At 42.2% G+C, this 65,000-nt stretch overlaps 3 protein-coding genes across 4 annotated transcripts; 2 read left to right on the forward strand and 1 right to left on the reverse strand.

Annotated features, from left to right (window-relative positions):
• Positions 1-2,730: 2,730 nt before the first annotated feature.
• tgfbr2l (transforming growth factor beta receptor-like) lies at positions 2,731-16,654 on the forward strand. The gene is made up of 8 exons (XM_079169782.1): positions 2,731-2,862; positions 9,651-9,804; positions 12,347-12,558; positions 12,981-13,738; positions 14,426-14,563; positions 14,665-14,806; positions 14,989-15,116; positions 15,194-16,654. Exons 1-8 carry the CDS (start codon positions 2,808-2,810, stop codon positions 15,515-15,517), a joined length of 1,911 nt encoding a protein of 636 aa, XP_079025908.1. The 5' UTR covers positions 2,731-2,807; the 3' UTR covers positions 15,518-16,654.
• Positions 16,655-19,149: 2,495 nt separating this feature from the next.
• Positions 19,150-30,578, forward strand: lmln (leishmanolysin-like (metallopeptidase M8 family)). The gene is made up of 16 exons (XM_079170441.1): positions 19,150-19,460; positions 20,394-20,497; positions 20,566-20,596; positions 21,141-21,223; positions 22,915-23,032; positions 24,380-24,558; positions 25,373-25,478; positions 25,795-25,889; positions 26,001-26,118; positions 26,370-26,477; positions 26,604-26,791; positions 26,876-27,008; positions 28,005-28,164; positions 28,471-28,601; positions 28,716-28,926; positions 29,424-30,578. Exons 1-16 carry the CDS (start codon positions 19,347-19,349, stop codon positions 29,522-29,524), a joined length of 1,980 nt encoding a protein of 659 aa, XP_079026567.1. The 5' UTR covers positions 19,150-19,346; the 3' UTR covers positions 29,525-30,578.
• Positions 30,579-30,701: 123 nt separating this feature from the next.
• lacc1 (laccase (multicopper oxidoreductase) domain containing 1) lies at positions 30,702-36,784 on the reverse strand. Of its 2 annotated transcripts, none has more exons than XM_079170445.1 (5): positions 36,190-36,784; positions 35,536-35,714; positions 34,566-34,731; positions 34,051-34,276; positions 30,702-32,164 (listed from the first exon to the last, which is right to left on the reverse strand). In XM_079170445.1, exons 1-5 carry the CDS (start codon positions 36,677-36,679, stop codon positions 31,987-31,989), a joined length of 1,239 nt encoding a protein of 412 aa, XP_079026571.1. In that variant the 5' UTR covers positions 36,680-36,784; the 3' UTR covers positions 30,702-31,986. The 2 variants fall into 2 exon arrangements, with proteins under 2 accessions (XP_079026571.1, XP_079026572.1); XM_079170446.1 differs by having other exon boundaries at positions 31,952-32,151.
• Positions 36,785-65,000: the final 28,216 nt, after the last annotated feature.

Below are 65,000 nucleotides of genomic sequence, written 5' to 3' on the forward strand. Positions count from 1 at the left end.
CAAACATTTGTTACTTTGTTTCAGTTCTTCCACCAAGGAGAAACAACCACAGTACTTCCGGCGCAATTCTTTCAGAATAAAAGCACCACCACGACCTCAAAAAGAAGTAATACTTTAATGCATCAAAATATTTATGTTCAATGCCTTTTAAGTATTATGGTTTGTTTTTCTCCATTTCATTTAAAGATGGATAAATAAAGGAGGCGGAGTGATACATCTGTGAGCTCTGTTCTCTGTATTAAAGTATTTAAAACTTCATTTCAACACAATTAAAGCTCATTCAGTGCTATTATTTTGAAGAGTATCCCCCCCGGAACTAAAACATATTATTAAACATATTTAAATTGTAGGAACAAAAGTTTGAGGAACTGAATCATTGTTTTGCTGACTTTACATTTAGAAGAAGAGTTTTTATAAAAAGTCAAAAATAAATATTAAACTTAAATGTTTTGTTTATTTTCTCACCAGTGAAACTGAAACAGAGTTTTTTGACTGAAGTTACACGTTGCGGCCACGAGGGTGCAGCAGAGCATCAAACTGACCTCCAGACTTCATATATATATATACAGTATATATCTATATATACAGTATACATACAGTATATATATACAGTATATATACAGTATATCTATATATATATTTATATGTATATATACACATGGGCTGTGTTGCTGAACAGTCGTTGGACGCTGTCTTGGTCTTTGGTGTCTTTTCTTTAGCTTTGAGTTGTTCGTGATGCCTCTTGGCACACGGTCTGTGAACTCCTGCCGCTAAACCAGCGGTCACATAGTTATATTCGCACCAATAAAATATTGATATTTTCATAACACTGCTTCTTGCGTGTATATGCCTTTACGGTGTTCTGAACCGGGACTCTGTGGCAGCGGGGTGCTAGTTCTATGTATTTATGCAGCAGTGGAGGCCGTGCAGTTCATACCTGCGCCTTCAGAGCCGTGCTGCAGCTGAAACACCTCCTAATAACCTCATGATGGCGCCACAGCTACGGTTAGGATTTGTTTCTAGGAGTTTAATAACACACGTATTCATATTAAACCGTTCAGTACGAGGCTTACGAACCAAACTATACGTTTGAATAATACTAGAGCATTTGGAAAATGCAGAAGCTGAAATTGTGGGAAATATAATGTTTTCGGTGGACGGCGCTCACGTAGGAGACACCGGACTGTGACCTCTGAACCCGGAACAGAAAGAACCAAAACAAAAGACAGCTGAGGCCCCGCACTTCTGAGAGGCTACGCTAAACTAGCTTAACAAACAATAACTCTGCGCTTCCTAGTGTGAATAGACAGCACTCCGCTGCATGAAAAATCCCCTTCAAAATAAAAGCAACAGATTTTTTTTTTTCTTCTTTCAGGCAAAGGCCTGCGACCCACCAGATGAGAATCACTGATCTACACCAAGCAAAATGCAAAAAAAGTCATAATTTCTTCCATATCTTTCAATTTGAACTCTTTCTACTCCGACTGAGCCTCTGCTTAAGTTTTGTTTCACAATAGTCACGTGCTCGCCCACTGACCAATCACAGCTCACGCTGCACCTCACTGCAGAGCTGCTGCTGGACACTGAGCTGTGTGTTAATGCTGACGTAGCTGTAGGCCAGCAGGCTGCTCTGACACGTCAAAGAATACGCCCAACATGTCAAACTAAAGATCTGATTGGTTGAACACTATGACGATCAACAACATCGTCCCCATTCACTTAACCTGCACATGGATTCACTGGTGAGTCTGCAGGCCTGGGGCCTCTCTTCTACCTAGAGACACAGAGGTGAACTCTGATTGGATAAAAGCTCTACTTAAAACAAGCTGCATTTATACATTATGATACATGTAGTGTATTTAAGAAAAATTATAAAATAGCTTTAACTTTGTTATTCTGTTTAAGCCAGCAGAGAACGCCTTGCTGGCCCTGACGACCCACCACTGATATATATATACATATATATATATATGTATATATATATACACATATATATATATATACATATATATATATATACATATATATATATATATATATACACATATATATATATATATACACATATATATATATATGTGTGTATATATATATATATATGTGTATATATAGGAGAGGAGTGTGTGTGATCTGTAATAATCTCGTTAGTCGTCTCCGTCTCAGTTTAAGTGTCTCACAGTTGAGAAGATTCATATTTAATAAGTCAAACTTGTGATCAGTTTATAAAATACACAATGTTAAAGATGAAAGTATAACAGTTAATACAGATACTTATATTATTTTAGAATGTTGTAAAGATGGTAATGAACCAGGAATGAATAAATGATTAATAATAATGTGAAAAATAATTATAAAAATAATACATATACCTATAAAATAAACGTGACACTTTGAACGGAGCCGTTGTGCACAATGAGTACTTTTACATGTGATACTTTGAGTACAGTTTGCTTCTAGTACTTATCATTTAATGTACTTTAAGATATTACTTAGCAGTATTTATTTTATTGTGGAAACTCTTGTTAACATTTCTTTGCATGCAGGACTTTTACTTGTAGTATATGTTTCCATCGTTGTATTAGTACTTGTACTGAAGTACTTCATACAGCCATCATAGGAACACATGGAGACACGACCAGTGGAAACACAGAGGCAGCAGCGGGGGGCGGGGCTAACCCACATCTGGATGAAAAACATCTGGACTCTGTGTGTCCACATACATGAGAGAGTCTCCGCTGATACCGGGACCGAGGACCGACCGACGGACCGAGAGCCTCCGCTGTTTGTGCGGATCACTTTCCCCGCAGATGATGACTCGGCGCTGGACGTTTTGGACCGGGATCCTCGTCCTCCTGACGGCCGGTAAGAGCTGCCTGTTGTCGTGCTTTTCTCCCTCTGATCCTCGGAGCTGTTTGTGGAGGAGATGGATGATGTGTTCTACTACCAGTACAACAAAGTACAAGTACACAAGTATTATGTGTTCTAATACCAGGACAACAAAGTACAAGTACACAAGTATTATGTGTTCTAGTACCAGGACAACAAAGTACAAGTACACAAGTATGAAGTGTTCTACTAACAAGTATTAAGAAGTAAAGTACCAGGACAACAAAGTACAAGTACACAAGTATGATGTGTTCTACTAACAAGTTTTAACAAGTAACGTATCAGGACACCAAAGTACAAGTACACAAGTATGATGTGTTCTAGTACCAGGACAACAAAGTACAAGTACTTCAGTGTGATGTGTTCTACTAACAAGTATTAAGAAGTGAAGTCCCACAAAAACAAAGTACAAGTATAAAGTATGATTATACAAGTATAAAGTAAAAAGTATAAAGTATACAAGTAACATCCACTATGTGAAGTCTAAGTTTCAGCAGAAAAAGTACACAAGTATTATAAGCTGCACATAGTTAAAGTATCAGTAGTTAAAGTACATAAGTATTATCATCTATATGTAATTATCAGTAGTAGAAGTACGCAAGTATTATCTTCTTCACATAGTTAAAGTATCTGAAGTAAAAGTACACAAATATTATCAGCTTCATGTAAAGGTAGCAGTAGTAGCAGCAGTTTTTTAGTCGTCACGTCTTGGTTTTTAGAACCAGAAGAGACACGAGAGGGAGGAGCTAAGTACAACCAAACGCTGAAGAAGACTTTTTTAGGCGACCAAAATGTTACAATTAACTTTGATGAAGACAAAAACACGAACAACTCTCAGACCTGACAAACGCTCTGTAGAGACCTGTCAATCACTGTGTAGCCCCGCCCCTAAAGCATCCCCTGCTTTATGGTCTGTGTGACTCTAAATGGACCATCATTTACTAAATGAACATCATGCTGTATTGAAGAAGACTTGAAACTAGAGATTGAGACCATAAACTCATGTTTACAATGTTTACTGAGGTAATAAATCAAGAGAGAAGTAGAGTCATTTTCTCATAGACTTCTATACAACCAGAGGAGTCGCCCCCTGGTGGACACTAGAGAGAATGCAGCCTTAAGACACTCCAGAAACATTGATTTTCCTCTGAGGATAAACCAAATAACTTTATTGACCCTCTCACTTCTCATCGATCGCCATCATCATCATCATCATCAATGTGTCCTTTGGTTTATGACCAAACACCTGCAGAATTAAAGACATTCAATCAGCTAGACTCTGTTTTTACTGATAGTAAGCTAATATTAGCATGCTAACGTTATCTATTAGATATGTTAGCATTTACCTCCCAGTATATGTATATATATGTATATATATATATATATACATATATATATACTGTATATTATTCAAAATGTCTGTTATTTAGCTGTGATTTAAAATGAAGAGACATGAATGAACAGAGAGAAACACAGCGTGACATTAAAAAGAAACTTATTATCTCACATCTAACAAAGAGCGAGTGTATGTTAGAAACCTCATGAATAGACACACACATATATACACACACACACACACACACACACACACACACACACTGACTTCTTGGCGCTGTCTTAAGACACTGGAGAAGAGACGGACTGGCACTGAAATAAAGTGTGTTGTATTTGTGCTAATGAGGAAAGTGAGGTGACGTGGTGATGGCCTGATGACTCCTCACACACACACACACACACACACACACACACACACACACACACACACGCACACACATGAACTCATCTGAGGATGTCGTGCTGATTGATATATTAATATCTGTTCTGTCTCCTTTAACAGTCCCGTTATTTTCATGTTTAAAGTTTTAACCTGTTCAAAATTGACCTATTTTTTAGGCCTCTGCTCAAAAATGTCATACCCATACTAAAAAGAGTCTATCTCTGCAACCACAAGGTCTATTTGAATAATGTTGGTGTTATAATAAAGGGAACACTTGTGAGATGTGTTCAGATGTGTAAATATCAGTATATATGTTACTGGTTAAGAGTAAATGAAGATGGGACACAGCTCAAATTGAAAAGTTTCAGGTTCACCTAAAACAAAAGTACTTTCAGGATGATTATCTCTTTGGAATGATGCAGCTGCAGGTCTAAACCTCTCCCAAATCATAGCACAATATGTGAACAGCCTCTCTGCAAAGTTTGACTTTGATAAAGTGAAGCAGAACAAAATTAGAGAGGTTTTAGTACAGAGGGGTCAGACGAGGGCTCCAAAATGATCATTTAGGCACCATGTGTGTCATTTGAATTTTCTCAAACTATATATTTCACTTCTATATCACTAATGGTGTTCAATACATCCAAATACAGCAGTTTGTGCTTTATTTTGAAGGCCAGAATCCTCTCTGAGTCCTCTCTGTGTCTCTGCGTACTGGAGTTCTTCTCGATGTCAGCCCCCTGTGAGTACACGGGGCTCTATCTCAGCAACCCATTGGTCAATTTCAGTGATTGACACCTCATTTGAAGCGTTAGAGCCAATAGAATTTAGCTATACCGACCAACATGAGATTGACAGCACTGCTAGCCAATCAGAATCAGCAGGGCGCCGTCCTGTGAGACATGCTTTTTTTGACGCAAGGCGATTATAACACTTCCTGCTTTGACTCACAGCAACAAAGAAACACCAGTAATGATTTTAGTGTAACACAGGACGTAGGTCTAACGTATTTCTGTCTGGAATTACCGGGAAAATAAACATATCGATGAAAAAGAGCAAAGGAAAGAGACATTTTACAACTCTCGTTTGATGAAGCGATTTCTGTTGTTGGTGTTCTTTGGCTCATATGTCATTGATACTTTGATGTAGCTGGATTTGATGTATATCTCCAGAATCTCTGGAGTGTCTGCTTTCTTTTGAGATATCGTGTGTGCGTATTGCATAAAGTACCACAGCGGTAGAGCCAGAAATGTGGTAAGTGGGTTGACTAGGTGGCGCTATATGGATTTTGATATTTGGTAATTCATTCAGTTGTTGTTTGAGTTGTAATTGGATCATGTAAAATCGGCTTACATATTCTTGTAGCCCAGGTTCTGCTGTTGAATCTGATGTGCAACATCATTATATTCGTTCATGATAAGTACATCTTTCCGACGGTATATGCTAAACTTTCTCCACACCCCCCAAAAAAGGGGGTGCTCGGGTTTAAGTGGAGAAGTGATGTTATTATTGACTGTTTTTGTTAGTATAGATGTAGTATTTCATGTTTTTGTTAGTATAGATGTAGTATTTCATGTTTTTATTAGTATATATGTAGTATTTCATGTTTTTGTTAGTATAGATGTAGTATTTCATGTTTTTATTAGTATAGATGTAGTATATCATGTTTTTATTAGTATAGATGTAGTATTTCATGTTTTTGTTAGTATAGATGTAGTATATCATGTTTTTATTAGTATAGATGTAGTATATCGTGTTTTGGTTAGTATAGATGTAGTATTTCATGTTTTTGTTAGTATAGATGTAGTATTTCATGTTTTTATTAGTATAGATGTAGTATTTCATTTTTTGTTAGTATAGATGTAGTATTTCATGTTTTTGTTAGTATAGATGTAGTATTTCATGTTTTTGTTAGTATAGATGTAGTATTTCATGTTTTTGTTAGTATAGATGTAATATATCGTGTTTTTGTTAGTATAGATGTAGTATATCGTGTTTTGTTAGTATAGATGTAGTATATCATGTTTTTGTTAGTATAGATGTAGTATATCGTGTTTTTGTTAGTTTAGATGTAGTATTTCATGTTTTTATTAGTATAGATGTAGTATTTCATGTTTTTGTTGGTTTAGATGTAGTATTTCATGTTTTTATTAGTATAGATGTAGTATATCATGTTTTTGTTAGTATAGATGTAGTATTTCATGTTTTTGTTAGTATAGATGTAGTATATCGTGTTTTTGTTAGTATAGATGTAGTATTTCATGTTTTTGTTAGTATAGATGTAGTATATCGTGTTTTTGTTAGTATAGATGTAGTATATCATGTTTTTGTTAGTATAGATGTAGTATTTCATGTTTTTGTTAGTATAGATGTAGTATATCGTGTTTTTGTTAGTATAGATGTAGTATTTCATGTTTTTGTTAATATAGATGTAGTATTTCATGTTTTTGTTAGTATAGATGTAGTATTTCATGTTTTTGTTAGTATAGATGTAGTATATCATGTTTTTGTTAGTATAGATGTAGTATATCGTGTTTTTGTTAGTTTAGATGTAGTATTTCATGTTTTTGTTAGTATAGATGTAGTATATCATGTTTTTGTTAGTATAGATGTAGTATTTCATGTTTTTGTTAGTATAGATGTAGTATATCATGTTTTTGTTAGTATAGATGTAGTATTTCATGTTTTTGTTAGTATAGATGTAGTATTTCATGTTTTTGTTAGTATAGATGTAGTATTTCATGTTTTTGTTAGTATAGATGTAGTATTTCATGTTTTTGTTAGTATAGATGTAGTATTTCATGTTTTTGTTAGTATAGATGTAGTATATCGTGTTTTTGTTAGTATAGATGTAGTATATCGTGTTTTTGTTAGTATAGATGTAGTATATCATGTTTTTGTTAAGATGTCGTCTCAGTGAAATTATCATTTTGCTAAATAAAATCTTTTCTACACATTAAACCCAACCGATATAACATGTTAATCTTTAGAGGTGCAGACAGATTGATTTTAGTACCTTTGGACAGAGTCAGGCTATCAGTTTCCCTTTGTTTCCAGTCTTTATGCTAAGCTAACAGGCTAACACGCTGATGACTGTAGCTTCAGGAGAGTCTGAGAGGAAGATTTACCTAAATGTGTATATGTGTGTATGTGTGTGTGTGTGTATATGTGTGTGTATATGTGTGTATGTGTGTGTAGGTGTGTGTGTGTGTGTGTGTGTGTGTGTGTGTGATAGGGAGGGCCTGTCCTCTGGGCAGAGTGGAGTGCTGAGATATTTCCCATGAGCCTTTGAGGGCGGAGCGTTGGATGCTAACTTGGCCCTGAACGCAGCTCACTTCTGGCTTCAATTTATTCCTGGAGGCACACACACACACACACACACACACACACATCTAAACACACACTCGCTGTCAGCTTCACACACAAACATACACTGTTACACACATGCAGAGACTCTTGTCTTTTACTCTCTCTCTCTCACACACAAACACACACACACACAACAACACACACACACTCACTCACTCACACACGCACTCTGATGATTCTAATTAAAGTGAGCTTTTTGCTTGTCGAGCTGTCTCACTTTTCTTTTATTTCTTTGTCTTCAACTCTGTTTGGAAGAAACATCTGGAATAACTTCAGCTGTGTGTGTGTGTGTGTGTGTGTGTGTGTGTGTGTGAGAGAGAGAGCGAGAGAGAGTTACGGTAATGAAGTGTGCGTGTACAGTACAATCCTGTATGTGTGTACACAGTATATGTAATTATAAAGCAGTGTGGTGGAGTTTGTGTGAGTCCATGTTTGTGTAGATATCCACTGTGTGTGTGTGTGTGTGTTGTTTTGTTTTAACTGGCATCTCTGTGTCATCTGGGTCTGATCACTGCTGTTGTTATGATGTGGCAGAGCATCACACACACACAGTAGTGTAATTGTGTAGATACACAACTACACACAGTGAAAAGTGTTTTCTTTGTGTTCAGTAGAAAGTATTCTGTGAGCTGCAGATTCCTCTGGAAGTTTCTCCAGAAGTTATTGGGGCTAATATAGATACATGTACATGTATACACACATATTTATGTATATGTGTATGTGTCAATATGCACTGGGAGGTTTGGTAAAATTATTATTCATATAAAATAAATGTATTTAAGGTTCTTTATACGCTGTTCAGATCAGTAATATCTCATCTAAAATCTATCATCTATGTAAAGATAAAGAATATCTTACTTATCTTATTTATATGTACATATATACATATATATTATTTATTTATTCAAAAAGTAACTAAAGCTGTCAGTAGAAAGTACAATATTTACCTTTTACATATAGAGTAGATGTATAAAGTAGCATATAACGGAAATACTCATGTAAAGTACCTCATTTGTACTTAAGTACTTCACTTCTATGGTTATATCACAAAGTTATAGCTATTTTATAATTTAATAATTTTTCTAAAATACACTACATGGATCATAATTGATAAAAATATGCTTAAGTTTTGTTTCACAATAGTCACGTGCTCTCCCACCGACCAATCACAGCACACGCTGCACCTCACTGCAGAGCTGCTGCTGCAAACTGAGCTGCACGTAATGCTGACGTAGCTGTAGGCCAGCTAGCAGCTCTGACACGTCAAAGAATACGCCCAACATGTCAAACTAAAGATCTGATTGGTTGAACACTATGACAATCAACAACATCGTCCCAATTCACTTAACCTGCACATGGATTCACTGGTGAGTCTGCAGGCCTGGGGCCTCTCTTCTACCTAGAGACACAGAGGTGAACTCTGATTGGATAAAAGCTCTACTTAAAACAAGCTGCACTGAAGCAGAGCAGCTGAGGAGCACAGTAGCTGTGCAATGAGAACATAAGATAATGGGAACAATATTTTTATAAATTATAATACATGTAGTGTATTTAAGAAAAATGATTCAATTATAAAATAGCTCTAACTTTGAGATTCTGTTTAGGCCAGCAGAGAAGGCTTTGCAGGCCCTGACGGCCCACCACTGATATAGACTGGTTCTGGTCTCTCTTTGACCTGCAGGTCCTCCAGGTGTTCAGGGTTTCAGCCACCTGAGGTACAACCTGTGTAAGTGGTGTGAGGCGACCGGTCCGGTGTGCAGAGACAACGTTTGCTTCAGTAACTGCAGCCTGTCGTCCTTCTGCACCGTCACCGAGGAGATCTGCATCGCCGTCTGGTGAGTGACTCGTATTCTTTAATGATGTGTTTACTGTTACTGTTGTTAACTATCGTTTACTGTTGTTTACTGTTACTGTTGTTAACTATCGTTTACTGTTGTTTACTGTTACTGTTGTTAACTATCGTTTACTGTTTTTTACTGTTACTGTTGTTTACTGTTACTGTTAACTATCGTTTACTGTTGTTTACTGTTACTGTTGTTAACTATCGTTTACTGTTGTTAACTATTGTTTACTGTTACTGTTGTTAACTATCGTTTACTGTTGTTTACTGTTACTGTTGTTTACTGTTACTATTGTTTACTGTTGTTTACTGTTACTCTTGTTTACTGTTGTTAACTATCGTTTACTGTTGTTTACTGTTACTGTTGTTAACTATCATTTACTGTTGTTTACTGTTACTGTTGTTAACTATTGTTTACTGTTGTTTACTGTTACTGTTGTTTACTATTGTTTACTGTTACTGTTGTTTACTGTTACTATTGTTTACTGTTGTTTACTGTTACTCTTGTTTACTGTTGTTTACTCTTGTTTACTGTTGTTTACTGTTACTGTTGTTAACTATCGTTTACTGTTGTTTACTGTTACTGTTGTTAACTATCGTTTACTGTTGTTTACTGTTACTGTTGTTCACTATCGTTTACTGTTGTTTACTGTTACTGTTGTTAACTATCGTTTACTGTTGTTTACTGTTACTGTTGTTTACTATTGTTTACTGTTGTTTACTGTTACTGTTGTTTACTGTTACTCTTGTTTACTGTTGTTTACTCTTGTTTACTGTTGTTTACTGTTACTCTTGTTTACTCTTGTTTACTGTTGTGCACGAATCACAGAGCCGAAGTGTGCAGACGTACTTATAGCGTTCATGAACTCTTTTGTTTCGTTGTAATCCAGTCGTTGTGTTTTGTGTTTTTACTAATTCTACATCCTTCTGTTCGTTGTCTTTAATGCTGATTCAACCTTTTTAGTTTCATTTTTACAACTTCACAGTTTACCTGCATTTAATCTTCCACTACTTCACCTCACTAGGTAGTAAGTATACACTACACTAGGATACGTGTTGTATATTGTTATGTATTGTATATTGTTATGTATTTTATAGTCTTTAGTTATTTTATGGTAGTTTTCCTTTTGGTCACTTTGATCTATTGACACACTAAAATAAGCTAATCAATAAAAAGGTAGAACAATAGTTACACTTTGAAACACCAAACCAAAACGCTACAAAACTGCTTTATTTGCTGGTCGGTGGATTTTATCAAGCTAGCTATTTCCCTCTGTTTCCAGCCTTTATGCTAAGCTAAGCTAACCAGCTGCTGGGTGCTTCATATCTCTATGAGTATCACCTGACTACAGCAATGAGTGTATTTCCTAAAATATCAGAGTGTTCCTTTAATGAACGGAGCTCAGACAAAGTGAACAAAGACAGAGATCAGCTTTAACCTCGTGTGCAGCACAACGTGCATCACTCTGCTTTACTGTAGTATGATCTCATTACTCAGCTGATCAGTTAGTGTTTCAATCTGTTCTGTTTCATAAAGAGTGAAAAATAAAATGTCCTGAAGCCTTTAGTGTGCCATAAATATGCTGGAATATCAATGAGCCAGCAGAGTCCAGCAGAGTCCAGCTGAGCTGCTTCAACATGTTGTTGATCAGCATTATGAAACATGCTGAAGTTGTTTCTCTCGACTCCCTGAGAAAGAAAAGCAGGCCCAACATGCAGGATGTCGTTTTAAATGTGATTTGTGAAGTTGTGTGTGTGAGAGCGAGCATGTCGGCCCGTTCACACTCCGCCTTCACTTTCGACACCGCTGGAAAGAGTTTCTGCTGAGTCGTGCTTTTGTTTGGATAGCTTGGCCGGGATCCCCCTCGCTGCACCCCTCTCATTTCCTGTTCACGTCAGCCGGCCGGCCCTCCCAGATATAGCTGCAGGAAAGCAGAGATAAGAGAAGAAGAAAACGCTGCTGTATTCAGGTCAAAGAGCTGCTCACATATCAGTCGTTGATCAGGACTCGTTGACCTCGCTGGTTTCACGTCTGACTCGTCACTTTTACACAACGCTGTCAGATCAACGTGAACCTGAGAGACTCGTGTGCTTCAAACAAGACGTCCACGTGTTCATAAAGTGCACATGAACACAATGAATACGTGGATGAAGCGGATGTCGTGGTCGTTGCTGGTTAGATGCAGAATTACTTCATCAAACGATGAAGATTGATTTAGTCACTTGAAGAACACAGATGGTATATTATATTTTACTTTATGAAATCTGTGAAACATTTTGTATTATTTCGATCTAAAGTCTCAATATAATGTGTCTTGTGGTGCTCCTCTGTATTTTATTTCTTCTTGAGATCATGTTGTCTTTGTGTGTATTCTCTCTTCTCAGACAGTTCACTCACAAAAATACAACTTACAGTCGTATCAGTTCTTCTTTCCGCTGCACTGCTCTCAACCCAAAACCATTATTTACATCAATGCATATTAGACACAGTTAGGTTTGGAGGAAACACACTGATGCGTGTTCCCGGTCTCCCTCAGGAGGAAGAACAACGACACCATGACGGTGCACACCATGTGTCATAACCCCACCCTGCCTCTAGAGGGCGTGGACCCCGGCCTGCTGCTCAACTTCACCTCCACACAGTGTCACATGGTCCCACAGCCGGCGGACGACGGAGACATGATGGTCTGTGGATGTGACGGAGAGCAAGAGTGTAACGACAAACTCATCTTTGACAAGGGAGCCAACGGTGAACACAGGGAGGGATGGATGGATGACGGACGGAGGGAGGGAGGGAGGGAGGGAAGAGGGAGGGAGGGAGGATGGATGAGGGAGGGAAGAGGGAGGGATGGATGGATGGGGGGATGAAGGATAGAAGGATGGATGGATAACAGGATGAAGGGATGGATGGATGGATGGATGGGGGGATGAAGGATAGAAGGATGGATAGATAACAGGATGGAGGGATGGAGGGATGGATGGATGGGGGGATGAAGGATAGAAGGATGGATGGATAACAGAATGGAGGGATGAAGGGATGGAGGGATGGATGGATGGGGGGATGAAGGATAGAAGGATGGATGGATAACAGGATGGATGGATGGATGGATGGATGGATAGAAGGATGAGTATATTTTTCATGTAGATATGGTTTCCTCTCTGCTCCTGCAGGGTTCTCTAAGCTGCAGAGTAAAGACGTGATCCCGGTGGTCGTGGTTAGTTTGGTGCCTCCTATCCTGGTTGCCATAGTTGCCACGGCAGCCTTCTACTTCTACCGGACTCACCGTCCAGACAAACCGGGTCCTCCTGCTCGCCCGGCCTGGCCCACCAAACACAGCCCAGAGCGCTACCAGGCGTTCGACCTGCACTGTGGGGGTCTGGGAGAGAGGGGAGCGGGCGTGGGAGGAGGTGGTTTGATTGGTCCTGGAGCCGAGAGGGCGGAGTCTAATGGCAAGGTGCTGTCTCTTGACGATGACATCATCAGTGACATGACGGACTGGCATTGCCGGCTGAATGAACCGCTGCCGATCAAGCTGGAGGTGCTGGTGGGGAAGGGGCGCTTTGCTGAAGTGTGGAGGGCGTGCCTGCTGCAGGGCGAGAAGGGCGGAGTTAACAGCTACAAAACGGTGGCGGTGAAGGTGTTTCCAGCGGTGGAGTACGCCTCGTGGAGAAACGAGTGCTCCATCTTCTCCGACCCCAAGCTGGAGCACGACAACGTGGTTCGATTCCTCGCCGCCGAAGGGAGGGGCCTGCCCGGCCACGCCCTCAGGAAGTACTGGCTGGTTTTGGCCTATCACAGCCTCGGGAACCTGCAGGACTTCCTCACAGCGAACACACTGAGCTGGGAGGAGCTTGTCGCCATGGCTGCCAGCATTGCCAGAGGGTTAGCTCATTTGCATAGCGACACGACACCCAGTGGGATACCAAAGGTGAGTTACCTTCCATATGATCTCTCCACGTTAACTAAACTAAACTAACATAAATATAGATCTGCCCACGTCTTTGTGACATATTTGCTAGTTGCAACATCATTTACCAACAAGGTATATCAGCCTTTAAGTTGCTCGAGAGGTGGAATTCAGGCCAAAAAAAGAAAGTGTGCAAACCTGCTGCCACAGACTGTTTATAAGAAGTGGACGTAGTCGTCCTGACGTCTCTCATTGGTTTGTGGAATGATGTTTAAAAGCCTCAAGGGGATCGCCATCTTGCATTTTTTTGCAACCAGTGAACAGGAAGTGACCATATGTGGACTGAGGAGGAGTGACGTAGAGACGCCGTATACGTCTCTGGTAGAGACCTGTCAATCACTGTGTAGCCCCGCCCCTAAAGCATCCCCTGCTTTATGGTCTGTGTGACTCTAAATGGACCATCATTTACTAAATGAACATCATGCTGTATTGAAGAAGACTTGAAACTAGAGATTGAGACCATAAACTCATGTTTACAATGTTTACTGAGGTAATAAATCAAGAGAGAAGTAGAGTCATTTTCTCATAGACTTCTATACAACCAGAGGAGTCGCCCCCTGGTGGACACTAGAGAGAATGCAGCTTTAAAACATGAAGCAGACATGAAGAAGTTGCTGCTGGGCTGCTGTTTTGTTTGTGTTGCTGTAGGTGCCGGTGGCCCATCGGGACCTGAAGAGCAGTAACATTGTGGTAAAGAGCAGGAAGGAATGCGCCCTGTGTGACTTTGGTCTAGCCTTGAGACTGGACCTCTCCCTCACCGTCGATGACTACGCCAACAGTGGACAGGTAAACTACAAGTTTAGTTGTTAAGCAGTGGTTGAATACGTCATGAAGCAGAACTCTGATGCTTTGGTCGTCATTTGAATGGACTTTCCGATATCATCCAGGTGGGAACAGCTCGCTACATGGCTCCTGAGGTACTTGAGTCCAGAGTGAACCTGGAGGACCTTGAGGCCTTTAAACAGATGGATGTTTACTCCATGGCTCTGGTCCACTGGGAGATGGCCTCCCGCTGCCATGCCATCGGAGGTAGGTACTCTGGTCTCTACCTGTTCAGGTACTCTGGTCTCTACCTGTTCAGAGTACTCTGTTCTCTACCTGTTCAGAGTACTCTGTTCTCTACCTGTTCAGAGTACCTGAGCAGGTTATCTTTGAATGTTGAAACACATCCTGTGACCGTAATGTGTGAGTATCTGTGTGTGTCGGTGCAGAAGTGAAGAGCTACGAGCCGGCGTTTGGCTCTCAGGTGTGTGAGCAGCCTTGTGTGGACAGCATGAGAGACCTGGTGCTGAGGGACCGAGGACGGCCGGACATCCCGTCAGCGTGGACGCAGCACCAGGTCAGAGTTCAGTCTCTGAAAGAACAATGTTTGTTTGTGATGTCCTGCTGTCTGACTTGCCGTCCTCTGTCCTCCAGGGGATGGGGGTCTTCTGCTCCACCGTCACTGAGTGCTGGGATCACGACCCTGAGGCCCGACTGACGGCTCACTGCGTGGTGGAGCGCTTCAATGTACTGCAGCAGGAACAGGAGGAGGAGGAGGAAGAAGAGGAACCGAGGCGAGACGAAGACAGAGAGGAAGACGGAGACAGAGAAAAGGACTCAGAGACACCAGATAATAACCAACTGAGCCCCTCTCAGTCTTCCTCCCCTCCCCCCCTCCAGACTCCCCTGCCAGACTCAAAGACAGGTGGCTCGGAGGTTTCCCATGATTCCCTGCTTCACACTAGCTCTGCGGTGTGAGCGCTGGACCTTCCCACGCTATGAGCCCTCCGTCCTCCTGCTGCTGGCTGCGTTTACACTGTGATCTGTTGTTTTAACACCAGCTGTTACTGTAACTGCAGCAGCTGATAGTGAAGAGACTGATAGTGGCTAAAAATGTCCTTAATCAACAATAGGAAGGCTAATGCTAACAGGTGATGGGAACAGGAAGGCTAATGCTAACAGGTAATAGGAACGGGAAGGCTAATGCTAACAGGTAATAGGAACAGGAAGGTTAATGCTAACAGGTAATAGGAACAGGAAGGTTAATGCTAACAGGTAATAGGAACAGGAAGGTTAATGCTAACAGGTAATAGGAACAGGAAGGCTAATGCTAACAGGTAATAGGAACAGGAAGGCTAATGCTAACAGGTAATAGGAACGGGAAGGCTAATGCTAAAAGGTGATGGGAACAGGAAGGCTAATGCTAACAGGTAATAGGAACAGGAAGGCTAATGCTAACAGGTAATAGGAACAGGAAGGATCATGCTAACAGGTAATAGGAACAGGAAGGCTAATGCTAACAGGTGATAGGAACAGGAAGGCTAATGCTAACAGGTATTAGGAATAGGAAGGCTAATGCTAACAAGTGATCAACGGGTGATGGGAACAGGAAGGCTAATGCTAACAGGTAATAGGAACAGGAAGGCTAATGCTAACAGGTAATAGGAACAGGAAGGATCATGCTAACAGGTGATCAACAGGTGATGGGAACAGGAAGGCTAATGCTAACAGGTAATAGGAACAGGATGGATCATGCTAACAGGTGATCAACAGGCGATGTCACCTCTAAGGACTTCAGTCACAGTTCTGCTGGCAGAGATACAAACTGTTTAGTTGTATGAACGTGTTTCATGTTGTAGGAGCTGGTCTCCGTTGTGTTGTTATTATATTCTTTAATACTGTGATTATCTTCTCTATTATCTACTCGTATGAATAAACATGAGAGAGTTCTTTCCAAGAACACACATTATATAAATAAATCTCCCCATGTACGTATTATTATAAATATTATTAATATGAACACTGAAGAGAGTAAATAAATACAGAAAACCACTAAAGGAAAGAACCACAGCATCTCTACACTATGTTGTTTGTTTTGTAATAAAGTGTTTATGTCATTAATTTATGATGATTGATTCTGTCTCTAAGTGCTTTAGTATTATTATTATATATTATTATTATTAATAATTTTACGCAAAAATGCTGGACATTTTATAAATGTTAAAGTATTTTTTCATGTCAGATTCAGTGAATAAAAAGTGAAGAGATGAAAACATCAGATCAGAATAATTAAGAGATTTAAGTAGAATTACAAAACAATTATGTTTTCTCAACTTCTACTTCAGTAAAAGTACTAATACTACAATGTAGAAGTACGTTGTTACAGGTAAAAGTACTGCATTTAGAATCACATTTTAAGTAAAAGTACAAAAGTATTAGAATCTAAATAAACTTAAAGTACGGAAAGTAAAAGTACTAATAATGCAAAATAATATTTATGATTGTATTATTATTGATGCATTAATGTGATAAAGGTGGAGCTCATTTTCATGACTTTATTTACTGCCTGGTAGATAAATGAAATATATTTCATGATTATATGTTGTGAAGTTTGAAGTTCATAAATGAATGAAATGCAGTAAAAAGTACAATATTTACCTCTGATATGTAGTAGAAGTAGAAAGTAGCAGACAATAGAAATACTCAGGTCAACTAAAGTATATAAAGAGAAAGAATTAGAGAACTTTCTTCTGCTTCTCTTGAATCTTTTAGTGACAGATTTAAATAAATCATTTGACAGTGAAGTTTCCCTCTGTTTACAGTCTTTATGCTAAGCTAGGCTAACCATCTCCTCCTGCTTCATATTTTTCTGTACAAACATACGAGTAAATATATATATAAAGTGAAGAAGTGTCAAATAATTATTTTAACGTATGAAACGGGGGAAACGTAAAGATTTACAACAATCCCTCAGCATCCGTCGAGGCTTTTCACTCGTTTGTCCTCAACAATCATAAAAACATGAACTTTACGACGTCAGAAACTAAAAACAATGAAAGAGAAGTTGAAAACCACCAAAACTTTAGGCGATGTCTTTCAATGTTTTTGGGGGTTTGGGATTCAAACGAGGACTTCTGGTGCTCAGCGGTTTGTTTTAATAAGTCCAGAGAAGCACAACAGAGGAGAGGAGGAGGAATGTCCAGCTGCTGAGAGCTGAATATACCAACGAAGAAGAATCTGCTCACACAGCTTTAAAGACTCACTGTGACACACTCACAAACACACACACACACACACACACACACACAGACTGCTTATAAGAAGTGAACGTAGTCGTCATGACGTCTCTCGTTGACAGGAAGTGACCATATCTCGACAGAGGAGTGACGTAGAGAAGCCGTATACGTCTCTGGTAGAGACCTGTCAATCACTGTGTAGCATCCCCTGCTTTATGGTCTGTTTGACTCTAAATGGACCATCAATTACTAAATGAACATCATGCTGTATTGAAGAAGACTTGAAACTAGAGATTGAGACCATAAACTCATGTTTACAATGTTTACTGAGGTAATAAATCAAGAGAGAAGTAGAGTCATTTTCTCATAGACTTCTATACAACCAGAGGAGTCGCCCCCTGGTGGACACTAGAGAGAATGCAGCTTTAACACGTGAAGCACTGACTTCACTTAAAGAACCAGAGGTTTTTCTCCTGATCAATAAACGTAGAACTCTTCATCAGTTTGACTTTAACTTCTCTCACTGAGGATAAACAAGATGTTCACAAACTCAATTTAAACTTTAGAGTAAAGTTTAAGATCAAAGGATGAAGACAGACAGAGAAACCTTTCATCAACTAATCTCATTAGACTGGTCTCTCAGTGCAGTTCTGTGGGAACCAGAGGAGGAAGTATTCAGCTATTTACTGCAGTCAAGGTACAAAGTTCTGCATTCAGAACCTGACTGGAGTTATATTTATGTATCTAGACCAGGGGTGTCAAACTCATTGTTGCTCTGGGGCCGCATCGGCATCATGGTTGCCCCCACAGGGCCGGTTGTCGGCGGGGGGGGGTGGGTGCTGCTGCTCCTTCGTCGTCGTCGTCGGCGGGGGGGGGGGGGCTGCTGCTCCTTCGTCGTCGTCGTCGTCGGCGGGGGGGGGGGGGGCTGCTGCTGCCACATACGCTGGTGGAGGTGTGTGCGCGCGGATCGGGGAGGAGCTCCGCCGTGCGCGATTTCCATTTTTTTTTTTTTTGCTGGTAGATTCGCGGGCCACATAAAATGACGTGGCGGGCCGGATCCGGCCCGCGGGCCGTATGTTTGACACCCCTGATCTAGACAGTATATATATACTGTCTATATATATATAAAGTATATAAATAAGTCAAAATGTTCTGTGTCAGTGGTTTACTATTTATATCTGAAGTTTCTGCATTAATATTACTGCACAAAGCACAATATTTACCTCTGAGATGAGATTTTATTGTTTTATTTTATTGAATTTTATTTAGACGTCCTGATCCACACTCCAGACCAGTTGGTGGCGGTAATGCACTAAGTCAGTGTTTGCCAACCGCCAAAGAAGAAGAAGAAGAAGAAAAAGAAGAAGAAGAAGAAGAAGAATTCCACCGTTTAACCGGCCGGTGTCTTCTTCTCCTCAGATTTAACCGTTGGATGTTTGTTTGGGGTTTTTTTTTGGCGGGATTGCTCTGATGTTCTGACGATGTTCTGATTCAGGCTGATGAGCGATGAATGAAACCAGCACCGAGTGGACCGGACCGGCGGAGGTTCTGTTGACTTCGAGCCTCCGAGGATGGAGGAGCCGAGGAGGCTCAGCGGGTCCTGGTTCCTCGGTCATGTCCTCGTCCTCTCCGTCCTGGCTGTGCTCGTGAGTTGTCACGGCACATGCAAACACCGACCCGAGGAGGTGAGAACCCGGATGTTGATGCTTTGCTAACTAGCCAAAGTTAAGCTAACCTATTTGTTTTTGTGCTACATGTCAAGCTAGCCACCTAGCCGAATGAGATTATATAAAAATGGCGCTTTTATTTTGAAAGAGACCTAAGCGGAAGTGTTTTTAGTTGTTGCTGGGGAAGAATACATATATATGTATTATATATGTATTGTGTATATAATGTTTATATATTTTATGTAATAAATATTTATTATATATACATATATTTTTAGTATTCTTCCCCAGCAACAACACAAAAACACTTCCGCTTAGGTCTCTTTCAAAATAAAAGTGCCGTCTTTGCGAACCTAAAAACTTACTGAAAACTACAGTTTAACGCCAAAATACATAATGTACGATGTTTTTATTGGTGGAATTTAATCGTTTGTTTGTGGAATAAAATATGTTGTATGTTTGGAAGCTTTTGTCAACATTAACACAAAAAATAATGTTGATTTGATCAGGCAACACAACAAAGAGAAAGATTATATTTACAGCTAAAAACAAAGCTGAATAAAGGTAAAACATTAACATGTTACTACTACGTGTGTGTGTGCGCGTGTGTGCGTGTGCGCGTGTGTGCGCGTGTGCGTGTGCGTGTGTGTGTGTGTGTGTGTGTGTGTGTATATACTCATACTTACTGCTTCTAGATTGTCTACGTATATTTTATCCGTCCCAAACAAATAAATCCTAAATAATAAATAAAACATATTTTTTAAATGACTGTTTTTAAAACATATACTGTTGGTGAAGATATCATTTAATAGAGCAGATATACGTTTTGATCCCTGTGAGAGGAATACACGAACCTGTGTATTTATTGAGTAGTTAGTATTTACCTGACAGCTGTTTCTATTATTTCGTCTACACACCGTCTCTCACCTGTAAACCGCTGCTCTCTCTCAGCTGGTCCATCACGTGTACCTGAAGCCTGAGCGGCTGACGAAGAGGAGCTCACCTGAAGACCTCCAGCTGAAGATCAAGATCATCTACGACCACAGCGTGGACCGGTCAGTACCGCAGAGCCTCACACCTTCCTCTCTGAGCCGGCTGCAGCTCATCTCTTCTCTCTTTACAGGCTTCCTGCTGACAAGAGGAGGCTGGTGAAGGTGAGGACGCCCTATCAGTCAGCACACACTGTAAACAATGTGAGGTTTTAAATATGAGAAGAGCAGCATTCTGGGTAATATTAATAAACTAGAGACTCGCTCATCTAAACCGTACGGAGGACTTCACAGCTGTAAGTTCAACTTAAACAGTTTAATGATGCAACTAATAGATATCAAGACTATTCTTTTTAGTGTTTCAAGTATTCTGAAATGTTATGTTTAAATATGCAAATGAGGTATTATCTAATGCCAACTATTGGTGAATTAAGAAGAAATCTAAAGACGCAAATAGAGAAAGAAATCAAGAAAATGGACCAAAATCTCTGAATGGACAAAACATGTTTTAATACTTTATAATCGTTACAAAGTATTAAAACATGTTTTAGTTATGAGTCAATTAGATTTTGAGAGCCAACTTGTTCGTATTTCAGGTGTTCTGATGATTTCATGTTGACTCCCTCGCCCTGCTCCAGTGATGTCACGATGTACATCAGTACATCGTGACATCACTGCGTCAGACCCAAACAGAGTGTTTCCTCTTCAGGAGAAGCTGTTTCCTCAGGCCATCGACTACCTGCAGAGAGCCTTCAGTGTGCGCCGTCGAGTCGGTCCTGTGCTGCTCAGCAGGTCTGTGAACCATCCACCTGTCTCACCCTCTGAACTACAGACGCCCCGTCTCACCCTCTGACCTACAGACGCCCCGTCTCACCCTCTGAACTACAGACGCCCCGTCTCACCCTCTGACCTACAGACGCCCCGTCTCACCCTCTGAACTACAGACGCCCCGTCTCACCCTCTGACCTACAGACGCCCCGTCTCACCCTCTGAACTACAGACGCCCCGTCTCACCCTCTGAACTACAGACGCCCCGTCTCACCCTCTGAACTACAGACGCCCCGTCTCACCCTCTGAACTACAGACGCCCCGTCTCACCCTCTGAACTACAGACGCCCCGTCTCACCCTCTGAACTACAGACGCCCCGTCTCACCCTCTGAACTACAGACGCACCGTCTCACCCTCTGAACTACAGACGCCCCGTCTCACCCTCTGACCTACAGACGCCCCGTCTCACCCTCTGAACTACAGACGCCCCGTCTCACCCTCTGACCTACAGACACCCCGTCTCACCCTCTGACCTACAGACGCCCCGTCTCACCCTCTGAACTACAGACGCCCCGTCTCACCCTCTGACCTACAGACACCCCGTCTCACCCTCTGACCTACAGACGCCCCGTCTCACCCTCTGAACTACAGACGCCCCGTCTCACCCTCTGACCTACAGACACCCCGTCTCACCCTCTGACCTACAGACGCCCCGTCTCACCCTCTGAACTACAGACGCCCCGTCTCACCCTCTGAACTACAGACACCCCGTCTCACCCTCTGAACTACAGACACCCCGTCTCACCCTCTGAACTACAGACGCCCCGTCTCACCCTCTGAACTACAGACACCCCGTCTCACCCTCTGAACTACAGACACCCCGTCTCACCCTCTGAACTACAGACGCCCCGTCTCACCCTCTGAACTACAGACGCCCCGTCTCACCCTCTGAACTACAGACGCCCCGTCTCACCCTCTGAACTACAGACGCCCCGTCTCACCCTCTGAACTACAGACACCCCGTCTCACCCTCTGAACTACAGACACCCCGTCTCACCCTCTGAACTACAGACACCCCGTCTCACCCTCTGAACTACAGACGCCCCGTCTCACCCTCTCACTACAGACCTTGAATATGTTTAATATGTCATAAAGAAGCAGCAGCCTCAGGGTGTTGCTGGTGATCATCAGCGGCTGTAAATCGCGTTGGAGCCTTAAAGGGCAACACTTAGTCAAATGATCAAATATCACTCCTATTGATACGCTCCTCTTCATGAGCAGGTCACATGTGTCCGGGTCAAACAGTTGATTTAAGTTTGTGCAGCTGAGAGAGCTGCACACATGACTCTAAATATTAAATGTACTCTGTAAGAGTATTTTAGATAGGCTGAGGTGTGTTTCTATTGTAGTGTTGTTGTGTATTTGTGTACCTCAGACAAACGCCATTCAATCCTTAATTTATAAGCTAATTAATTATTTAATCATTAAACTATTTACAGTAAGAATACAAACCTGGAGACTCATCACACTAAACCGCTCAGATTTTGAGATGTAACCTTTGTTGGCTGCTCGGTGGAGAAGTGGATGTTAAGAACCATTGAGAATCCTGTAGTTGCTCTGATATTTAAGACTTCTAATGATGAGACGGTGTATTTGTCCTCTAACTACGCTGAAGAGTTCATTAAAGTCAGTGTTGTGGTCTCTGTCGTCTCAGACAATGTTCCACCAACCAGTACCTGAGGAAGAGAGATGACCCGCATCGCTACTGCCAGGACGCCTGTGCAGACGTCACCCGGTGCGGCCCGGTCGTGGTTCCACAGCACCACCTGCAGGTCAGGAAGGGCCACTGTGTGTCATAAATAAGTAACATTTGAAAAATCTATTTACAAGTTCTACTTTTTAACTGAAGCGTAACAATTAGTTAGACTAAATATTCATCTTTTATTTTTGTGCCCTCTTGTGGCCAAAGGTTGCGTTAAAGACGTGTCACGGTTCAGTTTCTGTATCATTTGGTTTTATTTGTATCGATATCTTTAGAGCAGATGTTGCTACACAATGCTACACAATTTAGACTCATACAGAGACAATAGAAAGAACTGGTCAAATGAAATACCACACAGCATATTTTAAGAACAGAAGGAGACCTAGGATTGATCCCTGTGGGACACCATAGGACCGGACTCTCTCTCTTTCTAAAGTTTCCATGAGCAGAAGTTGGGGACAGGACCTGTAACTTTACTTTGATACCACTGTGTTCGAGGTTCTGACCGATACTAGAAGTTGTAGTTAATAAAACACTGCAGGCCTCTGATTGGTCACAGACAATCCTGACTCGCACATCAATATTTTTATTTACTCCACCCAGATTTTCTTTCACGCTGTACACTAAGTACATCACACTGTACACTAAGTACACCACTCTGTACACTAAGTACATCACGCTGTACACTAAGTACATCACACTGTACACTAAGTACATCACACTGTACACTAAGTACACCACGCTGTACACTAAGTACATCACACTGTACACTAAGTACACCACTCTGTACACTAAGTACACCACGCTGTACACCACTCTGTACACTAAGTACACCACTCTGTACACTAAGTACACCACGCTGTACACTAAGTACACCACTCTGTACACTAAGTACACCACGCTGTACACCACTCTGTACACTAAGTACACCACTCTGTACACTAAGTACATCACACTGTACACTAAGTACACCACGCTGTACACCACTCTGTACACTAAGTACACCACGCTGTACACCACTCTGTACACTAAGTACACCACTCTGTACACTAAGTACACCACGCTGTACACTAAGTACACCACTCTGTACACTAAGTACACCACTCTGTACACTAAGTACACCACGCTGTACACTAAGTACACCACTCTGTACACTAAGTACACACTAAGTACACCACGCTGTACACTAAGTACACCACTCTGTACACTAAGTACACCACTCTGTACACTAAGTACACCATGCCCTAAACTACATAGTACATTCCTCTGTTTGCCTCCTGTTCCTATGATTCCTCTCTATAATCAGAAGGGTGATCAGATCTATAACATGAACACTAAGCCGTACGTGGTGTTCCTGGTTGACTCATCGTGGTTCCCTCACACATCACTATATGAAGTCTTTGTTTTTCCCTCCTAGCAATGCAAAGTGTGCAGTGAATCAGGGAAGTCTTGTGGCCCCCTGGGGCCCCCGGACGGCCCCGGAGTGGAAGGGTCTGACTTCGTGCTGTACGTCAGCGGCGTCACCACGGAGCGCTGCGGTCAGGAGAACATCGTGGCCTACGCTGCTTACTGCCAGCTGGAGGCAGAGCTGGACAGGTGGGAGACGCCATCTTGTTTCTCTGGGTTTTACAAAGAAACAGTTTCTACAACCGTTTACAGGATGTTTGTTCCTTTATCACACATTTAATACTTGACTTGTTTCTTTACAGGGTTTGTATGAAGGTAATAAAGTAGTTCATGAACATGAGATCATGATCTTCATAGTGGAGGTCAGTTTCAGGAGGTGAGACGTTTCCTCACGTCTCTTCTTGTTTGTTGGTGCTCTGGAGTTTAGTTTAGGAGAATAATGCAGATCACAGTATAAACAGCTGCTTCATGTTCAAACTTAGCTCTTGTAGCGTATTGTCTTCATCGTGTCAACACTTGACAGTAGTGATCCAGTAATATCTGTTTCCTGTCCTCACAGTCAGAAGCTTTGATTCAAGCCGTCTCATCCTCTGCAGAACATCAGCACCACGTTCTCTCTTCATCCAGTGGGATCTACTCAAGATCACTGATCGGTGGGAGGAGTCACATATGACACATTAGTCCTGATGTTAGACCTCCTTCATCTCCCCTATCTTAGAGAACAGAAACAGAACCCCAACACAGTCCACCCATCAAGGTTCAAGGATCCTTGATAGTCATTCAACACACAGTTACACATACAATGCAGACCTCATGTGGCCGTCGTTCCTTTTTCTTTTAACGTAACTTAAACGGTTTCCTTCAGGACCACCGAGCTCCAAGAACCAGAGGGGTCGACGGCGTTGATGCATAACGGTGCATCGTCTGCATAGAAGTGAACGTGTGAGCGATCACCTCCTCGTTAGGGTGTTAATGTAACCGTGACTCTCTGTGTGTCCCTCAGACCGATCGCCGGCTACGCCAACCTGTGTCCCACCATGATCTCCTCTCAGCCACAGGAGTTTGAAGGGATGCTCTCCACCGTCAAACACGAGATCATCCACGCTCTGGTGAGTTCAGCAGCATCTATATATATATATATATATATATATATATATATATATATATATATATATATATATATATATATATATATATATATATATATATATATATATATATATATATATATATATATATATATATATATTAATATCTAACTGGTACCCTCACTAGACCTGAGAGGAAGGCTGGGTTCTCACTGTGTTTTAATACCTCGGTGGATGTAAATGTCTCTAAAGTTCGACCTTCTCTTCTCTTCTGTTCTGTTTCTCTATTGTTTCTATTGTTTCTCTTGTTTCTATTGTTTCTCTTGTTTCTCTTCAGGGATTCTCAGCCGGTCTGTTTGCGTTCTACCACGATGATGAGGGTAAACCTCTGACTCCTCGCTTCACCAGCGGCCTGCCGGCCTTCAACGAGAGGTGAACGATGCTCATTTAATACGTAAAAGAATCTGAGACAGAAAACAGTGCAGAAGTTAAAATATAAGGATGAAATAAATCCTAATATAAACACTAACGTCTCTCTCTCAGTCTGGGTCTGTACCAGTGGAGCGAGGCGGTGATCCGGAGGGTGAGTCGTCTGTGGGACATCAGAGGAGGAGTGATGGTCCGACACCAAGTCCACGTCCTCGTCACTCCTCGAGTCGTGGTGAGAAACCTTTACCCAGAATCCTAAAACCTCACGACTCCTCTGGTTGAATAGAAGTCTATGAGAACATGACTCTACTTCTCTCTTGATGTATTACCTCAGTAAACATTGCAAGCATGAGTCTTCTTCAACACAGCATGATGTTCATGTTGTACATGATGCATCTTTTCTCCTGTTGTGAGGATTAATAGAGAAAACAATGTTGAGATTCATCCACTGACTGAGCTTCATCTCCTCCTCGGTGCTCTCAGGAGGAGGCCAGGAGACACTTCAACTGTCCCATCCTGGAGGGGATGGAGCTGGAGAACCAGGGAGGAACGGGGACGGAGCTCAACCACTGGGAGAAGAGACTGATGGAGGTGAAGTGAGACGTCAGGCCTTCAGGCTGTGAGCTGCTCCTGTTACTGCTGGTTTATCAACATCTACTCCTCTTCCTCTTCCTCCTCCTCCTCCTCCTCCTCCTCCTCCTCCTCCTCCTCCCTCAGAACGAGGCGATGACTGGTTCCCACACTCAGAACCGGGTGTTCTCCCGTCTGACTCTGGCCCTGATGGAGGACAGCGGTTGGTACCGGGCTAACTACAGCCTGGCTCAGAGGCTGGACTGGGGCCGAGGCCTCGGCTGTGACTTCGTCATGAAGAGCTGCAAGTTCTGGATGGACCGACAGAGACAGAGGTCAGTGATGAGACATCTGAACACACCAGCGCTGGCTGAGTCCTTTCATAATGACGGTGATTCTTTTATTCATGTGTTCTGCAGACGTCACTCTGTGACTCCGTACTGCGACACCGTGAGAGCGTCTCCTCTGCAGCTCACCTGCAGACAAGACCAGCTGGCTGTGGCCGTCTGCAACCTGCAGAGATACCAACAGGAGCTCCCGCTGGAGTACCAGGTACACACACACACACACACACACACACGCACAGAGACACACACACACGCACACACACGCACACAGAGACACACACACACACACACACACACAGAGACACACACACACACACACACACACACACAGAGAGAAACAGACACACAGAGACACACACACACACACACCTACACACACACAGAGAGAAACAGACACACACACACACACACACACAGTGTAACTCACCGTCTCCTCGATAACGTTTTATAGTTTTAATCAAATGTGTACTGTGTACCCTGTGTGTACTCTGTGTGTGTACCCTGTGTGTACCCTGTGTGTGTACCCTCTGTGTGTACTCTGTGTGTGTACCCTGTGTGTACCCTGTGTGTGTACCCTGTGTGTGTACCCTGTGTGTGTACCCTGTGTGTACCCTGTGTGTACCCTGTGTGTACTCTGTGTGTACCCTGTGTGTGTACTCTGTGTGTACCCTGTGTGTGTACCCTGTGTGTACCGTGTGTGTACCCTGTGTGTGTACCCTGTGTGTACCCTGTGTGTACCCTGTGTGTGTACTCTGTGTGTACCCTGTGTGTACCCTGTGTGTGTACTCTGTGTGTACCCTGTGTGTGTACCCTGTGTGTGTACTCTGTGTGTACCCTGTGTGTGTACCCTGTGTGTGTACCCTGTGTGTGTACTCTGTGTGTACCCTGTGTGTGTACCCTGTGTGTGTACTCTGTGTGTACCCTGTGTGTGTACCGTGTGTGTACCCTGTGTGTGTACCCTGTGTGTGTACCCTGTGTGTGTACCCTGTGTGTACCCTGTGTGTACCCTGTGTGTGTACTCTGTGTGTACCCTGTGTGTGTACTCTGTGTGTACCCTGTGTGTGTACCCTGTGTGTGTACTCTGTGTGTACCCTGTGTGTGTACCCTGTGTGTGTACCCTGTGTGTGTACTCTGTGCGTACCCTGTGTGTGTACTCTGTGTGTACCCTGTGTGTGTACTCTGTGTGTACTCTGTGTGTTAGTACTTTGAGAGGATCCCTGACGTGTCCTCGGACCAGCTGCCGATGTTCGGCGGTGCCGTGGAGATCGCCGACTACTGTCCCTTCAGTCAGGAGTTCAGCTGGCACCTGAGTGGAGAATATCAGAGGAACTCGTACTGCAGAGTGTCGGAGAACCAGCCAGGTACAATAATATGTAGTGTAGTATTCAAGGAAGACTTGAAACTAGAGATTGAGACCATAAACTCATGTTTACAATGTTTACTGAGGTAATAAATCAAGAGAGAAGTAGAGTCATTTTCTCATAGACTTCTATACAACCAGAGGAGTCGCCCCCTGGTGGACACTAGAGAGAATGCAGCTTTAACACGTGAAGCTTTGACTTCACTCTAAAGAACCGGAGGTTGCCTCCTGGGTCAGGAACGTTCATATTATGATACCAGTGTGTGTGTGTGTGTGTGTGTGTGTGTGTGTGTGTGTGTGTGTGCAGACTGGTGGAGGAACTATGGAGCGGAGCAGTACGGACCGGACTCTGTGTGTCTGTACCAGAAGTCGGCCTTCATCATGGAGCAGTGCACCAGGAAGATGACGTATCCGGACTGGGGCTCCGGCTGCTACAAGGTGTGTTAATAACGTTTCTATGAACTTTATCAACACAACATTTAAACATCAGACGGTTTGTAGAAACTTTATTGATGTTTTTGTATTGAACTGTGTGTCGGTGTGAATCCCCAGGTCTCCTGCTCGTCTCGGGGTCTGGCGGTCCTGGTCCAGGATCAGTCCTTCCTCTGCGTGCGTAAAGGTCAGCAGCTGAGCGTCAGCGTGAGAGTCAGCGACTGGGTCTACAACGGGGTCCTGGTCTGTCCGGCCTGCACCGACTTCTGTGACGACTGCCCCCTCCCCCACCAGGCCCCGCCCCTCAACGCCTCCAGGAGCCACCCCATTGGTCGGTTCAGCTGAGAACTCATTCAATATTTATAATACAAATACAATAGTACCACTAGTCCTTTAATATTAAAGGTACTAACTTAAATGTTATTTATCAGGTAAAGAACTAAACATTCAGTCCAGTTCATATTATTGTTAGTGAGGTCATATTTGTTAAATTAATGCATAAATATATATTTAAAGTATGATGATAAGTAACAATAATAATTATTATTATAATTCATTAATTTGAGAGTTTTCAGTTTGATCACCTGTTATTGTCTAGACTAGAGGATGTTAATGTGTGTGTGTGTGTGTGTGTGTGTGTGTGTGTGTGTGTGTGTGTGTGTGTGTGTGTGTGTGTGTGTGTGTGTGTGTGTGTGTGTGTGTGTGTGTGTGTGTGTGTGTGTGTGTGTGTGTGTGTGTGTGTGTGTGTGTGTGTGTGTGTGTGTGTGTGTGTGTGTGTGTGTGTGTGTGTGTGTGTGTGTGTGTGTGTGTGTGTGTGTGTGTGTGCAGACCCCTGCTCCAGCTCTCCAGGTCTGGCCGTCACTCTGTGGCTCCTGATGCTCAACCTGCTCCCCCTGGTGGCCGGACTGCTGCTCTGCCACTGCAGCTGATGAACACACACACACACACACACACACACACAACATCCTCTGTGGATCTTCTTCTTCTTCATCCTCCTCTGGTCCTCGTCTCGAGGATCTTTTTACTGAGGAACGAGTCTTTTTATTGGCTGATGGATCAGCTGAACTTCTTCCTGCGTCATCACATCCTGTTTCCCTCCTTCCTCTTTTTCTTGTCCACGCGTGAGGAAGACGAGGAACTGGGTCAGTTGTTCCTGCCGAACACAAACCAGGAGGAGTCGTCGCCCGGTGCTCATGAAACCAGCTCAGTTTGTTTCTACGTCTGGTTTTAAAGCCAAGAATCAGACTTTTAATCTGAAGGGTCAGCGTACTTCCTGTTATGAATTCATTCCAACCAGAACACTTGTGATGTAAATATGAAAATGACTCTTTTTAGAGGTGAACGTTTAAATGAAGTGTCATTATTATAACGTGTTCAGTAGGATTCATTCACACATCATCAACGCTACATCTTCATCCAGACTGAACCAGAACCAGTTTACTGGATCAGGACTCGTTAAGATGCTGAGAGTGAAACATCTGTAACATTCTCTCCTCCTTCATTCAGAGAGTTTTAGAGCAGAAGAACCCTTCTAGAAACCACACGCTTACAAACCTCACAGAGAGAAGAAGAAGAAAGATTCAGGAAGTTGTTGACCATCAGTAGATCGGTCAGGACGGAGACCGCCGTGTAAACACGTAGAGTTTAGTTCAGTTAATCTGTTCTATAGTGAAGAAAAGTATCATCTCCGTAGTCTGTACGGAGCAGTGCATCATGGGGGATTGTTTCTAAAGCAGTGGGAGCCGTCTACACTGAGCAGTGCATCATGGGGGATTGTTTCTAAAGCAGTGGGAGCCGTCTACACTGAGCAGTGCATCATGGGGGATTGTGCAAGTAAGGCTGCGTTCCTTTAACTCTGAAGTTCATTTGAATAACTTCCTGTGTGGTGAAGGTTTGGAGTGATGAAGATGATACTTCTCCTTTACAGAAATAGTTTTATATCATTTAGGAAACAGAATAAAAGATTTATTTAAAAACCCAAAAGGTGTCCATGAACTCCTGTGACTGTTGTCTTGGTCCTCAGATGTTTCAACTCTCAGCAGCACCAGGTCAGACCTGAACACTCGTGCTCCTCAGAGGATGAACCCTCAGCAGCACCAGGTCAGACCTGAACACTCGTGCTCCTCAGAGGATGAACCCTCAGCAGCACCAGGTCAGACCTGAACACGCGTGCTCCTCAGAGGATGAACCCTCAGCTCCATGTTGGTCTCATTTTGATGCTGCTTGTTTGGAATGAAAGTCTTCTGTGGTTCTTTATTGTCGCTCGTTACTTCCTGTTGACCTGCTGTGTGATGTTATTGTTGTGATATTTATATCAGAAGAACGAGTCTTTGTGTTTGAGGACTGAATGTTTAGTTTTTATTTATTTATTGAAGCAACATTTTCTCATGTGACTGACGTGTCAACAGGAAGTTGAACAAAACAAACAGGAAGTTGAACAAAACAAACAGGAAGTTGAACAAAACAAACTGCTGCTTTAATGTTTACAGATGAAATATGATTATTTATGACATCATTCATTAGTTATTGTTCATAGATCACCTGAAACTCATTATTATTATTATTGTCTGTCAACGTGTTTATTCATTAGGACTGAATCTGATAGAAAGTCTGCTTTGATAGAAACGTGTTTTAATTATTATTTCTAGAGAAAGGGCTGCTTTATAAAACCAACGGAGACGTTTGTCAGAATAAACGCTGTGCGTCTCCCAAAGACGTGTCTTTGTTTCTTTAACAGGAAGTGGCGACGTCACAGAAACACACGAGACGATATTTAATGATTAGAGCTCATTTAACTACCGGAGTTAAATGAGCTTTAAATATAAGAGACTAGCCTAAGTAATCATTGTATTTATTTATGAGTCATAAATAGACTCTGATGAAACCACAGCGGTCAGATTTCCCACCTCTGCTGGCGGCCCCTGAACTACTCAATGTTAACGAGTTCTTTACATAATTAATACATTTGATATTAAAAAGAATCAGGAGAGAAAATATTTCACTTTAATATTTAGAATCGCACTCAGTACAAATACTTCACTCTGAAAATACGTTTTTTACTGTTACAGTAAGAGTACTAACATCTGTGTAAAAGTACTCTGTTACAGTAAAAGTACTAACACCACAGTGTAAAAGTACCCTCTATCTGAGCTCCTTTAGCACTTTTTCTATCAGACTTATGTAAAATCATTAAAGTTGTCGGATAGAAGTATAAATCAAGCAGTAATTGAGTAAAAGTACTTAGTTACATTCCACCACTGGAGATACAGTTGAAGGGTTCATTTCCTGTATATTACCTGAGAGTTGTGAGTGATCTGGTTCCACCAGATGTCTCTAGGTGTCCTCTACTTCCTGTCATTAGAGTCTCCGGTCCCTGATGTTCTGTCCCCCGTCAGTCCGTCCCCCTGATCCACAGGAAGCCCACCTGGGTGCCGAAGTTGAGTCCGTCCCTGACGTGTGAGAAGAAGTCCTCTGGGTGGCAGGAGGTGCAGGGCGTCACAGAGGAGCGCTCCGTCTCCATGTCGTCATGGATGTGTTCAGGAAGGACGCCTCCTCTCTGCAGGAGGACTCTGTTACATTAGAGACACAGTAGAAATAAACTTTACTGTCCAACAAAGAGGACGATCACAATATAAAGACTCAAGAGGAAGTAAAGCCTGACGAGGAGACGTGTCTACTGTCCTCTACTGTCCACTGTCTTATACTGTCATTTAATGTCCTACTGTCTTCTACTGTCCTCTCCTGTCCTCTACTGTCTTCTACTGTCCTCTACTGTCTTCTACTGTCTTCTACTGTCCTCTCCTGTCCTCTACTGTCATTTAATGTCCTACTGTCTTCTACTGTCCTCTCCTGTCCTCTACTGTCTTCTACTGTCCTCTGTCATTTACTGTCCTCTACTGTCATTTAATGTCCTACTGTCTTCTACTGTCCTCTCCTGTCTTCTCCTGTCCTCTCCTGTCCTCTCCTGTCTTCTACTGTCCTCTCCTGTCCTCTCCTGTCTTCTACTGTCCTCTCCTGTCTTCTCCTGTCCTCTCCTGTCCTCTCCTGTCTTCTACTGTCCTCTCCTGTCTTCTCCTGTCCTCTCCTGTCCTCTCCTGTCTTCTACTGTCCTCTCCTGTCTTCTCCTGTCCTCTCCTCTCCTGTCTTCTCCTGTCCTCTCCTCTCCTGTCTTCTCCTGTCCTCTCCTGTCTTCTACTGTCCTCTCCTGTCCTCTACTGTCCTCTACTGTCCTCTCCTGTCCTCTCCTGTCTTCTACTGTCCTCTCCTGTCCTCTCCTCTCTTCTACTGTCTTCTCCTGTCCTGTCCTCTCCTGTCCTCTCCTGTCCTCTCCTGTCCTCTACTGTCTTCTCCTGTCCTGTCCTCTCCTGTCCTCTCCTGTCCTCTCCTGTCCTCTACTGTCTTCTCCTGTCCTCTACTGTCTTCTCCTGTCTTCTCCTGTCCTCTCCTGTCCTCTCCTGTCCTCTCCTGTCTTCTACTGTCCTCTCCTGTCCTCTCCTGTCCTCTCCTGTCTTCTACTGTCCTCTCCTGTCCTCTCCTCTCCTCTCCTGTCCTCTCCTCTATTGTCCTCTCCTGTCCTGTCTTCTCCTGTCCTCTCCTGTCCTGTCCTGTCTTCTACTGTCCTCTCCTGTCCTCTCCTGTCCTCTCCTGTCTTCTACTGTCCTCTCCTGTCCTGTCTTCTCCTGTCCTCTCCTGTCCTCTCCTGTCTTCTACTGTCCTCTCCTGTCCTCTCCTGTCCTCTCCTGTCTTCTACTGTCCTCTCCTGTCCTCTCCTCTCCTCTCCTGTCCTCTCCTCTATTGTCCTCTCCTGTCCTGTCTTCTCCTGTCCTCTCCTGTCCTCTCCTGTCTTCTACTGTCCTCTCCTGTCTTCTCCTGTCCTCTCCTCTCCTGTCTTCTCCTGTCCTCTCTCCTGTCCTCTCCTGTCCTCTCCTGTCTTCTACTGTCCTCTCCTGTCCTCTACTGTCCTCTACTGTCCTCTCCTGTCCTCTCCTGTCTTCTACTGTCCTCTCCTGTCCTCTCCTCTCTTCTACTGTCTTCTCCTGTCCTGTCCTCTCCTGTCCTCTCCTGTCCTCTCCTGTCCTCTACTGTCTTCTCCTGTCCTGTCCTCTCCTGTCCTCTCCTGTCCTCTCCTGTCCTCTACTGTCTTCTCCTGTCCTCTACTGTCTTCTCCTGTCTTCTCCTGTCCTCTCCTGTCCTCTCCTGTCCTCTCCTGTCTTCTACTGTCCTCTCCTGTCCTCTCCTGTCCTCTCCTGTCTTCTACTGTCCTCTCCTGTCCTCTCCTCTCCTCTCCTGTCCTCTCCTCTATTGTCCTCTCCTGTCCTGTCTTCTCCTGTCCTCTCCTGTCCTGTCCTCTCCTGTCCTCTCCTGTCCTCTCCTGTCTTCTACTGTCTTCTACTGTCCTCTCCTGTCTTCTACTGTCCTCTCCTGTCCTCTCCTGTCCTCTCCTGTCCTCTCCTACCTGTTGGCGAGTCGTATGTTGACGTGCGGTGAGTCTGACTCTGGATCAGGGACACAGTCCTCGTGTATGTGTCTGAAGTCTTCGATGTGATCTCTGTTCATCCTGAAACAACATCCTCCGACCGAGGGTCCCACGGCAACCAGGATGTCTGTCACCCGGCAACCGAACACCGTCACCATGGCCCCCACCGTTGCCATGGCAACGCCCATCAGCGTCCCCTTCCAGCCTGAGGAAGTACAAGTACACTAAGTACTACACTGAGGTACTTTATACTTCACTACACTACAGCTTTAGTATGACCTCTTCTGTCTCATATTTATTTTATTTAGTTATCCGTATTAATAAACCGTATATTATTATGTATACTATATATATGTGTATATATATCTATATACTGTATATATAGATATATATATACACATATTAGTGCTGGGCAAGTTAACGCGGTATTATCGCGTTAACGCATTACTTAATTAACGGCGTTAACGCAGCTTTAGAGGTATTCTGTGTCTGACCTGCGTGAGCGGCTCCGATGACCCTCGCCCTCTGGTCAGCCAATAGGATCGTCATACAGTCGGCTCCTGGAGCCCCCACAACCACACCGGGCCGGTCCGTCACCATGGCGTCGTAGCGCTCCGGCTCGGCTCGGCCCACGACCCAAACATGGCTGCCGTGGTCCACCTGCAGGAGACCACGCATATCAATCAAATAACTTCACTTACAAAGTCATCAACAACAAACTCTTTGGACCTCTCACTCCTCACGGAGAGTCAGTGAAAATTATATTAATGATTCACAAACACACTGGAGTACCTTAATGATTCATAAACACACTGGAGTACCTTAATGATTCACAAACACACTGGAGTACCTTAATGATTCACAAACACACTGGAGTACCTTAATGATTCACAAACACACTGGAGTACCTTAATGATTCACAAACACACTGGAGTACCTTAATGATTCATAAAACACACTGGAGTACCTTAATGATTCATAAAACACACTGGAGTACCTTAATGATTCACAAACACACTGGAGTACCTTAATGATTCACAAACACACTGGAGTACCTTAATGATTCATAAAACACACTGGAGTACCTTAATGATTCACAAACACACTGGAGTACCTTAATGATTCACAAACACACTGGAGTACCTTAATGATTCTTAAACACACTGGAGTACCTTAATGATTCACAAACACACTGGAGTACCTTAATGATTCACAAACACACTGGAGTACCTTAATGATTCATAAAACACACTGGAGTACCTTAATGATTCACAAACACACTGGAGTACCTTAATGATTCATAAAACACACTGGAGTACCTTAATGATTCACAAACACACTGGAGTACCTTAATGATTCACAAACACACTGGAGTACCTTAATGATTCACAAACACACTGGAGTACCTTAATGATTCACAAACACACTGGAGTACCTTAATGATTCACAAACACACTGGAGTACCTTGACCAGACGAAGAGGCCGAGGGTAGAACCCGGCATGGAGGCCCAGTCTTCGCCGGTTCTCCATCACCACGGCCTCGGGGTCCCTCCTCCTGCTGCTGCTGAACAGGTTCAGAGAGGACAAGGACGGGATGGAGGAGACACCACCACTACGAGTACTGAACCCATGACCAAAACACTCTGAGGGGGACAGACAGAGAGAGGGACAGAGAGAGAGACAGACAGACAGACAGACAGACAGTTTTAGAGTGATACAGTCTCCATTCTGTCTGTTTCAGTACTTTGTCTATAAGGAGATCAGAGATCAGATATGAAGGAAAACATTAGATTAAAATGCAGCTTAGTGAACAGTTAGTATGACGATATTCAATGTGTTTAATGTGTGAAGTGATGAGAGGTATTAAAGAGGAACACAACGCTCTTCTCATAGTCTTAACAGACTCACACAATTCATGAACATTGGACCTTTTAGGACCTTTTCAGTTATTTATATATGTTTATATATATATATATATATATATATATATATATATATATATATATATATATATATATATATATATATATTGTGGGTCATCACATGAACTAATAAAGTTTTAAAGTTGTTAAACTTTTCAGGTAAAATCTTTTTTTCTTTTTTTCTCTTTAAACCGACCTGGAATCAGCGATGACGTCAGAACCCTGACTCCGCCCCTCAGCGCGGGCAGCTGCTGCAGAAACCGGGTCACCTGTTGTTCTACCTGGACCGCGTCGTCACCACCAGGTGGGTCCGCCGCAGAGTGGGCGGAGCCTGCGCAGCCCGGACAGGTGAGCCGGTGGTCCACGTGGTAGTGGAAGGTGTACACTTCCGTAAACAGCTGCTGCTGGTAGAGGAGCAGCACGTCACGACCTCGCGGGGTCGTGTAGACCCGGACCGAGCTCAGGTCCAGCTGGTCCACGGTCTGTTTGAACCGGTACAGACGCTCCGCGGTGGAGCCCGAGTCCAGCACGTGCACGCTGCTGCTGCACGCGCTTAGACACGCGTCCCCGGTACCGCACAGCAGGAAGACGTGAGACGGAGATGCGGGTTCTTCCTCCGGTAGAGACGCCGCGGTGCAGCGCGGACCGCAGCCGTGGATCAGATCCACGAGGACGGCCTCAGTCATCACGCAGAGACGGAGGTATCGAACACACGGTACACGGTCACGAGCCGCTTTATACACATGATGGACAGATGAAACCACAGCGACACAGTTCACTTCCTGGAGCCATGGCCCCGCCCACACTGGAAACTCCAGACACACAAACACACCTACACACAGGAACACACACAGAGAGACACACTTACACACAGAGACACACACACATCTACACGCACACACATGAACGCACAGAGACACACCTATACACAGGAACACACTCACAGACACACACAGAGAGACACACCTACACACACACTCACACACACAGAGACACACACACAGGAACACACATAAAGCTCATACTTGTACTTGACTTCATGTACTTTCCACCTGTGGAACTAGAAGCCCGACCCAGAAAAACACAAGAAAAGTACACAAAAGTTTTAGACGTTTAATGTAATAAATCTTCTTCTTCTGATTGTTTAAAGACTGTAATCAGTTTGTGTGAGTCACACACACACACTCAAACACACCGACACACACAGGAAAACACAGAGACACACACACACACACAGAGACACACACGCACACAGGAATACACACACACACACACAGAGACACACTGCGGTGTGTGTGTGTGTGTGTGTGTGTGTGTGTGTGACTCACACAAACTGATTACAGTCTTTAAACAATCAGAAGAAGAAGAAGAAGAAGAAGATTTATTACATTAAACGTCTAAAACTTTTGTGTACTTTTCTTGTGTTTTTCTGGATCGGGCTTCTAGTTCCACAGGTGGAAAGTACATGAAGTCAAGTACAAGTATGAGCTTTATGAAGTTTACTGAAGTATTTATATTTATGTATTCTACACCTCAGAAGTTTTTACTGTTGTACTTTTATCTGACAGCTTTGATTACTTTACAGAAACAAGTACAACAGTACATTTCTGTGTTTAATGCATGAGTAGTAATACTCTAATGATATAATATATATTAGTACAACAGTCACAGTTTCAATACTTTAACTACATTTTACGGATTATACTGACATACTTTTACTGAAGCAATATTTTACTGTAACAGTATTATCCATGTGTGGTATTAGTACTTTTAATGTAACTGAATACTTTTACACAGTGGTATTAGTACTCTTACTGTAACAGAGTACTTTGTCAGTGTGATGTCAGTACTGTTACAGTAACAGAGTACTTATACACAGTGGTATTAGTATTTAAATATTATATTATAATCAGAATCTCTTGTTGTTCTTCTTCTCACCAGCAGGAGGCTCCAGATACTCTGATATGTGGGCTACATCTCAAGTCTCTTCATTGCATCCTCGTTTCCCTCACTAGCGTCCTTTCCTTGCGTCCTAGTCCCTCCCACCAGGGATGGATCGAGGAAACCATGCGAGAGGAGAGGAAACGAGGAAATATCTTTAAAGAGACACGAGACGTCCTTTCCTCAGATGCATCACGTGAAGGAGGATCAGCTGATCACATCTGGATCAGCTGATCACATCTGGATCAGCTGTCAGTCGGCTTCAACAGCTGGAGAGACTTTAGAGAAGTTTGTGTCTGTTCACATGATCACTGGACTAATAATAGGAACTAATAACACTAATAACTCATAAAGACAGTAATCTTCCTCCCTCCCTTCCTCTTCCTTCCTCTTCCTCCTTTCCTCCCTTCCTTCCTTCCTCCCTTCCTTCCGCCTTTCCTTCCTTCCTCCCTTCCTCCTTTCCTCCTTTCCTTCCTCCCTTCCTTCCTTCCTTCCTTCCTCTATTCCTTCCTCCTTTCCTCCCTTCCTTCCTTCCTTCCTCCCTTTCCTCCCTTCCCTCCTTCCTCCCTACCTTCCTCCCTTCCTCCTTCCTCCCTTCCTCCCTCCCTTCCTTCCTTCCTCCCTTCCTTCCTCCCTTCCTTCCTTCCTTCCTAACCTGTTGATTGTTGTGTTCTGGTGTTTTTCTACTTTAGCTTCATATTGTTTTTTTATATCAGATAAAATATAAAGAGATAAAATATTCTGGACCTTTTATTTAAATAAGTTCTGTATTTAAATAAGTTAGCGTGAGGAGGAGGAGCCAGGCTGGTGGCCAGCGTGAGGAGGAGGAGCCAGGCTGGTGACCAGCGTGAGGAGGAGGAGCCAGGCGGATGACCAGCGTGAGGAGGAGGAGCCAGGCTGGTGACCAGCGTGAGGAGGAGGAGCCAGGCTGGTGACCAGCGTGAGGAGGAGGAGCCAGGCTGGTGACCAGCGTGAGGAGGAGGAGCCAGGCGGATGACCAGCGTGAGGAGGAGGAGCCAGGCTGATGACCAGCGTGAGGAGGAGGAGCCAGGCTGGTGGCCAGCGTGAGGAGGAGGAGCCAGGCTGGTGGCCAGCGTGAGGAGGAGGAGCCAGGCTGGTGACCAGCGTGAGGAGGAGGAGCCAGGCTGGTGGCCAGCGTGAGGAGGAGGAGCCAGGCTGGTGACCAGCGTGAGGAGGAGGAGCCAGGCTGGTGGCCAGCGTGAGGAGGAGGAGCCAGGCTGGTGACCAGCGTGAGGAGGAGGAGCCAGGCGGATGACCAGCGTGAGGAGGAGGAGCCAGGCTGGTGACCAGCGTGAGGAGGAGGAGCCAGGCTGGTGACCAGCGTGAGGAGGAGGAGCCAGGCTGGTGGCCAGCGTGAGGAGGAGGAGCCAGGCTGGTGGCCAGCGTGAGGAGGAGGAGCCAGGCTGATGACCAGCGTGAGGAGGAGGAGCCAGGCTGGTGGCCAGCGTGAGGAGGAGGAGCCAGGCTGATGACCAGCGTGAGGAGGAGGAGCCAGGCTGGTGACCAGCGTGAGGAGGAGGAGCCAGGCTGATGACCAGCGTGAGGAGGAGGAGCCAGGCTGGTGACCAGCGTGAGGAGGAGGAGCCAGGCTGGTGTCTGTCTGGTTCTTCCTGTTTGTTCAATGAATGAATTCTTGTTTACAAATAACAAGAAGCTTTGTTACAAAGAAACAATGTAGCAGCACTTCCTGTGCTGTCAAATGAAATATGAAATATTACGTATGGAAATACACAATATATACAATACAATAAAATAACAGCGAACATTTATCATTTATTATTATTTAATGCATTCCCTGCTTTTATAACGACATAATTATATAATAATAAAAAGCATAAACATCAACTTGGAAACCCAGTTTAATATGAACTGATATTAATAATAATTGTAGAGGCCATTAGTCGAATAAATCAAAATAAAACCAAAGGCTCGTTTAAACAGAAGAGAGACTGATTGTTCTTCTTTATTTAAGTTATTATTATTATTACTCGTCTCTCCTGTGCTGCTAAACTACAGGCCCACCCCAGTGCATGCTGGTCCTACAGACTCAGTGTGACCCAAACAACAAGCAGTAACATTACTCATGACTATTAAAGAGAAACATCAATCTAATACAATAATTAAACAATACTAATAACAAATACATCAACATTAATCATTTAAACTGCGTCTCTTTAGATGATTCTTCTAGAATATTTAAAATTAGTAAATATGATATTTAATGATCCTCATTAATCAGAAGTATGGAGGATATATATATATATATATATATATATACATATATATATATATATATATACATATATATATATATACATATATATATGGTATGTATGGAGGACTAAAGCTGCCATCAGAAGAAATCAATAAATCATTATTATCATATTATTATTAAGCACCTATTTATTTATGTTAGTCTTGATTTTATTTATTATATTTATAACCCTCATGACTTTATGACACTAAATATATATCTGATGTTATTTCATACCTCACTCTTCAAATATGAAACAATAAATATCAAATCAGTTTCATCATTAATAAATAATATATGTAATAAAGGTTATTTATTTATTATGTATATAATATGTATTTATTATTGAAGAGAATAGTTCCTGTTCGTAGTGATCAGCTCATTAACATATTTAAAGGGACAGTCCCTCAGAGTGTCTTCAGCAACATATTGATGATCAATAACTGTTTATGATAACTCCTGTTACCGGGAACCGGGTCGGTCGGTACCCGCTGACAAGAGACCAGACCCGGAACGTCGTGCACGGTGCTGTCTCGGGCACGCGCCCCCCGTTCCGTTCCGTCCTACCGGAGGGCAGCACCGGAGAGCGCGTGAGAGAGAGCGAGAGCGGAGAGACGGAGGAAGCACCGGGACTCAGCTCGAGGAGCATCGCACCGGAGCTTCATCTTCTTCTGAACTGGTAAGATGCGCTCCGTGTCTCCGCCGTGTGTCCGTGGTTCTCCCCGCTGAAGGCGCGCTGCTTGCTCGGTTTACCGGCGCCTGCTCCCGGTAACGGGAAGCCCGGTCTGTCACACGCACCGAGCTCCTCGTGCACGAGCAGTTCTTCAACAAACGGGGTTTGTTTGTTTAAAGCTTGATTGTGTTGATTATGTGAAGGAGATGAGGACACTTTATGAGGACAGAGGAGACAGACGGCAGAGTGTCTCACCTGTCTCCTTCTCTAAGGACAGAGGAGACAGACAGGAGAGTGTGTCCTTCTCTAAGGACAGAGGAGACAGACAGGAGAGTGTCTCACCTGTCTCCTTCTCTAAGGACAGAGGAGGCAGACAGCAGAGTGTCTCACCTGTCTCCTTCTCTAAGGACAGAGGAGACAGACAGGAGAGTGTCTCCTTCTCTAAGGACAGAGGAGGCAGACAGCAGAGTGTCTCACCTGTCTCCTTCTCTAAGGACAGAGGAGACAGACAGGAGAGTGTCTCCTTCTCTAAGGACAGAGGAGACAGACAGGAGAGTGTCTCACCTGTCTCCTTCTCTAAGGACAGAGGAGACAGACAGGAGAGTGTCTCCTTCTCTAAGGACAGAGGAGGCAGACAGCAGAGTGTCTCACCTGTCTCCTTCTCTAAGGACAGAGGAGACAGACAGGAGAGTGTGTACTTCTCTAAGGACAGAGGAGACAGACAGGAGAGTGTCTCACGTGTCTCCTTCTCTAAGGACAGAGGAGACAGACAGAGTGTCCTACTCACCACGCTTTACGTTTCACTTCATGAAAGTAAAAACATGAAGTGACGATGACATCACTTCCTGTGTGCGTTGGTATTGAGTTGTTGATGCTCTGATGTGTATTCAGTGTCATATGTAAACAGTCCTGTTTGTTTGTTTGTTTGTTTGTTTTCCAGATGAATCGTTTGGATTATAAAATGTTTTATAATCTTATTTTTAGTGTTTTTTTGATAAATGGTGAAAGACGACCTCAAACATCTTGAGTTTAGAAACAATATTAATATTTAATGAGATTCAAGAAGAATTCATTCTTAAAAACTGACTGAAACTGATCCAAGTTGTTGACAGTAATTAATAATTATTAATAATTAATGATTAATCGCTTCTCTAGTGTTCTGATCTATCAAACATAAAATCATCTTCTTATTACATTTCTGCATTATTCTCCCGTTGATTCTTCTCTAAACGTGAGTCTCTCGTATTTATTTCATATTTAATATGATTCTGATTGAACAGATGTTTACATTCACTAACGTCAGTAAGCTCCTCCTCCTCCTGCAGTGCATTGTGGGAGAAAAGTCTTGTTTCTAGTGAAGCTGATCGATCTCTTTGATCACTTCAGTTATTTCTAAATGTTCTTGTTTCTGTTTTCTCTTCATGAGAGAAATAAAACTTCTTTCGACAGAAACATAAATATGAATATTTAAATCAATAAACGATCAATGAATCCTGAACTGACTGAAGTGAACAGACGTGTTTGTTAAACATAAACATGATCTTTATTACATCCTGTAATAATATGAATCTGCGCTCATCACTGCAGCAAACTATAGATTCTATTGATTCATCTGATCATTCATGATTCATTTCCTTTGCCTAAAAATTGTTCAAAATGATCATAATTCCTCAAAGATGACGTCTGTTTAATTTCTGAATAACAGTCAAAACCCAAAAATATCCAGTTTATTATCTCAGCAGGTGTGTGTGTGTGTGTGTGTGTGTGTGTGTGTGTGTGTGTGTGTGTGTGTGTGTGTGTGTGTGTGTTTATTCATCAGTGTTTCCTCTCATGGTTTATAAGAAAACCTATTTCTGAATGACTCCTCGCTGCTCTTAAAGGGCCGGTGCTCATGAAGGACTTTCTGTCTGTTTGTCTCGACTGTACGTTGAGATTCAGCTCTTCTTTGTTTCAGAGGAGATCTAGAGGAGGTCTAGAGGAGGTCTAGAGGAGGTCTAGAGGAGGTCTGAACTCTTCTGAAGGACTTTTCTACTTGTGATGTGAACTAAAGAATGTTTTTTAGCTTTGCTCCAAATAGTCGTTCTAATATTTAACATGTGGCTTAAAGTGGCATTAGTAACAGTCGTAGTAGTAGTAGTAGTATTAGTAGTATGAGTAATAGTAGCAGCAGTAGTAATATTAGTAGTAGTAGACGTATACAGAGTGTCAGTATCAGTCAGTGTAAACACAGACACCAGTCATCATCCTCCTCCTCGTCTTCCTCAGCTGTGTCTGTGTTGTGAGTCAAACAGCTGAATGTCACTGCAGCTCAGTCTGACACCTCTCTGCGCTGCCCGCCGGCATCGAGCGGCCGGTCTGCACCAAACCAGCTCGCCGAGCTGCAGCCGAGGGGGATTACAGCAGAGACCTGCCCCCCCCCCCCCCCCGTGGCTGATGACAGGAAACAAAACCCACCACCAGCCTCCATCATCCTGTTGGCTTTATGTTCCCTCTTTACACCACGAGGTAAACAGCTGTAATGAGATTATCCGTCCTCTTCATGTCTTCCTAATTGACCCCACGATATAGCGCTCAATGGGGACGAGTAGCGCTAATTGTTGTTGTTGGTATTCTGATACGGTGGCAGCATTAGGCTGTGTTCCACCACGGGAGGACTAATCACCAGGGAGGACTCCACACAGCATCTGTGAGTGTGTGTGTGTGTCTCATTTAGATCACGTTGTGGGGACGCAGCGTTTTATGGGGGAGTTAAAGGACACGTCCAAATTTCTCAAAACAATACTCACTTAATAACTTCTCCTGTTTATTGTGGTCACAAAGACTGTTTCTTTGTGTCTTTATGGACGATATCACAAGATTCAACACAATGTTGGTCGGCCACGATAACAGAACGATGTTCTCAAGAATTATGCAACGCCTGTTTTGTGTCTTTCTTTCACTGTGTTTCACCGTCTTGTTGTAGCGTATCAGAGCAAAATGGAACTACAAACTGCATTTCGTTCCACAATGACAAAAAACAATTAGCCTTGTAAAAGGTAACAACCTGCTAGCATATGTCTGATTTAGTGTTATTGTGGTTTTTAAACGTAACTTAGGGTTCTGTTAGATTGCTGCTGGACCGCTGCTTAATACAGCTGCGTGTGGGAGAGTAAACCGTTTTTGTAAAAATGTTGTTTTTCAGAGGCTTAATGCCAACAAATATGCACTGAAGTAGAATATTTCGTTAGATGAAAACATGTTGGACTTTTGGACTGAGACATTTACAGTGCCGAGTTGATCGCTATGTGTGTGTTTGAAAGGGGAAGATAAGCTAGAAGCCGGTGGACTTTTGTACGCAATGTTTCTTTAGTTTAGTTTATTTATTCTGCACAATTTCAACAATAAAATAAAAATAAACAAACATAGCAGAGATAAATAATATCACAGAGCAGGAAGAGGCAAAAAGCCAACTGGGCTCATTTGAAGCCTCCACCTATATAATATTAAACTATATTATTACAGAGAACATAAAATGAATATGCATAAGATATGACTACGTAAAACATTATTGACAAGATGTTTTTACAAGATATGAAATATGATAACAATATCAATACATTACAAACAACAAAAGAAGAAGAAAATGAAATTGTGTCGAGTGTGTGCGTGTGAGAGTAAGCCTGGGCTTTAAGTTATTAATGATAATAATTTAAATATCCAGTTTGTGAATGAAAGCTTCAAACTATGCGGTACAGCTTTAGTAATTACACATGTAGCCCTTAAACTTCAGGAAAGATTAGCGAACTGCTAACGTGTCTATTTGGTGTTTCCTTGATTTTAAACCAAACAGAAAAGGAGAACCAGAGAACATTTGTCGGATGGAAACACCACAAATCTTACAACTCACCGTCCAACAGAAACCCCAGTCTGCCGCAGTCGAAGCTTAAAACTGGAGTTCCCCCTCGTAAACCTTTACGGCGTTAGCAACATGTGCTGAGGTCGGCACAAAAACGCTATTGTGGAGGATTTAGTGGACGGCGTCTCAAATATGTGTCGCTCACCGGGACGTTAAAGAACAAACTCCTGATAAAACAGAAGTAAAATACATTTACATCCGCAGATTAGCTTTATTTTTTATTATACTATGCTTTTTTGGTTTCATATAACAGCTTTTTTTGTTTGACTCCACACCTTTTAGCTCTGATGAGTTTCATGTCTGATGATTTCATATATCATCGTTTTTCTGAAAGCAATATTACAGAAGGGAAATTCCAATATTGACCGACACTAATTGTAAATATTTTTGCACGTTTTGGGTCATTTCTGCATGTGTGCATAAATAGAGTCTCATTGATTCAAAGACTGAGGACAACTAAAACCCAAATTATGAAAATGCTCAGCGGGACAACATGTCAAAGGAGGTCTGGACTCACTGGGGGTCAGGGGCCTCACACTGATAGTTAATCCAGTTTATGTGTGTTGACTCTGAACCCGGCTCCTCTCTCTCTGCACACAGCTGGGTTTCATTCTCCGTCCTATAAAACAGAGTCTCTGTCTCGTGTTCTCACCTTCGCTCTCTGCAGGATCAGATCTGAGTCCTTAAAGCTGAATGAAAACCACCGAGACGGTTTCAGTTTAAAGAGGTTTTAGTTCACTGCAGACAGACAAACATGGATAATAATTCTCAGAGAAGTATTGTTAGTATAACGAAGTAATTAACTAGAAATAGGTGCAACAATCTATCTCAGGTTAACAATGACATCATCATGATGTTATCATTACCGTCCAAACCTGCACCTTTTGATATTTTGAGATATTTCTTCTTCCACCTCTTGTTTTCAGTGGGACTATTTCTTGAGCAGAAAGTAGTTCCAGTGAGATCTGAGAGCAGCTGAGTGTCGGTAGGTGGAGGGATGTTAACCTCATTCCTGTCACATATTCATGTCTTCATGCTTATTCTATTATGGATCCATCTGCAGATTATCACTCAGGTTAATCAAGTAGTCGTCTATAAAATATTAGAAAACTGTGAATAATCTCAGAGTCCAAGATGACGCCTTCAAATGTCCAGTTTTCTTCATTTCATTATGAAATAAATAATGAACGTGGATCCATCAAACGTTTATTAAAGCAGTTAATGATCATTCAGATAGTCTAATGTAGTCGACAAAAAAACGAATCGACGATGAATAATTTACAATATAAATGATACAAAAAACAAACAGATTGGCACATTTTAGAAGCTGCAACCATCAAACAATAAAATCACAGATTCATTTTCTGTAAATCGACCAATCAGATCAGCACCATGAAACACACACACACACACACACACACACACAGTCAGCTCATAAAGTGGCAACACATCAAAGGAGACGCTCCCATCAGTGTGATGGAGGAAGAGGAGCAGCCGGAGGGGAAGAGCTGCTGTGACTGAAGTGCTTTCTAATTCACACAATGGTGTGTGTGTGCGTGCATGTGTGTGTGTGTGTCTGTGTGTGTGTGTGTGTGTGTGTGTCTGCGTGCGTGCGTGTGTGTGTGTGTGTGTGTGTGCACTGATGTGGGTCTTTTTCTGGCGACACATCAAGTAAATCTGGTTTGAGCTGAAGACTGCAGAGCAGCAGGAAGTAGGACTGACTGACTGAGAGGAAGAGCGACACACTTATTAAATATAATGTAAATATAGAGCTGCAACCACCCGTTATCGTCATCTATTAGTCGCTTTATTCTTTTCTTTATTAATCAATCAATCACTTGACCTATTAAATGTCAGAAAATTGTGAAAAAATCAAAAGATATTTAATTTAATATTCTATAAAACAAGCAAACATTCATAATCTGAGACCCTAAACCAGAGAAACGTTTGTATTTTTACTTAAAATCTGATTTAAATGAGTTTTTGATCAAAATATGTTAGCAGGCTGTTAGAAGGTAACAACTTTAAAGGGTTTTATTAATTAGAAGCCTAAAAACTTTGAAGGATAATAGGAGTAATACAAAAAAACAATGGACTATAAATGATCAGCTATTAGAGATTATTTCATTTAATTCTGCACAAAAAAAGAAATAATCCATCAAAATAGAAATTGTTGCTTATCACTGACATATATATAGATATGAATGACTGACTCACTGTGAAGAAATAAAAAAATGAAATTCCTGCCGAACATTTATAATACGGTAAGTGTTTTTTCATGTAAAACATAGTTGCATCATCTGAAAACCTGGCGTTTAAAGGGTTAAAACTATTTGGTAGTTATGATCAGAACTGATGTCGGTTAAAACAATGAACTCGGTCAAAGTGGAAAGTAATCTTGATATAAAGTATTTTTATAGTCATTTAACTACAGGACATGTTTGTCCTCAACGGTACCAAGAGCGAGTTCATATACATATATATATATATATATATATGTATACAGCATATATGTATATATATATATATCACATATCCCAGCCTTTGATAATCCCCCAAAAAATGTAATATATGGAAACAAATACATTCAGTTTATGTAAATAGACATTTAAAGGGTTAAAATCCCCAAAATAAACCAACTCTTGGTAGTTCTGATCAGGACTTTGTAGACATTAGAGACGTTGTAGACGTAGACGTTAGAGACGTTATAGAGTCGTGGACGGACTCTAAAGGTCTGGACTGGTTCGGACAGAAGGAGTCGGATCATGTTGTTCTCTGACATGTGAATGTGTCTGTAGTGTGTTTGGATTGTGTTTGCTCTCTAGCTAACTGTGGCACATTCACATTGTGTGTGTGTGTGTGTGTGTGTGTGTGTGTGTGTGTGTGTGTGTGTGTGTGTGTGTGTGTGTGTGTGTGTGTGTGTGTGTGTGTGTGTGTGTGTGTGTGTGTGTGTGTGTGTGTGTGAGAGAGAGACAGTAATGGCTCTCCTAGCGTGTTCTTCGGCTCTGATGGTTCCTCTGATGAATTCTGTTGGAAAGCTTCCTGTCCCCTGCAGCCACATGTCACACCACACTACACCTCCCAGAATGCATCTGTCTATGTTTACATGAATTGACTCTCCTCACCTGATCAGACAGGTAGAGGTCTCTGTGTTTATTGATCAGATGATCAGTTGGTGTACTTTCACTGTAACAGAGTATTTGTACTGTGTGGTATTACTATAATAGTACAGTGTAGTATTAGTACTAGGATGAAGTACTCATCCTCACTGATCTGGAATCAGATGAAACCTGCTGCTGTTTGTTTGAAGGCGTTATCTTTTCTTTAGAGACAAAAGCTGAACACAGACGTCTTCCTGTTTGTCTTCCTCATTAAATATTCATGTTGTTATATTTGCATAGTTGTGTTGAGTGGAGCAGGAAGTGTGTTGTTGTTGTTGTCGAGACCTTTCCAGCTGGAGGAGCTGGAGGCGATGGAAAGAGGGAACACAAAGGTTAACTGGGCCATGTGGTCTCTGCTGCTCTGTGGACCGAACACTAACCGTGGACGTCTTCCATTAAGACGTTAAACAGTAGTTCAGTGTTTACAGTCTTGGCTTCACTTCCTGTCTCCTTATTTAGGTATTGTTATGCTGCAAATGTCGGAAATGACTGCGTGCCGTGTCTTTCTAGTGACTTTCAGCTCGTTGTTTATCTCCCGTTTAGAGTCACACAGACCATAAAGCAGGGGATGCTTTAGGGGCGGGGCTACACAGTGATTGACAGGTCTCTACCAGAGACGTATATGGCGTCTCTACGTCACTCCTCCTCAGTCCACATATGGTCACTTCCTGTTCACTGGTTGATAAAAACAAGTTGGTGACGGACAAAACACCGAACTCGAGGCTTCTTCAAAACATCCACAAACAGAGACGTCACCATGACGACGTCCACTTCTTACCAACCGTCTGTGACTAAAGAGACGTTTCCCTCAGAAAGGTGGAGACCAAACACGGAGCCAGAAGAGACAAAACGGGACTTAAATTCATCAGGATACTCCAACACAAAGACTCAGTAGCTGTACAAATACTTCATAGTAGTACTTTAAACTGCTCAGCTGGTCTCTTTTTGAACTCATAAACGTCTGAACGTGATTTTCTTCAGAATGTGTAGTTTTTACATTAGTCATTGAGCTATCCAGCATCTATCTCTACAGTGTTCATTAAAGAACGCAGAGAAACACAAACTAAATCTACTCTCAAAGCCACGGACACATTTAATGAATATAAAGTTCAACCAGGAAGTCCGTAAGAAAAGATCCAGGAAACATTTAAGACTTTAATTCAACAGAACAGCTGAACTCATAAACCAGTAGAACCTGTGAATCTGAACTTTATGAATATCTATATGTTCAGGATCAGCCGACTGTCTTCAGTCATTTTGATGTTTTTTATGCTGAATGAGTTTTTTTCCAGGAAACTTATCTGATAAACACTAAAGAAACTTTTACAGATCTGTTGATTAAATCAAATCCATAAGTCGACATATTTTACAGATGATTCCATCGATCTTCTTTAAATACATGATGACTTTTGGACTTTGAAGTAATATAATCATCACCACCATCATGCAGTGGGATCTGATTCCACCAATAGAATAATACGCATGATGTTAGTCCTGATCAACACCAAGAATATGAACAAGAGAAGAGAAGCGTTAGAATCAGAATACCAACATGAAGCGAAGAGACGAGTCGCTGTGGAACTACAGACTGAAGCCTCTCATCGTGTGTGTGTTTAGGTGTGTTTGCGTGTGTGTGTGTGTGTGTGTGTGTGTGTGTGTGTGTCCTCCTGTCGAGGTGCTGCCTCAACATAAATATGTATTTCCTGTCTGCACCATCAGCTCGGAGGAAAAAATTTAAATTTAACATTCATCTCACTGCCTCCTCTTCCTCCTCCTTATTTTAGGATGGACTCTGCGTGTGTGTGTGTGTGTGTGTGTGTGTGTGTGTGTGTGTGTGTGTGTGTGTGTGTGTGTGTGTGTGTGTGTGTGTGTGTGTGTGTGTGTGTGTGTGTGTGTGTTTTAGCCTTCAGGGCTGCAGAGGATAGAAACATTCTCTCTCACACTTCCTCTTATCTTCCTTTCTAATTTTCTCACACCCTTGCATGCAGACACTCTCCCACACACACACTCACACACTCACACACACTCTCTAATGCATGCAGAGCAGTACAGTGATATTCAGCTAAAAGGGGGATGGTTTAAATTTTAATGACTAGTGCAGGAGGAGGCTGTGATTTCATTGGAAACACTCGGGTGCACAGAGCAAAATCTATAATCCTCTTTATTGGAGGGAGTCTCCATGGACGTGTGTGTGTGTGTGTGTGTGTGTGTGTGTGTGTGTGTGTGTGTGTGTGTGTGTGTGTGTGTGTGTGTGTGTGTGTGTGTGTGTGTGTGTGTGTGTTAAATCCCTTTGTTCTCATTCAGGAATGTTTCCATCGGAGCGCTCAGTTATAATCAGCTGTGTGTCATGGAGAGTAATAAATTGCGTGATGGCTTATTCCAGGATTCAATTTGAGTGGGACGAGAATATTTCCCCGTGTGATTTATGACCGTGAGGACGAACGAGCCGCGATGGGACGTGATTGGAGTCGACGCTGCATTCAGCAGAGAGTGCGTTTATAACCCGGTCAGAGCAGGAAGTGACTCACGTCACTGTGACGATGTAAACAGAAGATTGTTGACTATATAATATAGAGTCAACAATCATTAACCCTCTCTTTACTTTCTCTTTTTTGTGTGCCACATCAGATTCACCAAACGCTCCTCACATTAGATATGTAAATGAGTGTGAGTTCATGAGAATGAAAAATTACCATAATTAACACCCCAATAATACCTTATGAAGCTACACATTCAGAGCCTTCTGTATGGAAGCAGGCTGGTCTCATCCAGCGTTTGTAGCTATGAAAAATAATGCAATTCATAGTTATCCCATGAAATTATTGTATGTAGTTTAGTTGTCTCAACCTAACTGAGTAGTTTAGTTGTCTCAACCTAACTGAGTAGTTTAGTTGTCTCAACCTAACTACGTAGTTTAGTTGTCTCAACCTAACTACGTAGTTTAGTTGTCTCAACCTAACTACGTAGTTTAGTTGTCTCAACCTAACTACGTAGTTTAGTTGTCTCAACCTAACCAAGTCGTTTCCTGTTGCTGGACTTTTGTAGGAAAACCCAAAAAAATTAGGCGTAACTTTTCGTAAGAAATCATACAAACCGTTGTAATTGTTTAAAAGAACTTGTGAATTGTTTTTGTAGCTAAGAGAAAATCTAAATGTGAGAACATTGGTGAATGTGTTAGTTTCTCTAGAATGACTCATAAAGTGAAGAATGGCTGTTGGTTCTCACAGATGTTCAGACTGAACCCTCTCATGTCTGTATGTTAAAGCTACAGCAGAATGCACCTTTAATTTAACGCTGACTGTCTCTACCTCAAGTTGTGGTTTGATCCAAAGTCCCAGTATAATCTAGACCCGTCCGTCAGCGCAGCTGTGGAGCAGCAGGCCGTTTGGATTACCACTTACAGAGCAAACCAGCCTCTCCTTAACCATCACATCCAATCTCTCTGTCTGTCCGTCCTCGTTCTGCTGGAGGAAAAGTCCTGATGGGAGCTATTTCCTGCTGTAACCGGACCGCTGGTCTCTGCTGCAGAACAGGAACCAGAGTTCTCACGTTCACGGTGAACAGATCGTTTTAATTAGCACAGATCAAAACATCGAGCTCCTGGTTTAAAGGGACAGACTGGATGTCTTCTGGTTCTGTTTCACCTTTGTTAGACAGCCAGGCTCAGAGGGATCCACCGGCAGGCCTGAGGCGGCACTAAATTCAGGTGTCGTGTTGCTAAAGGAGACCAGGACCCAGACTATATGGGCCCAGTTATTTTTGCTTGACGTCAAGCAGCGCAGTGAAGGCCTGCAGCCAAAGAAACTGTAGCTGCCTTCAGCTGCACTGAAGGAGGGGAAGAGGATGAGGAGGATGAAGGGAACAAGGAGACAGATGATGAGGAGGATGAAGGGAGTAAGGAGACAGATGATGAGGAGGATGAAGGGAGTAAGGAGACAGATGATGAGGAGGATGAAGGCCATTTAGTTCCTGTAGTATGTGATTCATCAGCTAAATATCCTTTAGATGTAAATGTTCGTCATGTTGTTAGAGAGCTAACTTGGACACGTTTGAATGTTCTCTGAAATGTGTTTATTTACATTACCATTAAAATAAACTCTGCGAATTCTGTGACGCTTTTTAAAAGTTCTTCTTTATTTGACCTGATAATGAGCTAATTATGCAAATTATGTAAATTGCCCAACATGCAACTCTGAGCAACTAAGTTGAGTTCAGGCCGATAGAGGACAACTCGACCCTAAAGGTTCATAGGAAGCAGACGTGAAACATCTACTTCCTCCAGCTTCTCAAGAGGAGGATCTCCTGCTCTGAATATTTTGGGGTTTTGACAAAACAAGACATTTAAAACGTTAATATCTCAGCGAGGGTTTAGGTTTTAATTAAAGAAAGAAATAAAAAACTCTCATAACCTCCTTGAATATGCTGAGTGGCTTTGAGCTGAATATTTAGCCCAAAAGCTTCCTCCCCTCCCCCGCTCCTTGTGTTTCCCTCTCGGTGTCAGTAACAGTGATTTATTCGAGGGCTTGGTGGAACACGGTTGGTGCCAATAGGTGGATGTGGGTACACCCCCCCCCCCCCCCCCCCCCCCCCACGCCTCCAGTGATTGATCAACACCAACACAACGCAGAGCTCAGGGCCATAAAGAGGAAACACACAATTAGAGGGAGTGTTTTGTTTCTGCAGACAAAAGCTTTATTGTGGCGATGAATAGAGACCCGGGGCTTTATTTTGAAAAGCTTGTGCCAACGTAAACAGCCTGGATGGATCCTCGTTCCTCCACACGTGGAACCTGCTGTAGTGTGTTTACTGGACGAGGCTCTGAGAAGCTGCTCATGATGAAGGAGAAGAATCCTCTAAAACAGTGGTCCCCAAACTACGGCCCGCGGGCCGGATGCGGCCCGCCTCCACATTTGGTCCGGCCCCCTGAACAATACCAGAGACGCATTATGATTTTTTTTCAGTCTGCACAATTAATCGAATTTTAATTGCTATCACGATTTTGGCTGCCACGATTAAATGAGCATGATCGTCTGCGATATTGACGTTTAAAATACGTGCTCAGCTACATATCAAATCAAACGCTTCCTGAATCAGCCAACCACCAGGGGGCGAACGAGATGAGAGCTGTCATGCGCGCACCCTGTAGAAGTAGAAGAGTAGAAGAAGAAGAAGAAGAAGCAGCGAGACGGGAGCTTGAAGGACGAGTACTTGTGCTTAATTTATTAAGGCATGTCATGTCTGTCACTACATGGTCGCGCGTTTTCAATTCCCCTGCTCTCTGTATCGCGCACGGCGGTGTTCCGCCCCGATCCGCGCGCACGATGCAACAGTCGCTCACCTGCCCCCCCCCCCCCCCCCCCCCCATAATCGTACGGCCCTAGGTCAAACGATATGTTCAGTGATGTGGCCCTCACAGGAAGAAGTTTGGGGACCCCTGCTCTAAAAGGTTCCTTCTGTGTGATGATTATGACGTCTGGAGATCATACGTTGATCTTTATATCACAAGATGAAGACATTTCTAATGTTAATACACGTCAAAATGAAAACAATGTGTTTCAGTCAACGAATTCTTCTTGATGTTAAACAAAAACTAAACAAGTAGACGACGATTTCATACCTGGAATTAATTTATCAGAGTTATTTATATATATGTGTACATATATATTTATGTATATATTTATGTATATATATATCTGTATATGTAAATATATGTATGTGTATATATATGTATCTGTACATGTATATATACAGATTTATATATACATGTGTATATATGTACACACATATATATGTGTACATATATATTTATGTATATATATATCTGTATATGTAAATATATGTATGTGTATATATATGTATCTGTACATGTATATATACAGATTTATATATACATGTGTATATATGTACACACATATATATGTGTACATATATATTTATGTATATATATATCTGTATATGTAAATATATGTATGTGTATATACACATGTATATATACATGTGTATATATGTACACACATATATATGTGTACATATATAATTGTACATATATGTGTATATATATGTATGTGTACATATATACAGTATGTATACATATATATATATTTGTGTATATTTCATATATATATGATTATATCTTCACTTTGTTATGAAGGGAAATCTTTGATTGGTTGATAAAAATAAATATTCTTCAGAATCTTAAAATGAAAATGAGCTCATGAGGTGATGAAGATGAAGATGAATCAGACTGTGAAGCTCAGAGACTTTTATTCACTCATTTGCATAACAGACGAGTTCCTCGATGAGAGAAAACAAGGAAGTCAAACACAGATTACCAGCTCACCTGCTGTTCAGGTGTCGTCTCAGTGATCCTGATAAACGAGGTCTTCAACTATTCATCTTCATCTTCATCACTTTGTCTTCACTTTACAGACGAGCTGCTCTCAGTGTCCTCAGAACAACATTTAACTGCTTTAATACACACACACACACACACATGTGTAAAAGTCTATTTCAACAACAACAACACTGATATTTGTAAACAGTCTAGTCCAGTCTGGTCTGGTCTAGTCTGGTCTGGTCTAGTCTAGTCTGGTCTGGTCTGGTCTGGTCCGGTCCGGTCCGGTCCGGTCTGGTCTGCTCTCTCATAAAAAAGAGAGTTTTTATAATTACAACTTAAAACACACACACACACACACACACACACAGCGTCACTCTCGCCTTGTGAGTAAGTGCTTAGTGGAGAGAAAGAGAAAAGGAACAGATAATAGTAATCTATATATCGTATATATATATGTATATATATGTATATATATATACATATATATATGTATATATATGTATATATATATACATATATATACATATATATACATATATATATCATATATATATATATATATATATGTATATATATATATATATATATATACATATATATATCATATATATACATATATATATCATATATATATATATGATATATATATGTATATATATATATGATATATATATGATATATATATATATATATCATATATATATATATATCATATATATATATATATGTGTATATATATATACACTGAGTCCTGAGGAGACACAGCTGCTCCTCCTCTGAGGAGACCAGACTCTGTTTTTACTTTAAGAGGACGAAGCTCTCTGAGGTTTAAGAGGATTAACAGCTCCTTCATCACTACACACTCAGCCTCCTCCTCCTTCTTCCTCCTCTTCCTCTTCTCCTCCTTTCCTGTGTTCCCTCTTTCCTTCTCTTCCCGTTGTGCTCCTGTTTTCTCTCACCTCCCTTCCTGGTTATTCACCTCCTCTCTCCTTCTTTCCTCTTTTCCTCCTCACCTCCTCTCTCCTCCTTTCCTTCTCACCTCCTCTCCTTCTCTCTTCCTGACTACCCCTCTCCTCCTCTGTCTCTCTCTTCCTCTATCCTCTTACCTCTCCTCTTCTCCTCCTCTCTCCTCTTCTCCTCCTCCTCCTCCTCCTCCTCCTCCTCCTCCTCTCCTCCTCCATGTCGCCCCCCCCCCGTCCTTTACATCTATATGAATCACTCTCCTGCAGTAGAGGAGGCGGTGATCGATGGCGTGTTGCCGTGGCCGTGGCTGTGCCGTGAGTTACCGTAGTGATTACCGGCAGAGACTCGCTGGTCACTTCATCACCGTGAGCGGTGAGGAGGGAGGAGGGAGAGGAGGGAGACGAAGGAGAGGGAAGAAAAACACAATTGGAGTAGAGTTCAGGAGGACAGCAGAGAGACTTTTACTGTGGCGGGACGGAGGGGTGGCGGCGTCAGAGGAGAGGAGATCTGATTGGACGAGAGACATCGTGTAGCAAACAGGAAGAGGAAGATAATCTGATGCCTCGACTGTTCTATGGTGAAAACAGAAGATTTAATATTGTGTTCATGCTAGTGTGTTTCTGTACGTCTGCTCTGGTTTCTGCTCTGAGATGTTTAAAGGAGATGAACTCATGACTTCTGGTGACGAGTCGTTCTCTTGAATACGATGTTGAACACACTGACTGTAAGTCTCTTTGGATAAAAGCATCTGCTAAATGACTGTAATGTGATGTAATTTACCTTCAAAATTCATATTAATTTGTTAACTTTTGCTGAAATCACAACTGCCATTAGCCGCTAGCTTAGCATAGCTAGCAGCTAATTCGCTATCTAGCCTGCAACCGTTAGCGGAAAAACAAATTTGTATGATATAAAAACACATTTCTATAATATAAAAACACATTTCTATAATATAAAAACACATTTCTATAATATAAAAACAAATTTGTATGATATAAAAACACATTTCTATAATATAAAAACACATTTCTATAATATAAAAACACATTTCTATAATATAAAAACACATTTGTATAGTATAACAACTAGTGCTGGGCAACGATTACAATTTTTAATCGCATGGATTTTTTGCGATTAATCAAATACTTTGTTGGCATCTTATTCTGAAAAACGGATGTTCGTCTGAAGAAACCGGATGTTGTCTCACGTTAATCTTTCCGCTAACTTTCTTAGCTCATTCTTGAGGCTCATACATAACGTCACAACTGGAGTGATGTGATCCTCTTCCTTGGTCTCAGTGAGGACTCGAGCTGCAGCGTTCTGATTGACTTGTTCCAGAGACCTGTAAACACACGTTACAGGAGTCCAGTCTACTGAAGATTAATGCATGGACGAGTGCTTCCTCTAGTCCTTGATGTGGTCTTCAGGTGATAGGAGGCTGATGTTGTAATAGTCTTGATATGCTGTTCAGGTTGAGGTCTGAATCCAGAACTACTCCTAGATCTCTGGCTTGGTTTGTGGTTTTTAACGTCAGTGATTGGCACCAAAAACAATGACTTCTGTTTGATCTTTGTTTAATTGAAGAACGTTCTGGCTCATCCAGTTGTTGATGTGTTCAGTGCATTTACCCAGCCCTCGTATGGGATTATAGTCCTCTGTGATAGAGTTGTGTAGATGTGTGTGTCGTCTGCATAGTTATGATAACACACTTGTTCTCCATAATGTGAGCCGGTGGAAGCATGTAGACGTGGAACAGAAGAGGCCCCAGTGTGGAACCTTGGGGAACACCACATGTCCTTCAGTCAGCTCTGATGTGATGTCTGCAGACACAAAGTGTTCTCAGTCCTTCAAATAGGATTCAAACCAGTTGAGTGCTGTGAGAGTCCCACCCAGATGTTCAGTCTCTCTAGCAGTAAGTCCTGGTCCACCGTGTGGACTGCAGCACTGAGATCCAGTAAGACTGAGATTCATTGTGTTTCAGTGGATGTCGTTGAAAACCTGAACAAGAGCAGTTTCAGTGCTGTGGTGTCCAAAGCCTGACTGAAGACATCAGAACTGTTATTTACGGCCAAGAAGTTGTTCGGCTGTTGAAAAAAGCGCTTTCTTGTTTGATATTGTTTGATACTTTTCATTGTTAAAGTCTAAACATCCTTCTTCAGCAGTGGTTTAATAACTGCCGTCTGTAGGACTTGTGGGAAGACACCTGAGAGAAGAGATGTGTTTACAATCTGTAAAAGATCACAGGTCATGCAGTTTGAAGTATTTTTGAAAAAGTGTGTTGGTAGAACATCCAAGCAGCAGGAGGACGACTTCAGATGTTGTATAATGTCTTCTAGTCTTCTGAGGTCGATTGAATGAAATTGTGTCATGATATGTGAACGGATGTTATTCAGAGATGACATCACATCCTGTGGTTGGTGTGGAGGACTGACTGCTCGTCTGATTTTCTGAATTATAAAAACACATTTGTATATTATCTACATGTAGGGTGCAGTGACAGGCTCGATGGTTGTGGGTCATTTCAGCTGGAAGACTCAAACATTGACCTCCATCCTTCGTCTCTGAGTCTCTGAGTCTCATCCTGTGGTCGGTGATTTCATGTCTGCTGCTGCTGCTGCTGCTGCTGCTGCCATCCAGCTCAGGGAAAATGTGACAACCCCCCCCCCCCCCCCCCTCCATAAAGTCTGAGCAAAAACAGGTCGATGCCGAGCAGCTTGCAGGCCTATTAAGATGGAAAGTCTCTGTGTGTGTGTGTGTGTGTGTGTGTGTGTGTGTGTGTGTGTGTGTGTGTGTGACAGAGAGAGAGAACAGAGCTGAACACAAAGAGAGGCAGAAGTATTAATACAACACTGTAGAAATACTGCACTACAAGTACAAAAACCTGCATTATGCACAGTAGTATTGTCAGTTCCATGCAGTAAAAGTACATGTTGTGCAGTAAAAGTACAATAGTATTGTCAGCTCCTTGCAGTAAAAGTACATGTTTTGAAGTAAACGTACAATAGTATTTTCATCTCTGTGAAGTACAAGTACTCATAGAGCAGTACAAGTACTCATAGAGCAGAACAAGTACTCATAGAGCAGAACAAGTACTCATAGAGCAGTACAAGTACTCATAGAGCAGTACAAGTACTCATAGAGCAGTATAATTACTCATAGAGCAGTACAAGTACTCATAGAGCAGTATAATTACTCATAGAGCAGTACAAGTACTCATAGAGCAGTATAATTACTCATAGAGCAGTACAAGTACTCATAGAGCAGTATAATTACTCATAGAGCAGTACAAGTACTCATAGAGCAGTATAATTACTCATAGAGCAGTACAAGTACTCATAGAGCAGTATAATTACTCATAGAGCAGTACAAGTACTCATAGAGCAGAACAAGTACTCATAGAGCAGAACAAGTACTCATAGAGCAGTACAAGTACTCATAGAGCAGTACAAGTACTCATAGAGCAGTATAATTACTCATAGAGCAGTACAAGTACTCATAGAGCAGTATAATTACTCATAGAGCAGTACAAGTACTCATAGAGCAGTATAATTACTCATAGAGCAGTACAAGTACTCATAGAGCAGTATAATTACTCATAGAGCAGTACAAGTACTCATAGAGCAGTATAATTACTCATAGAGCAGTACAAGTACTCATAGAGCAGTATAATTACTCATAGGATCCTCTGAACATGAATTAAATCTTCTATTACTGTGAAATAAAGACAGAAAATGTCTCCAAATGTAATCTAAAATAAATAAATATAATTAACACATAATGATATTTAACATGTACAGATCATTTCTATAAAGGATGTTTGAACAGGAAGACGTTTCTTCTTGTCTGCTGAATAATTTAAACCATGTGGTTCAACCTTCATTTGTCCTCCCCTCCCCCCTCTGTGAAGACACCTGGTCCTCTCACAGTCTGGTCTCTAGTCTCTGGTATCTGGTCTCTGGTCTCTGGTCTCTTGGTATCTGGTCTCTAGTCTCTGGCATCTGGTCTCTGGTCTCTGGTCTCTAGTCTCTAGTCTCTGGTATCTAGTATCTGGTATCTGGTCTCTTGGTATCTGGTCTCTAGTCTCTGGCATCTGGTCTCTTGGTCTCTGGTATCTGGTCTCTAGTCTCTAGTCTCTGGTATCTAGTCTCTGGTTTCTGGTATCTGGTCTCTGGTCTCTTGGTATCTGGTCTCTAGTCTCTGGTATCTAGTCTCTGGTTTCTGGTATCTGGTATCTGGTCTCTTGGTATCTGGTCTCTAGTCTCTAGTCTCTGGTATCTAGTCTCTGGTATCTAGTCTCTGGTTTCTGTTATCTGGTATCTGGTATCTGGTCTCTGGTCTCTTGGTATCTGGTCTCTAGTTTCTAGTCTCTGGTATCTAGTATCTGGTATCTGGTCTCTTGGTATCTGGTCTCTAGTCTCTAGTCTCTGGTATCTAGTCTCTGTTATCTGGTCCCTGGTCTCTGGTCTCTGGTCTTCAGCTTTGTCCTCCAGCGTGTTGAAGTGTCTCGCCTCTGGACAAAAGTCTCTGGTGGACAACGTTCATGAGTTGGTGCTAAAAGTATTAGACACAAATAAAATATCAAACTAGTTGCTGATTGTTTTCTTTTTCTCTGCATCATTTTTTCCTCTTTAGTCCCGACTCATAAATCATAAAAGCGTTGACAGTAAACACGTGTCTGTTTATGTCAAACACAAAGATGAACGGATGCTTTGACTCAGACGCTCATGAATATCAGCTTGTTATTCAGACGGTAAGCTCATCTCAAAGCCTTTCCTTTTTTATGGTAAACCGATGCTCTTCCTCCTCCTCTTCCTCCTCCTCTTCCTCATCCTCTTCCTCTTTGATCGAGTCACAATCAAATCTCTGCACAAACATCCAGATACATCACATCCACAATGTGACAATAGAGTGTATCTGCATGTAGGAAGAAGCAAAGCAGGTTTCTCTGAGCTGAAGGCTTTATCCCCCCCGGTCTTTAATTGCTGTCGTGAATCAGATGAGAAGTTGCTGCTCTTTGAGTAAACGCTTCTACGCAACAGTGCTTCCATTAACAATCACCAGAGATGCGTCGCTGAAAGCCTCGATGTGTGTGTTCCTGTACTACTATCTTTGTGGGGACCATGTCTTTAACCTGCAGAGTGAGGACACTTTTCTTTCCGCTTCAGGCGGTGGTGGATGATTCAATACCTTAAAGAAATTAGTCCACTGGAAGTTAAAATAAAGTCTGTATATAAGAAGTGGACGTATTTGTCGTGATGTAACCAATTGGTTTGTGGACCAATGTTTTTTGTTTTTTTGCAACCAGTGAACAGGAAGTGACCATATATGGACTGAGGAGGAGTGACGTAGAGACGCCGTATACGTCTCTGGTAGAGACCTGTCAATCACTGTGTAGCCCCGCCCCTAAAGCATCCCCTGCTTTATGGTCTGTGTGACTCTAAATGGACCATCATTTACTAAATGAACACTAAATGAATACTTTAGAATCCAACTAGTGTACAGTACTTGAGTAAATGTATTTAGTTACTTCCCACCGCTGCTCCCTTGTGTTTTCTACGTGTTGATGTTTTTGTGTATCTATGAGGACATTAATATGTATGAGTGTGTGTGTGTGTGTGTGTATGAGTGTGTGTGTTTGTGTGTGCATTGAGCTGAAGCTTAATCCCAGAATATCTTCGGTTGTTTGTGTCAACGCAGCAGCTGAATAAACTTTATTGTTTCTGTATTCAGAGAGAAAAGTGTTTCGGCGGTGATAAGAAAGTAAAGCCCCCCCCCACTTCCCCCTGCTGTGACTCCTCTTCCTCTCCAGCTGTTCTTCAATAATAAAAACATCATTATGATGAAGACGTAATCTGTTTTTCTTTCTCCTCGTCGCTGTTAATTCGTCGCCGCTTTTGTTGGAGCTGCAGCTCTTCTGCCACGTCAGCAGAATGAACGTTAACCCTTTCACATCCATCTGCTCCTTTATGTCCCCTGAAGAGGAAGGTTGTTAAAATCCTCAGTGAAGCTGAACGCATGAGGGAACATGAACCACTATATTGTTTAGACATGTGACTCAAAACCACAAAGATCCACCTCATGGTGGCGCTAGAGGAAGAATCAGTGGGGTTCATCATCTGGGCTCATGAATGTACGTTCATCCAGTAGTTGATGAGATATTTCAGTCTGGAACGAAGTTTAGAGAGGCTGTAAATGGCTGACAATGGTTGAAAATTTATGAAAATTTGCTAAAAAATTGGCTGAAAATAGCTAAAAACAGGAAACTGGATGTTGTTTGAATTGTTTTTATTTCAGTGTGTCTTTGGGGGATGGGAGGGTCCTGTATACAAACATGTACTATCAATATACTTCAGTTCATAAAGAGAATATTTAGCCTGGAACAACAAAGAAACCATGTTTTGTTTTTTCTCACTCACTGGACAGGATGGGTTGTGTTACTGTGTTCAGAGTAGTTTCTGGTCTCCGTGGTGACCCAGGTCACAACTTGTATGTCGTGCACGAATTATCCTCAATTGGTCTTTGTTGTGCACTTCTGAATTTTTGTAACTTGGCGCAATCAGAGCACATTATTTACATTTTATAAAGAAGGACAATTAGTTCTTAGATGTTTTAGAAACAGGAGGTCAACATCTACATGTGAGTAAATATTTATCAGCCAAATCAAACAGTTTACAGGATGTTCAACCTTTGTTTCTTCATAATACATTTAATACTTGACTTGTTTCTTTACAGGGTTTGTATGAAGGTAATGAATATGAGATATGAGTTTACATATTATTATAAACCCTCCTTTCTATAGTGGTTAGTTTATGGTGTTTAGATGTTACACTTGTTGTCTTTTTGATTCTTCACAGTTCATTTTGTTGGTACGTCTTCTAGTGTTATAGAGAATAAAGCCACAAACAGCACGCTGAGAGAATAAACACCTTTGTCTGCGCTCGTAGCTCGTAGCTCGTAGCCATTAGCTGATAGCGCTAGCTCAAACGTCTCCTGCTGCTGTCACCATGAGTAGAGTTTTTATTCTAAGTCCAGAAAACAAACAAAATATGTTGTCTAAAGTATCAACATCTGGTCGTTTCCGTCAAAACATATTAGCTGTTGCAGATGATTGTGTTTACGTGTTATTTATAGGAGAAACGTGTTATGATATGATGAGAGAAGAGATGTAGTGACACGGCTGTGCATTGATCTTTTATTGGACCGATAGAGAATCAATCAGACTTTTTTAAGAGTTCAGAGCTCTTTAAACACTCTGAAGGAGTCTGGAGCTCAAATTATCCCATGATGGTGAACTCCACCCAGTCTGTGTGTGTCTGTGTGTGTGTGTGAAAGCCAAAACATCTGGATTGCTCTTCAGATTTCTGGAAACAGCTCCATCCAACGAGAGTGTGAGTGTGTTCAGGTTGCTTCTTTTAAAGTTTTCAGACTAAAAGCTTTGTTTTAAGATGAAGTTTGGTCCGTTGTCTTTAGTTCTGGTCCCGTTTGTGTTCACGAGGACTTTTCTCAAACCAAGAGTCCTTCAGTCTAAAGTCACTCATTGACTGGATATCTGTCATGAAATTCAGCCTTTAGTTTGGACGTGTTAATTAGCTTGACCTCTTGACCTGATCAGTAAACTGGAGCCATGTGTACTTGTACACAGAAAACTCTCTAGAATATCTCCGTCCACACTAGAACGTAGAAACCAGTCCAAACGCTCGCTGGCCCAGTAGGTGGTGATAAAGTCAACGATACGTCAAACACCAGAGAAGAAGACTGTGAGCATGCTCAGTGAGCTTATTCTCCATGACAGTGTTAACTAATAGTAAACAATTGTAAATCTAATTATTTCTATATACTTGATTTTTGGTCACATGTTTACGGACGATGAAGCTGAGTTTCTTCTTAAAGTCACTTTAGAATATAAAGAGATGAAAACACAAGAAAATGTTGATTTGCAGTCTTTCTATATGAAATATTCAATATTCCTGTAGAGGAAGACTGAAGGTGAGTTTCCTCATGTGACAGTATCGACTAAACTCAAGACTTCTCTGGTTGTTGTTGAACCTTCTGTAGTGTGATGACGTCATGGTTCCACACTGATACAAAGTAACAGAGCTATTAAACATTCTAGTTTCAAACATATCCATTTTATTGACCTAAAACTCTGTTTGTGTGAACGAGAGGCCGAAGCGTAGAGGAAGATATTAAACATATCTGTAGACGGGGCCTGAGATGATCAATAGAAGCCGATCATATAATCAGAGAGAGATACTCTGATGGTGAAAGGACCAAACAGACGTCATGATTCTGTAAAAGTGGAATAAAGAACGCTGCTCTGGTTGCTCCAAAGACTGAAGTGCGAGGATATGTTTTATTTTAAAGATATTTTTGGGGGCAGTTGTTCCTTTATTTGACCGAGTAGGATGGAATCGGGGGATGGGCTGGAATCAAACCTGGGACGGTGACAGTTAAGATTTAATGAAAGTGATTTCCAGAAGCAGACGATGTTTGTGGTTTGGATTTTTCCCTTTTCAGCAGAGAACATAAAAGATGTTCAGCCCTCTGTTTAAACTGAACATTTGGTTTTTATTTAAATGTCATTTCATGACTTTACCTTCAACACATCAGCAGCAGGATCTCATGACACATTCATGGTATAAAAAGCCTACAAAGTAAAACCTGCTGAGGTTCCTACAGACTCAGATTCATGTGAAGTCTTCGTTGAAGACGCCCTGAGACGGACAGACAGACAGACTGATGAGCTTCATGAGCCTCTTTGTTGCTTCTGTAGGTTTCCTCCTCCTCCCTCTGCTGCATCCTGTTGTCTCGTATCATCGGCGTCGTCTGGATGTTATTTGTCACAGTGATTGTGAACATGGTGTTAAAGCAGGATTTGATTCAGTGTCTAATGTGGCAGATGTCCTCAGTGTGGAGAGACCGACGTGGTTTATGGAGCCGATCTCTTTAATCAGCTCTGTCTCTTCAAGTGACCGTAGGATGCTGTTCAGTCCTCATATCGGCTGTCTCTGAGGAGTGTCCTCGTATCGTGTCCTCGTATCGTTTCCTCGTATCGTGTCCTCGTATCGTGTCCTCGTATCTTGTCCTCGTATTGTTTCCTCGTATCGTGTCCTCGTATCGTTTCCTCGTATCGTTTCCTCGTATCGTGTCCTCGTATCTTGTCCTCGTATCGTTTCCTCGTATCGTGTCCTCGTATCGTTTCCTCGTATCGTTTCCTCGTATCGTGTCCTCGTATCTTGTCCTCGTATCGTTTCCTCGTATCGTGTCCTCGTATCGTTTCCTCGTATCGTGTCCTCGTATCTTGTCCTCGTATCGTTTCCTCGTATCGTTTCCTCGTATCGTGTCCTCGTATCTTGTCCTCGTATCGTGTCCTCGTATCTTGTCCTCGTATCGTTTCCTCGTATCGTGTCCTCGTATCTTGTCCTCGTATCGTTTCCTCGTATCGTGTCCTCGTATCATTTCCTCGTATCGTGTCCTCGTATCGTTGCCTCGTATCGTGTCCTCGTATCTTGTCCTCGTATCGTGTCCTCGTATCTTGTCCTCGTATCGTGTCCTCGTATCGTGTCCTCGTATCGTGTCCTCGTATCTTGTCCTCGTATCGTTTCCTCGTATCGTGTCCTCGTATCGTTTCCTCGTATCGTTTCCTCGTATCGTGTCCTCGTATCTTGTCCTCGTATCGTTTCCTCGTATCGTGTCCTCGTATCGTTTCCTCGTATCGTGTCCTCGTATCTTGTCCTCGTATCGTTTCCTCATATCGTTTCC

Source organism: Pholis gunnellus (assembly GCF_910591455.1).
Source record: "Pholis gunnellus genome assembly, chromosome: 12".
NCBI lineage: Eukaryota > Metazoa > Chordata > Actinopteri > Perciformes > Pholidae > Pholis > Pholis gunnellus.

Excerpts from the sequence above, each read along its gene's own strand:
- lacc1 (XM_079170445.1), bottom strand. The coding sequence starts at position 36,679 with ATGACTGAGGCCGTCCTCGTGGATCTGATCCACGGCTGCGGTCCGCGC. Across the intron at positions 34,732-35,535 it reads GGCCTCTTCGTCTGGTCAAG|GTGGACCACGGCAGCCATGT; the intron begins GTACTCCAGTGT and ends GGTCTCCTGCAG. Across the intron at positions 34,277-34,565 it reads CATCGGAGCCGCTCACGCAG|GCTGGAAGGGGACGCTGATG; the intron begins GTCAGACACAGA and ends GTACTTCCTCAG.
- lmln (XM_079170441.1), top strand. The coding sequence starts at position 19,347 with ATGGAGGAGCCGAGGAGGCTCAGCGGGTCCTGGTTCCTCGGTCATGTC. Across the intron at positions 25,890-26,000 it reads CTGCCGGCCTTCAACGAGAG|TCTGGGTCTGTACCAGTGGA; the intron begins GTGAACGATGCT and ends TCTCTCTCTCAG. Across the intron at positions 28,602-28,715 it reads GGGGCTCCGGCTGCTACAAG|GTCTCCTGCTCGTCTCGGGG; the intron begins GTGTGTTAATAA and ends GTGAATCCCCAG.
- tgfbr2l (XM_079169782.1), top strand. The coding sequence starts at position 2,808 with ATGATGACTCGGCGCTGGACGTTTTGGACCGGGATCCTCGTCCTCCTG. Across the intron at positions 14,564-14,664 it reads ACTACGCCAACAGTGGACAG|GTGGGAACAGCTCGCTACAT; the intron begins GTAAACTACAAG and ends GATATCATCCAG. Across the intron at positions 15,117-15,193 it reads CAGCGTGGACGCAGCACCAG|GGGATGGGGGTCTTCTGCTC; the intron begins GTCAGAGTTCAG and ends TCTGTCCTCCAG.